The sequence below is a fragment of the Rosa chinensis genome, chromosome 7 (genome assembly GCF_002994745.2).
Source record: "Rosa chinensis cultivar Old Blush chromosome 7, RchiOBHm-V2, whole genome shotgun sequence".
NCBI classification, from domain to species: Eukaryota; Viridiplantae; Streptophyta; class Magnoliopsida; order Rosales; family Rosaceae; genus Rosa; species Rosa chinensis.
Genome location: NC_037094.1, coordinates 21,196,103 through 21,257,050, shown reverse-complemented (window position 1 = coordinate 21,257,050; position 60,948 = coordinate 21,196,103). Strand labels below are relative to the sequence as shown.

The following is a 60,948-nucleotide window of genomic DNA, read 5'->3' as shown; positions in this document are numbered from 1 at the left end:
GTTACTAGGGCTGGGATTTGGAACGTAAAATCGAAGGAACCGCACCGAAAGTCTCGGTTCGATTCTACGACATATGTATACACATTTTTTTCAATTCGGTTCCTGGAGATATATTCTCAGTTCGGTTCCGGTCATTATTTTTAAAACATCCTTGGAACCGAAATACATATGTTAGTGCATAAGTGGACATTAATGGTGAGCTTATTTCTGTAAAATAGGCCCTCTCATGTGATCAGGCACACACTTAGCCTTCCAAATGCGATCAGAGCCTTCCATCTTATGTCATAATATCCTATCCATTCGATCAAAAACTCTCACTCTCTCAGTCTCCATCCTAGAAACACGAACGGCGCTCGTCCTCGTCCTCGTCTCGATTGTAATAGAAGATGAAAACCGAGACGACCTCCCTCAAACTCTCACTCTCTCAGTCTCCTTCGATTTGTGTAAGCTTTCATTTTTCTCATTCAAGCGAACACAGCTGCAACCAGCAACCCGTCTCCGAGCTCCGCCTTTAGGTTTTCTCCGAGGAACCGACCCGAGCATGATCGGTTCGGTTCTATATCGGTTCTCGAACCTGCGCGGGCAAAGCCGACATGATTTCTAGTCATGCCCGATAACCACTCCGGCACGTCCACTTGAATGAGAAGTAGCCTCTAAACAAACTAGTAACCTCTAAAAAAACTACTAAAAACCAAAGCAACTCAAGTTCGAGTTCATAGTGATAAGCGGTATGAGGGATTGGAGCCAAAGTCTTTGTTGAACTGGGTTTTTGTTATCTGATATTCTGATTTTGGGTGGTGGTAACTTCCTCTGCTTCTGGGGCGCTTAACCAACTCACTATTCACTTCACTGCAACTTCAGTTTTGGCTCCTTAACCAAAACACCCAACTCTTGTGGGATTGCAAGTAAGTCTTTTCATTTTCTGTCTCAAGTGCTTTCTGTAATGCTATGAATGCCCTTTGCCATTATGATGAGTTGGGAATGTTGGTTTTTGGGTGGTATTGGAATTGGGTTTTGTGTTTTCTGTGTCTACTGTGATAGCCTGAGTTGGGTTTTTCATGTGCTTTGATTATTTGAATAAAGGTGACGGCTTTGGTTCGGATTGTGTTTTTGGGATTGATTGAGTTATCAGTTGTTATTCAATAGTTGATATTTCCATGAATTTAGATTCAAAATCTTATCCTTCAGGCATTGCTTCATATGTTTGCAAAGACAGGCCCTGCATTGTTTGATATCGAATTGAATCGAGTATAAGAACATGGCCTCCACAGTTTTCAGAAGCTTTCAAACGCACCCTTTTGTGTTCCATCCCACCACATTACTCAGAAGAAAGAATGTTCTTTTGTATTGCACAATGAGAAGTCAACAAACCCAGACAGCCACCCAAGAGAAGGTTAAGCCACAAGTGAAAGTTTCTAACTTGAACCCGAATAAGAAGCTGGAGAATATCTCAAAGGACTATGAAGCAGTCATAGGTATCGAAACCCATGTCCAGCTATCTACTCAGACCAAGGCCTTTTGTAGTTGCCCTTATAATTACGGCTCTCAACCAAACACTAGTATTTGCCCCATTTGTATGGGTCTGCCTGGTGCTTTACCGATTTTGAACTTTAAGGTCATTGAGTCTGCTGTGAAAGTTGGGCTTGCACTCAATTGCAAATTGGCAATGAACTCGAAGTTTGATAGGAAACAATACTTTTACGCGGACCTGCCAAAGGGGTACCAAATATCCCAGTTTGATGTTCCAATTGCGACCGGTGGCTACATTGATTTGGATATTCCAGTAGAGTTTGGTGGTGGGCATAGGAAGTTTGGCATTACAAGAGTTCACATGGAAGAGGATGCAGGGAAGCTGATGCATTCAGACGATGGAAGTTACTCACAGGAAAGTACATTTCGCTTTGTACTTGCCATTAACATTTCTCTAGTTCATATAAAATACTGTTTGTTTCTTTTCTGCAGGTTGATCTAAATAGAGCGGGTGTGCCCTTGCTTGAGATTGTTTCTGAACCTGATATGAGAAATGGTATTGAAGCTGCAGAATATGCTGCAGAAATACAGAGGGTGGTTCGGTATTTGGGAGTGAGTAATGGCAATATGCAAGAAGGTTCACTTCGTTGTGATGTCAATGTTTCTATTCGACCAATTGGGCAATTACAGTTTGGGACGAAGGCAAGTAGCTTTTACTCATTGATTTATTGTGTTAGTATACAGAGATAGTATTTAAAGAAAAGAAGAGAAGAACAAAGGACCGAGTGACATTACCACAAGCACTTAATAATTAGAAATAAGAAAAGTTTTTACGAATAATTATAAATCAGTGCAATGAATGCTCTGGATGACTTTAATTAGTCATCCTTACTTTTTTAATGCTTGGTGATTATTGCAATATCATCTTGACATGCCTAAAGAGTCAAAATTTCAGCAATGCCAATTGATTGAGACCGATAAGGCTCAAAGAAAAATACTGTAGTTTTGTTTTTTGTATGAAGTTCTAGAATGTTATAACACATATCACAAGGAAACATGAATAATAGAAAGGTTGGATTGAAACTAGTGTTGCAATAGCTACAGCTTGGCTAGAAAAGAATTACCCTCTTTGTAAACCCAAGGCATAAGCTATGGGACCAACTCCAAAACCAAGGCATTTTTGGTCCAAAAAGAAGTCTCAATGGTACTTTAAGAGTCCAAGTCAGTAAATGTTAATATATAAAGAAATCGAGAATTTAATAGTTCATATATCATTTTGTTATAGTATATGTTGGTGTAGTTCAATATCTTTAAGATTCTATTTGACTTTTAGGGTAAGTAGTATATCTTTAAGAACCGCAAGGATCTCTTGGTATTTATTGAGTCCTTAATAAGTCTTTTGGTATTTTATGACTCCAAGGGGATGTATTTGAGAAGCCGATATGGTTATCTGCTGTAAACCAAGGTAGATTGAAACACACCAAAATAGTGTTGTTGAAGGCTTGGTGCCTTTGGTATCTTTTCAACTTGATTTATTCTTTATTTTCTTAAGTTCTCTGCAACTACAATAGCTATAAACCTTTTTTTTCTCTTCTTCTAAAACGATTATATATTTTAAACTTTCAACTTCTTAAGCCCACCAGAACCATACCCAATCCCTTAGGTGGGTTGTCCTACATAAACTGCTATTACTCTTGAACACGTTGTCAAATATTCCGTCAAATTAGCTGCTTCTTACCTTTTGAAAGAAATAATATTCAGGAAATGTCAATATTTGTTACTTTTAGTCCTCGGTGGTATTTTCCCAGAAAGAATGTGTGGTACTCAACCATCAAACACAAACGTACACACTATAGTACTTGAATGATAGAATGAGATATGAAAAAAAGAAAATTGTTGTTCCATGTAATGAACAACATAAAGTATATTATTGATTGTTGAAGTCACAGCTCTGAAATTAGAAATCCACTAGTCACAACACACACACACACACACACTGAAAAAATGGGATGAAGAAAGAAGTTGCAACACAACGATTGTTTTTCTTTCGGTCATCTGATGATATAATACTATCATTTATTGCCTTTGGCGTCTGATGATCTTCTTACATTGGCAGGTGGAGATAAAAAATTTGAACGCTTTTTCAGCAGTGAGCAGGGCAATTGACTATGAAATTTCGAGGCAGGTGCTTCTTCATAGTCAAGGCCAAGACAAAGAAATTGTACAGGAAACACGACTATGGGACGAAGGAGCTCAGGTGATTTTACCTTTTCTTTTCATTCTCAGCATCTAGTCAAACAAGTACAAGAGTGTATGGCTGTCATTTCCTTTGTGTCTAATTACATGCTCTGCAAACATTATTGTAATGTTCAGAAAACAGTTACAATGAGGAAGAAAGAAGGACTATCTGATTACCGATATTTTCCCGAACCAGACCTTCCAGGAGTTTTCCTCACCCAGGACTATGTTGATGGTATTCATAACTCTTTGCCTGAACTTCCAGAAATGAAGCGTCGAAGGTATGAAAAGATGGGCCTAAGCATGCAGGACATTCTTTTCCTTGCTAATGACATGAATGTGAGTCCCCTGGATTATTCTTCTAAATGCTTGCTCTGTCTGGAAGTTGCTAATTGTTCTGAATTTGTTAATAAATGAACAAAGCAGAAGTTGAAATTTATGACTGAAATGTTGCTTGAAGATTTGACAAAGTAGCTAAGAAATATAGAAAAGCTAAACGTATTCTATCCTTATATTTGTTACAGATATATTTGATGTAAAATATAGTTTTCCAAGGTCAAGTTATTCAATCTGCATTTCAAACAAGATTAAATGTCAGTGAAAACTGGATTAGGAGAAAAAAAGAAAGAAGGAAAGAACAAGACAAAAGTGAATGTCTGTCTTCTTACATGGTCTGGGCACCGAGTGTAAAGTGTGACCAGAAGGTTTTAGTGCTAGATGTTTCTTAAGTCTTACTTCAAGGAAATCCTTTAATCAGTCAGTTATATTAATCATTAAGTACTCCTAGTGATATGTTATTTAAATGGTATATCATCGTACATGACCTGAAGCGGGGCACATGCTTAATGTGTACCTTAGGTTGCAGAATTTTTTGATACCACTATTAAGAAGGGTGCTGATGCGAAGCTAGCTGCCAACTGGATAATGAGTGATTTTGCTGCCTATATGAAAAATGAAGAGTTGTCCATCAATGAGGTCAAGCTTTCCCCCCAAGAGTTGGCTGAGTTAATAGCTTTCATAAAAGATGGGACTATTAGTGGGAAGATAGGGAAACAGGTAATGATTCCTTTTTCTTTTCGGGACAAGTTTTACAATTTTAATTATTTCTGAAATCTATAATTTTGCAGATATTGTTTGAGCTACTAGCAAAAGGTGGTACTGTGAAGGGACTGATAGAAGAAAAAGATTTAGTTCAGGCAAGTTGTTTATTGTATTGCCAGGCTATTTAATTCATAACACATAATTCTTGTCAAGTGGTCAGATGTGTGAATACTTAATGGATCGATGGTCACGGGCCAGAGCCTGTGGAACTGCCTAATATAGCATTCACTTTTTAATTTTATTTTCTTCGTCTAATTTCTTATTGTGTCAAATCAACACATATCACCATATATCTTAAAAACAACATTTTAGATTGTTTTTAACAATTTGGCGAATTATTGGAATGTCCTAAGATGTACTTTAGTTTAAGAAGTTAAAAGATAAACTCTTTTTTTCGCTAGTATACACCTTTATATGTTAGAAAGTCAATAGACAGTCATTAAAAGGATAGTTATGGAAATCGTTATATATATATATATATATATATATATATATATATATATATATATATATTCAAAAACAATATAAGGATTGATGTATCCTTCGGAAAGCTGATCTCTTCTTTCCAAGGACCAAAAAATTGGTAAGTAGGGAATAGCTTTTTGGCCTTTCCCCCAGCTGTACGGACTTTTAATTTCTGTACTTAACATATTAAGTTTATAGAATAGAGTAGTTCTGTTATATGTTTGCAAACAGAATTTATACACTTCTGCAGCCATGAAAACAGAGCAAAGAAAATCATCTTATGATAAAATAATATATAATTTGTTAGAAAATTGACGGTTCTCTAATGGCTTTGGTTGTAATAGATTGTAGATCCCGCTGAGATTGAGAAAATGGTGGAAAAGGTGTTGTCAGAGAATCCAAAGCAGCTGGACCAATATCGTGGTGGAAAGACTAAGCTGCAAGGTTATTTTGCTGGCCAGGTAAAATTCTGTCAAATCAATGGAGATATTCTTTTGTGTTGATCACAAGGGTAGATTATTTTTATCCCTCCCTTTTCCATTCATGATTACGCTATTAGTAATTATTTATTTATTTTTTGAGTGAGGTGGTTTGAACTTTTTAACTCTGCGCAGATAATGAAACTATCGAAAGGAAAAGCAAATCCAGGGCTTCTAAACAAGATTCTGTTAGAGAAATTAAATGCCAAAAGCTGATACAGGTATAGGTATCTGCAAACAATTTCTGTAATTCACTTATACACACAACTGCTGATCATGCATCTCTTACGATGTTCCTCTATGAATTCTGATGCAAATATAATATATATGTATTGCATTATATCAGTTTGCTACCAGATGATGCAATGACCTGGCCCCGAACTTCAAACCAGATGTATTCAACTCTAGTGAATTTGATCACACTGGAAGGGCCGTTACACTTTGTAACATGATTTATACAGCTCATGGTGGAAGTCTATTTAGACTTTGATGTGTTAGTTGACATCTCTCCTTCTGAACCAGTAATTGACAGCCGCTTGAAAATCTATGTGCCCTATCTGGAGAGCCTAGCTAGAAGTGATTTGCTCCTGATATTGTATTTCCTTCTTCTGTTTGATTTTGGTCTATAATGTTAGCAAGTTGGACGGATCAATATTGATTTGTAACCTGACATGCTCCTGCTATATAATCACTTTTGGAGTTCATTTTCTTTCTCTAGATGTTAATCTTCAGCGGACAGGCATACCATCTTTCATTACTCACCAACGTTGTCTAGTAACTAATGTTTTGAACACTGATTTATAGAGGTTGTAAATTGGCCTTGTCAGAGGTAATCTCTGCCCAGGTTAGAAAGCTTAGAAAAAATAGAATTTGAAGGTTTGGTGAAAAATAGATGAGAAGATTGTCAGTTTTGAAAGACAATTCGGTGATGTTCATAGTTTGTACTATTGTTTGTTACTATTTGTGAGCCCATCAACCAGTTTTGTCATGATCTTCATGATGCCCAAAAATTCTAATGTTCATACTTTTACAATGACAACAAATAATCCAGAAGGAATAGATTTTAGGTATCCGTCTTTTGGCTTATCTTTGATGTGAATTCGATAACAAAATAGCTTATTGTAACATGACCATCCACTCATCAAATCCAACACAAGTGCTCTAAAGAAGCAAACTAAATTGAAAACATGGGTGTACATATCAGTATAGGAACTTACTTCAGGGGTCGATTGGGAACAATCCAGAACGGTTCTTGATCCGTTGTGGACTCATCAAATTTGTAACATGGCTTCACAACTTTATCTTTTAAGTTGTACACGAAAACGTAACGACGACGATGATAACAGTAAATCGAGTTTTCTTCAAATTCTGTAAAATATAAGGCGGATAATGCTATCGAAGGTCGATTTAGGCACCAAATTATAAATCTGTGACCTAAACTTTCCACTTTTTCCCACGTAGCTCGACTTCTTGTAGGCCTCAAATTCATCTTATAGACCTCAAAATATGACTCTTTGTGGGAACTATCATCCAAGCTCTTGGACCAAAACCAGCGTCACACGCAAAATCTCACCCAATGACTCCACGAAGCGAGAGTATTGACTGTATTTCACCAAGTAAGTACTAGTCAAAGATCGATCCCGTTTGAAAATATATAAATTTGTCCTATCATGACGAGATTTCTCGAAGTCCCAAACTTGTACTACATTTGGTAACAATGCGAATAGTTTGCCGTTGAGGAATACAATCTCCCGAGAGCTGGGGTTAACGAGCAAGGGACTCCATGTTTTGTCTTTATGATTATAGACTGCAAGTTTATCAAACCTCCTACTTCTTGATGTTTGTCTAATGCAAATCGTCAAGAAAAACTTATTTACGGCCAGACGGCTCCGAAGAAAGGACAGCTTTAAATATTTCACTACTAGAAAAGCTGGAAAAGCCATCAAGAGCTCGAATATCTGAGAGTTGAATGCTTTCAACTGAAACAGGATTGAAAAGATTTAAGATTGAATCCTTGTTCATAATCACCAGCCACCCATGTGATGAGCCCACACAACAGCCTTCAAATAATATGTTCTTGATGGTATAGACCTTTTTCTCTTCGAGACTGAAAAACCGGCAACTGTTGTCTTCTTGACCATTACCAAGCACGAGCCATGGAGATTGAGGCAATGGCTTGTAATAAGGTGCAGTGATGTAAGAGTTTGCAACATACTTCCAAGAAGAACAAACTGCTTTATAGCGAAGGATGTCAATGGACGCAAGCTTTTCCAAGATCAAATCTGCGATTTCAATTGGGAGCTCGGACCACTTTGATTCGCATTGCTGTGCTCTCTTTTTGGTGCAGCAATTCTGATCATCGGCCATTGTCATTGGGATAGTAGTGCATAGCAGGATGGGAGAGTTTCCAAAGTCTCTATGATTATGATTTCGGGTGGTGGTAAAATCCTAATCAAATACTACTAGCTAGGGCTAGGGCACAATATTATGAAGTCGTGCTTAGGGATGACGATGGCCCATGAGGAAAACACAGGGATAACTCGGGCTTGGAAAACGGTGATCATAATACAATTTACCGTAATGAAGTTCAATTCTTTATTGGAAATATATTTTAGGTAAAAATATTAGGGGTCGTGACTACTTACCTAATTTTAGTCTAAAAATTGCCCACTTACTCCACTAAAAGTTTTTTACTCCTATTTACCCAATTTAAACGCAAGTGACATTTTTACCCAAATCTAATTAATAAACTACAAACTCTCTCCTCCTATCAGACTCTCTCTCTCTCTCTCTCTTCCCCTATCGCGTCGACTGAGCGAGTGACCACCATCTCTCTCTCTCTTTCGGGCTATCTCCTCCGTCGGCCTCATCGGATCTCCATTCAGGCCATGACTTCTTTCACTCCCCGTCATTTATCGGATTGGTTTGTCCTCACCGATTTCGCCATCTCCAAGTAGATCTTGCGACCCAATCATCAATCGAGATAAGGTTCTCGTACCACTCGTTGCCGCCGTCGATGATGGCGTCGCCGGGCTCCATGTAGGCAGACAAGGCGGTCGGTGGGACCGCCGACCTTGACGAGAATGATGACAGATCTAGGAATGTAACCGCGACGATGATGATGGTGATGTGTGGTGAACTAGGTTATGCACGGAAGGTGTTCGATGAAATTCCCCAGAGAGATTCGGTGTCGTGGAACTAGATGATTTCCGGGTATATGAAGATGGGGCATGCAGGGGATGTCATTGTTGGGTTGTTTGGGGAGATGAGGGAGGCTGGATTTGAGCCGAATGAGATGACTCTGGTGAGTGTTCTCGGGGTGTGTAGGGACCTTGGGGATTTGAGTTTGGGGAGGTAGGTGGAGGATTTTGTTGTTGAGAAAAAGTTGTAGCTGAATTCTTATTTGGGGTCTGCGTTGATTGGTATGTATGGAAAGGTGGTGATTTGTGTTCGGCAAGGAGGGTGTTTGATAGTATGAAGAAAAGGGATCGAATCACTTTTGTTTTTGGTTATTTTTTCATGTTTATTCTGCACAAAAGTGGGGATCTGGTAACCTGCAAATGGAACTGGTTAGGAATTGACACTTGTTACAGCCCAAGCTCAATGAGAGTGCTACAACTGATTGCACTATAGTAGACCAATGATTATTAGAAGATAAAAATGAGATTATTGGGGGCAGTAAAAAGATAATTAAGGGGCAATAAAATATTTATTGGGCAATAACATGATTATTACGGGGCAATAATAAGATTATTGGAGGGCAATAATAAGATTATGCGGGGTAGTAATAAGATTATTTATTTGGATAAACCTACTAAAACTTTCAAAATTAAAAACATCTTCATTTTTCACTAATTATTGGTCCCTAAAAATCTTGTTATTGAGGGGCAATAATATGTTTATTGGGGGGCAGTAATATGTTTATTGGGGAGCAATAATATGATTATTAGGTATTACTAGGGAGCAATAAAATCAGACGCCGGAATCCGGTCACTAGTCCGATATCCAAATTCCCGTGACCGGTCGACGGATTACGGTCACCGGTCACCGGATCGAGTCCGCGGTCGGCCATTGGTCACTGGAGTCCGGCAAGGTCTCCGATGACTTCTCTCACTAAGTGACAAAGAAGGAGAGGGCAAAATTATCCCAAAAATAAATAAAAAAGAATAAAAAAAACTTAATTGGGTATTAGGGAAATAATCTCTTAGAGTGTTTGGGTAAGTGGGCAATTTTTAAGCTAAAATTGGGTAAATGATCATTTTCCCAAAATATTAATTTGGAAGGGAAAATTTCACAAACAGTACACGAAATCTGAAACAGTACACGAAATCACAAACAGTACACCAAGTAAAGGCCACTAATAATTCTTATACATAGAGTTCCAAACCAAACATTTCGATACACGAAATCTGAAACTCGACCCACTATCAATATACGACGTCAATTTTTGACACCAAAATATCCATTATGCCCTCAGTTCTTTTTTTTTTAAATAATTTTTTTCTGTTATTTTTTTTTCCTTCGCTTTTATCTCTTTCTTCTTCCTTCTTCCGGGTTCACTCCTTGGCTTCCAAAGCCGCCTTCCTCACCTCCACGCTCACTCCCTCGCTTCCAACGCCGCCCTTGCCCTCCAATTGAACGCCCATTCCTCTACCCGAGAACAGATTTGTCTATTGTAGAGTTGTTGTTGTTGTTTTGGTCAAAGATACTTCAATTAAAGACACCCAAAAGGTGGAAAATACAACTGGAAACAGAAAGTAAAAACAAAGAACAATACAAAACATAGAAGCCACTAGGCCGGAACCCATTGTCATGACTCATGCCTAACACCCAGGAATAAGCATTAGTATACTGTAGTGCTTTAGTGCATGATTTCCCCTTGAAATTTCTGTTTACTTTCTCACTTGTCTTTTTACCATGTTTCTTCATAAGAAGCATCTGATGAATTTTTTTTACCATCAATATGTTCTATTCATCATTAAAAATCATTCTTCAAAAATGAAACACATTCAGACTGATGCTTATTTCTTACTTGTAGTTGAAAGTCTACACAGCCTCAAATGTTAGAGATGAGCTTGAAGAAGCAAAGAAAGATTTCATCAAAGCAAATGTAGTGGTAATTAAAGAAGTCGAGGAAAGTTTTTCTACCAAAGATGCTTGAAAGATTTTCGAGGGAAGCGTCTTTTGGCTCTGATGATCTTCTCAAATGGGTCACTGACAATGTTGATGAGAAGCTTCAGGATTCAATTAGAAAATGCATTGATCATAAATCCAGCAAGAAGGCATCTCAAATCATAGAGTGGTTGCCTTACAATTCAAGGTTCCGATACGTGTTCCCAAAGGATCTAGCAGAGAAACCATGGTGGTTGTGACTTGTGAGATTCATCCCAAATGCTTGAAGAAAAAATCTGACCTTTGTCGGCTTTTGAAGGTGCTAATAGCTCATCACACTGGTTAGCCAACAATACGCGGAGTACACTCGTGCATCTGATCTTATTTCAATACCACTGTGTATGTGTCCCTGAAATCCTCCCTCGAAGAGCTTTGTATGAACTTCATAGGCAGGGGCGGAACCAGGATTAAGAGTTTGGGGGGGGGGGGGGGGGGGGGGTGTCCAAATGTAGAAGTAATTTTCTTTTTTGTCATCTTAACTATAAGCTTGAAGTATATATTAAAATAAAAAAAGAATTAATGATAGTTAATGTCTTTTTACAACTATATTAAAGGTGTTGCTAGATAAAATTTAATGTTTGATACATATTTCCCTAATGGATGTTTTGAAAATATTAAATATAAACCAGAAGCAAAAGGAAAGACTAAAAGGGTTGAAGTGTAGTATGAAACTATGAAATGAGAAAATGAGAAAGGAATGATTAATGCACAGGGGGTTCTAATACAGTATATACATAGACAAATAAGGAAGCTATTCAAACTGGCAGGGGTCTCGACCCCCCCCCCCGACCTTAACACAGGTCCGCCACTGTTCATAGGTTCAATCTAACTCTGTTAACATTACTCTCAGTCTTGCAGCTGTTGTATGTGTCCCTGAAATCCTCCCTCTCATCAGAGCTTTGTATGAACTTGATAGGTTCAATATAACTCTGTTAACATTACTCTCAGGCTTGCACCTGTTGTAGTTTTAATTTTCAGACCTTTATTTGTATATGGGAGACTAATGTACATAATGTTGTAGCATCCTCGGTTTATGCAGTAAGGTAGTAAAATGTAAGTGGCGATTTTCGCACTCATTTTGCGTGCAGCGCTCTTTATTAATCTTCTTTTATCTGTTCATTACCTAAGTAAAATAAATTCGTAATTTCAACTTTATTCAGTTATTAGGTTTCCTCCCTTGGGCAGAGTTGGAGCTTTAAACTTCCACTTGAAAGAGACGACTCATTTATACAAGGACAAGCATGATAAGAACTTTGGCTTGCCAAACTTTATTCCTGCTGCTCTTGAAAATGTTACGAAAATGGTAACATTTCAGACTTTTTGTGAAGAATCTTGATGGGCACAGAGCAAGTCATCATCAGGATGCAAGGCAGCATGGTTCATGATAGTTACGGCCCAAAGAAGAGTTTAGTTTTAGCCTCTGTTGCAAACTATTTGCACAACTGCGATTTTCTAAACTACACAGTTGCGTAGAACCACACCAAAAATCATGCAATAGTTCAGCGGTTAGCAACTGAATTATCTTTTTATTTCTAAAATTTGAACATTTGTTAGCACCAACCCATTGCATGATTTTCAGTGATCTCATTCAGAAAGTGGCAATACAGTACCACAAAAATTTCCAAAATAATGTGTCACTTATGCACTAGAAGTTCAACTCTCTAGAAGCTGTTATGGTTTTATTAGAGGTTGTGTCGTCTCGATAATCAATTATATGATGTCACATTACATAATTCATAAAAAGAATTAAGTCAAAAAACGAAAAAGAAACGTTGGAACGTAGACCAATATGAATCCGTCACGTAACCTAACAACAAAACTTAACATGGAGTAATCATATTGCGTGAATGTTTTTATTGAGGTGGTGGGTATATGGTTTGGTGGTACTAGATTGAATGAACTCTCTTTTAGGGCTTAAACTGAAAGTCTTCACCTCAACAAAACAAAAACAAAAACAAAAAAAATAGAAAAAGTAATCCTTATCCACATGGTGGTCCATTAGGAAATCCACAAAAGAAAAAGTACTATTTTAGGGGGACTCAAATATAGACTGCAGGACCCTAATTAGTCACATTCTAATTGTACTCTTCTATAGGGAACCCTCATCTGTTCCGCTGACCCAATCCAATACCTCCCGCCACGTGTCCCTTCTCTTTTGGACTCTTCCCTCATCCCCTCACCCTCCTGTCACATATCCTTCCTCACTGTCCGATTCGAATCACCACCCTTAACTCCTTCACAGCTCCACGCCCCCGTCACGTGGGTCCCATCCAAAATCAAACTGTGATTTAATTGCCTGTGACGTACGATCCGTAACCGCCCATAACCTTCGATCCAACTTCAGAATCTTCCATCAACCACTCATAAAAATCCACGTGTCCCGGGCCTCTTTCCATACCCGTCGGATCTTTTGCCCATTTCCAATTTTTTTTTTCTTTTTCTTTTTCCTTTTTTAATTTTAATTTTTTGAAATTCGCTTCTCATTTAACATTTTTTCTCTCTCTAGAAAACAACAAAAAAAGGCCACAGTTTCTTTACTCACACACACAGAAAATATCACTTCGTGTTCGTCAGTACATTTGATTTCGCCGGAACCCTAATTCGATCCGCCGGAAACTCCAACACTCCGGTAAAAAACCAAAACCCTCTGCCGACGTTTTTGATTTCTTTTGTCCGTTAGGGTTCTTATTGTTCTCTTCTCGCTGGTGTTTGTGGTTATCAAAAATTAGGTGAGGGGGGTGAGAGAGAGGGAGAGAGACTGAGTTTTAGGGTTTGGTTTTGCAGATGAGCGCACGATTGGGGAGCAGCTGAGAGATCAACCGGGCCGGATTTCGTCACCGGATGGAGGGAGGTAGCGTCTCTACACTTCTTACTTCTTCTGGTACTGTTCATTTCTCTCTATTTGCTTATCTGTCTAGGGATTCTCTCTCTCTCTCTCTCTCTCTCTCTTAAAATTAGGGCAAATTTTGTTCCTTTGCTTTCCTGTAAAACGGTGAGTTTAATTCAATAGCTTCTGCTTCCCCCACAATCTAACAGGAGACAATTGGAAATGCCGAAGCTTTAATCTTTGAATTTATGATTATATGCGTTCTGTGTGATTATTGTTCTGTTTAGTTCTCCGCGGTACGGTGACTAGGAGTTAATCGATTTGTGTGTAACCTCTACTTAGTGTTTAGTGAGTAAAGGTGGATTCTTTTCCAGAGTCATGAAAGTTTTATGGAATTGAAATATTGTCTGGTTGTCGGTTCAGGCTTGGTTTACTCATTTGCAGTTATTTGGGAGTTATCTTCCTAGTAATCGATAGGTAGATACACAGAAAGTTGATCTAGGATGGAGGTTTAGTTTTACTGTTGTCTTTACAATCTTGGGTCATAGGAACTGTTCAAATTTAGAAACTTACAGCATTGTGGAGGTTAGCATGTATGCATTTAGTTATCATTTCTTTTTGTTGCTTAGCTTCAGTTGTTTATTATAAACTTTTTATTGCTTTTGTTTGGATTGATTTTTGCATGATGCTCACTTTCAAAACAACAATCAATTTGCTTTTTTGATGCCATAATTAGGCACCTTTTCAAGGCAAGCATGTATATGGTTCCGTTGGATAATTGAGTGCCTTTCTTAAACATATCACGTTGAAGACAGTTGTAAGGCTATGACACATTGTGACAAGGTGTTATTTTTTTATTTTGCAAGATGATAGTCGTAAATATTAGGTGAATCTAATTATCTAATTGCACAAAGTTTTATCTCACTGTAGCAGCTATCTGGGAACGTAGATTTTGATTTTTTTTTGGTTTGAATAATATGTCTTATTATTATCATTATTATTTTTCTTGTTTGTAGGGATTCACCCATGGAGTATGATGACAATGATTTTCAAAGCCAGAATCTTCAATTAGCTGGTGAAGGGAGCACCAATTGTCCTCCAGTTTTACAGCCATATGGTCTTCCCAAATTTGATTTTGATGACAGCCTTCAGGGGCATTTGAGGTTTGATAGTTTGGTTGAAACTGAGGTTTTTCTTGGCATTGAGAGTAGCGAAGCTAACAACTGGATTGAGGATTTCTCTCGTGGGAGTAGTGGGATAGAGTTTAGTTCAAGTGCAGTAGAATCGTGCTCTATATCAAGGCGGAACAATGTTTGGTCTGAGGCCACGTCCTCAGAATCTGTGGAAATGCTATTAAAATCTGTTGGGCAGGAAGAAATAATTCCCGCTCAGACTATCTTGGAGGAATCAGATGCCTGTAAGGAAGTGGGTTGCATAAAACAGATGGATACTAATTTGAAGAATGATGATAACATTCTCACTGAAACAGGGGATGTTAGAGATCTACATTCTACTTTACTGCTAGATGAAACTGCCGGAAACCTTTCTGGCTTAGATAATGTTGGAGATCAGCCTCGGCTTGAGGATGCTTCACAAACTCAGGAAGTTGAATTACCAGTTGATGGAAATTCAAGTGTTTTGGATCCAAATTCTGTCAGTGATCGGGATAGGCTGCCTGTAACTACAGGGAGCCTGACTGATGATAAAGGCAAGGATGTGAATAATATGGAATTTGATAATTTAGTTGATTATCCTCCAGATAAAAAAATGCATGAAAATTCATCTGCTTCAGAGATGCAAGTTGATAATATGATGACTTCTGTGCGAAGTATTATTACAAGCAGTGATGAGTTGAATAATCAAGATGTTCCACATCATATAGTGGATATTACTGAAGAGAATCCAGGCAGTCATGATGTGGCAAGCATAGATATTCAATGTAGGAATGATTTGGACAAACCTCATTGTTTAGCTTCAGAGGTGGAGTCTGGAAAAAAAGAAATTGCAAATGAAGATACTGTTATTGATGTGCAGGAAGCGTCTAAAATTATGCTGCAAGGGGATTCTATTTTACATACAATGGGTGGATGCAGTGATAAGGAATGTCCTGGAGTTCTTACTGAGACCAATAAATGTGAAGATCTGGTACTGTCTAAGGACCCTGATGTTGGTGGTGATCAATCCACAATGACCTACACAAATGATGCTGGGTATGGAATTGAGGTTAGGAACAACCTTGGCGAAATTTCTTCCAGTCTAGATCCTATTCTGAAAGGGGAATCTGATTTACAGACAGTGGACAGATGCACTGACAGGGAATGCCCTGAAGTTCTTGATGACACCAACAAATGTGAAGATGTTGTTATCTCTTTTAAAGACACAGATACTGGTGGTGTTCCAGCTAAGTCTGACAAAAATGACAGTGGTTATGGCACTGAGGATCAGAACAGCAATACTGGAGTTTTGTCTGGTCTAGATCCTACCCTCAAAGGGGATTCTAACTTGTGTACAATGGATGTATGTACTGTCAAGGAATCCCCTGAAGTTCCTTCTGTCTCGTTGAAAGCTACAGACACTGGTGGTGATCAATCTAAATTACACACACCTGACTTATCACCAAATGGGAATGACACCGGGCATGCAGTTGAACTTGGCAACAGTGTTTCTGCCTGTGCAAGCCCTACCTTGAGGACGGATAATGATTTACATACAGTGGATGCAAGTAGTGACAGGAAATGCCTTGATGTTCATGTGGAGACCACTAAATGTGAAGACATAGTGTTGTCCAAAGGCACAGATACTACCGGTGATCAATCTAACATAAGCCCACATGTTTTATCACCTGTAGCCTACAAAAGTGATACTGTGTATGCAGATGAGGTCGGGAACAGCAATTCTGGATTTTCGTCCAGTCTAGACTCTAGATTGAAGGTGAATTCTGGAAAGAGCACCGAGGAGGATGCATTAAAAAGTGGTGGCCAACCCATTGATAGTGAGATTTTGGTCAGAAAGTCTGAGGCTTCTATGGCAGTCATTGAGGAAACTGAGGTTTTCAAAGGCAGAGGTGATGAGAATCCGGAAGTTCATTCTAATTTGACTCCAACATGCTCTTCAGCCGAAATGCCTAGTGAAGTGCATGTGACTGGAGCTTCTAAAAGTCTCCATGATGCTTTTGGAGTTTCTGCTGAGGAATTAAATGAAGAAAGCCATGTGTCACCTTCTAATCTGAAGGAGTCTACAGAAAGGTGTTCTGAAAATGAAGTTTGCAAAGAAGGTATATCTGGTAAATGTGACCAGGATCTCTCTTACAGTGAAAAGGATACTACAAATTTACCTGTTGAATCTAATAGTATGGATTTGGAGTTTGTTGGATCTGCTGGTAAGGGAGATGAGTCCTCATCTTTGTGTGAAGATTCTGCAGAAAAAGAGTTGATTGTTCCAACACTAAAACATGATGTTGATGGCAATGCATCAGGTATGCTTTGAAATTGAGACTGGATGGACAGAAATTTCATATCAACTAAATGTCTAAATGTACTAACTTGGACCTCTCTCTCTCTCTCTCTCTCTCTCTCTCTCGCAGTGGCTGATGTTCCCTTGGAAAGTTGTGATCTGGCTTCTTGCGGCACAAGGGATGTTGTTCCCTTGTCTTCTGAGAATGGTGCAACCACACATATTCATAACGTATCAGTGGTTCCTGCAGCACCTTCTCCTGCTATGGGATCACACTCGGACAATAAAGGAGAAACTGCAATCGAAATATCCAAAGATACAAGTGTATCAGGTACAGTGTCATCACCCATGGTAGAATCTGGACCAGGCCCTGTTTGTGAAGCTGAAAAAGGTGCTTCTTGTGATACTGCTGGACAACTGTTATGCAATACGCTTGATCAGTCTCTGCCAATTTCAGTTAGTTGCAATACTGAAAACCAAAGTGAACCTGGAACAGCAGTTGCTATTGAAATTAGCAAGAGAAGCACAACGGATATGGAAGTAAAACGAGGTGATGATGCTGAAGCTCAAGATGGAGCAACAACAGAAAACAAATCTACCACAGAAGACAAATCTGAAAAGGCATCAGCGAATGTAACAGGTGATAAATTTTAGTTTATTTGTTATCATTATTCGTTTCTCCTTTTAGAAAGAATTTGGACTTAAAACAATATAACTTCGTATATATGATCTCTGTCAATATCATCTATATGAGTTGCACTGCCTAATGTGGCAAGCTTGAACGAGTCATATATTTGTATCAACTTCTTCTGAATATAAGTGAGTTGAGTTTCTTTACGTTGCTCTCTGTGACATCTGAGATCACTTGGATTGTTTCCTAAATTTTGATGGAAGTCATCTAGCTTTATCATGTTGGGATCATGAATCAGAATTGAGATCTGGGATTTACATCTTCTAGTGAGGGGACTGTGACACATGCGAAAGCTAGTTCATACGTATCTATTGGTCTTACTGCCATGTCAAGTTGGTTTAATTATCATTTTGATCATTATTCAGGTGATGCTTTTGGAAATTTTGAAGGTCCAATGCTTTCTACTTGTTCGCCCGAATCTTGTTCTAAGTCTGCTGATCCCTACCAGCCTGGTTGTGATTCTCCCAAAGTTTTTGGAACAACTGAGATTCCTGAGACTAAACATGAAAAAGGCAATATCAAGGAGTCGACAAATCAGAATGCCGCAGATACTAACGTAGTTGGGGATGGCGGCAAACATTCTTCTAATTCCTCGAATCCAACTGGAAATGATGTCCCCAAAGATCAGGGATATGGCACCTCAGATATCACTTCCTTTGCAGATTTGCCTATAGGGGTTGCTGCCAACAGCTCGCAGCCCTTTCCTGCTATTTCAGCTCCCAAAGTATTATTTTTAACCATATTTGTTGCTCATTTTTATAGTGAACTAATATTTTTGTTTCTTAAGAATGTATATATTTGGGTGTTGTGTCACCATACTGTTCAAAATTCTTATTTAGATTTTTCCTTTTTCTTTGTGAAGATTGTAGATGGGTCTCAAACAAATTCTGCCTCAGGCCAGATGGATGCAAAGATCTCGCAAGAAATTTCTCGTGGAGGTGATGGAGAGATTGCTGGTGGTGGTTCTAAAGGTACCACAGAACGGAAAAGAAGGCGAGCATCTAGTAAGGGAACAGGTAAAGAGAGTGCTAAGAAGGGAACTGTGAAAGCGACAACTCCTATGAGACAAGCAGACAGAGGAGACAAATCTAGCAGTGTGCCCCTGGGGAAATCTGGAATTTTTCAGTTTGCGCATCCAAGTGACATACAGTACTTCGGGCTTGTGGATGGTAGCTCAAAAACTTATTCAGTTCTTACTAGTGCAACATCTGGTCTGCCAGATCTGAATTCTTCTGCTCCAGCATCTCTAGTATTTCAGCAGCCTTTCACCGATCTGCAGCAAGTGCAATTACGTGCTCAGATCTTTGTTTATGGAGCTTTGATGTGAGTCCTCTTGCTAATTCTATATGTTCTATACTGATTTTTTTTTATTTGTCCTTTTTCGTGCTTTAGTTTCTTTACTGATGTGAGTCCTCTTAGTATGAACCAAACTCATATAATGAAGAAGGGAAAAAATCTAAATAAGAACATATTCTTCTATAAAATGAATGGGAAACATTCAAATGGTGCTTTTTATATATTTTGGGGCTGCTGCTTAAAGTTATTGATAACAGAATCATAAACAAGAAAAGGCACAGTGAAAATGTGATATCCTGAAACTTATATACTGAAAAGAGTAAGAAGGCAGAGTTTTGATGCTTCTGCATTGGTTTTGAGAGAGGATTTGTGTTTTTCTTTGGGGTGAGGGTGGGATAATTATATGAATGGTGTGCTATGAGGAAAAAGAACAGAACATGGAAGCTCTTCAATTATGGGATTATTGTATTTCAACTCTGAGAAAAGTGAACACATTTTCTTTCCCCTTTATTGTACAGTCAAGGAACAGCACCTGATGAAGCTTATATGGTGTCGGCATATGGAGGACCTGGTTAGTTATTGTTGTCTTTATTTTGTTTCTCTTCACAATTTTATAAATGTATAGTAACTTGGGATTTTTTTTTCCTGTTAGATGGTGGAAGGAGTATCTGGGAGAATGCGTGGCGTAAGTGCATAGAGAGGCTACACAGTCAAAAATCTACCCCTATTAATCCAGAAACCCTTTTGCAGTCATCCTCTGGTACATCCTTGAAATTTAAGCTGTTTTATTCTCTTTTGAATATTTTCTGCATCTCTGTTTGTAGACTCCTCTATTCCTTTTAAAAAAATTCTTTATTGATTTTATTGAGTTTTTAACTCTGCTTCAGACCTGAGATTTACAGGTGGTAGGGTTCCTGATCAAGCTGGTAAACAAAGTGCATTCCAGGGTAAAGTTATCTCCTCACCTGCTGGTCGAGCCAGCACAAAGGGTATTCCACCTACTGCGAGTCCCATGATACCAATTTCATCACCGCTTTGGAGCATTCCTACCCCTGCTTGTGAGGCCCCTCAATATAGTGTTCTGCCGAGAGGTTCGGTAATGGATTATCAGCAGGCCCATACTCCATTGCATCCTTTCCAAACATCACCCATAAGGAACATTGTTGGACAAAATTCCTCGTGGATGTCTCAGTCCCCGTTTCGGGGTCCCTGGGTTCCTTCTCCACAGTCATCTGCAGCTGAAACCAGTATTCGTTTCTCAGCATTTCCTAGTACAGAGTCAGTGCTGCTGACTCCTGTAAAAGAAACAACTTCATCACAAGTATCCAGTATAAAGCATGCCTCCTCGGTTGTTACTGGTCAAACTGGGGCTACAACCAGTGTTTTTGCAGGGGTTTCTCCACTGCTTGACTCAAAGAAAGTGGGAGTAGCATCACCTGGCGAGCCTTCATCTCAACCTAAGTCTAGAAAAAGAAAAAAGATCTCAGATTCTAAGGAACTTGGTCCGATTAGTTTGCAGCCTCAATCTGAACCTGAGTCAGCTATAACCCTGGCTGTTACTAGTAGTGTATCTACATCTGTTGTAGTCACTGCCCCAAGTACCTTTGTGTCTAAGGCCATGCCAGAAAAATTGGCTATGTCGGTATCCTCCGATCACCTCAAGAAAGCAGATCTTGGTTTGGAGCAGAGGGCAACTTTATCAAAAGAGACTCTTAGTAAAGCTAAGGAGGCTAGGCAACAAGCAGAGGAAGCTTCTGCTCATGCTGCTGCAGCTGTTGGTCACAGTCAAGAAATATGGAGTCAGTTGGATAAGCAGAAACATTCCGGATTGACATCAGATGCCGAAGCCAAATTAGCTTCTGCTGCTGTTGCTGTAGCTGCCGCCGCTGCTGTTGCAAAAGCAGCAGCTGCAGCTGCCAATGTTGCGGCAAATGCTGCATTGCAAGCAGTACTGATGGCTGAGGAAGCCTATGGGAATCAAAGTGAAAGTATGGTAGATTTGAGTACTGATGGAGTGAATGCATTGGGATTGGCTGCTCCAGGATCTGTTTTTAGTGCTGAGGATGGAACAAACAGTTCAAGTTCAATCCTTTTTGCTGCTAGAGAGGCTGCTAGAAGGAGGGTTGAAGCTGCATCTGCAGCCTCAAAGCGAGCTGAAAATATGGACGCCATAGTAAAAGCTGCTGAGCTAGCCGCAGAAGCTGTATCACAAGCTGGAACAGTTGTTGCTATGGGTGATCCTGTGCCTTTGAGCGACTTGGTAAAAGCTGGTCCTGAGGGTTATTGGAAAGCACCCCAAGTATCTTCAGAGACTGTTAAGAAATCAAATGACGGAATGAGGGAACAATCAAATTTTTCCACTGTTGGAGAAGATTCAGATAAGGAAGAAACACTGATCACTGCCACTAAGAAATCGCCTACAGTCGGTGAAAGGGTTACTGAGATTATAAAGTCTGCTTTGCCCACTGCTGGGAATGATCTTGGAAAAACTGCAGAAGCGTCCAAAGATAGCTGCATCGTTGAGGGTTCTCAAGTAGAGGTATAAAGCTGAAGAATGATCTTAAATGTTTTGTTATAACTTCTTTTTTTATTTCCCTTTGCTGTTGCAATGTACAATCATATATTCATAGAGTGATTATGTGCAACTTTGTTCTGAAGCTTGAGATGGTATGGGCTTTAACATATTACTCACTTGGTTTCTTCTAGGTTTTCAAAGAAGGGGGTGGATTTGCAGTGGGCTGGTTCACAGCTACTGTATTGAGTTTGCAGGACGGCAAAGCATGTGTATGTTACACTGAGCTTCAGTCAGACGAAGGTATGCTTCTCTCAGTGCTGCCAGATAGTAACAAATAATCAATCCTTTGCCCTTGTTCTTAAGTGATAAATTCTTGAGTCCTGCTAGGTTTAGGATCTAGTTTTGCTGTATGTTTTTTGCTGGCAATGCTACCTTTATTATTATACACGTAACTAAGCTCCTCTGACAAAGAATATCTTGTGCCTACGTGCATGTCATTCACCCAATGTATATATGGTTTCCCATTGACATAGGCTCAGGGAAACTACAGGAATGGGTGGCACTTGACAGCAAAGACGATAAGCCACCAAAAATACGTGTTGCTCGCCTTCTTACCCCCTCCCTTGAAGGAACAAGGAAAAGGCGGAGAGAAGCAATGGCAGATTACGCTTGGTCTGTTGGAGACAAAGTTGATGCCTGGATACAAAACAGGTAACCACAAGTTTGTTTATAATTGTTTGTTGGGAATTTTGTATGCGTGAAATTGCCCAGGAAGGTAAATATGACTATTGCCTGCAATTGTATCAAGGCTGCAAAAAAGATTTTGTGAATGCTTTTCAAGAATACCAAACAAAACTTCATCTGCAATTTGGGTGATACTGAACTTCTCGGTTACATTTCCTTGTATTTTTCTTCATCAATTGAAACAACTTGGTAGTGTTGGTATCTTAAATATTGATGAATTTGCATCAGGTCTTCCTATTTACGTACTGTATCTTTGGTGTTTTTTTCTCCGGTTTCCACATCCACTTTTGAGTCATTGGTATCATTAACTCATCTGATGACTATCAATTTATTTGCAGCTGGTGGGAAGGTGTTGTGACTGAAAAAAACAAGAAAGATGAAACTATACTAAAAGTCCACTTTCCAGGTGTGTATTTCTTTTTATTTTTTTATTTTTTTTATTTATTTATTTTTTTTTTGGGGGGGGGGGGGTTGAGTGCATTGGTTGTGGGGGTGCTCTGCGTACGACTCCTGCATCTAGTTGATTTTGATTGTATTATAAGATCCTATGCTGAATAATTCTTACAGCTCAAGGGGAAACATCACATGTTAAAGCTTGGCATCTTCGGCCTTCTCTGATTTGGAAGGATGGGGAATGGGTTGAATGGTCCAGTGTGCGGAATGACGGCTCTTCCATGGAGGTGCCCATCTTGACAGGCACTTTTGCTTGGTTTTGTAGTTTTGTAAAGTTAATTTTTTAGTTCACTAAGTGCATGTTCGGTATTCAGGATGGCTTGCCGCAGGAAAAGCGAATCAAATTGGGCAGTTCTACAGTGGAAGGAAAAGGGAAGGATAAGACTTTAAAAAGCAATGTTCTTGATGCAGGAAAACCTGAAGAGCCAAGTTTGCTGAATTTGTCTGCAAATGAAAAGGTATTTAATATAGGTAAAAATACCAGGATTGAGAATAAGCTTGATGGAGCCAGAACAAATCGGACAGGGTTGCAGAAGGAAGGATCAGTAAAATTTGGTATTCCGAAGCCCAAAAGAAAATTTATGGAAGTTAGCAAGCATTATGTGGCCAATCAGACTAGTAAGGTTAACGAGTCTAATGATTCTGTGAAATTTGCGAAATATTTGATGCCACAATCATCAGGTTTCCGTGCATTGAAAAATACATCTAAATTTGATACAAAGGACAAAGAGGGGGCCGATAACAAGCTAAGGGGTTTTAGATCTGAAAAGCAGCGGAGTATGTCGGATAAAACAGTTCCTCAGAAGGACAACTTTTCAATAGATTTAGTTTCTGCTGCGGATGGCTCCAGTAAGATGGACCATACAAGAAAGGTCAAAGACTCTGTAAGACAAGCTGAGGGTTTATCTGGCAAGCGCAACATATTTGAGACGGGATCAGGTTATAGCTCAGATGGAAGAGCACAGGGCGCAGCCATGTTCTCTTCACGAACTCCGTCGTCAGATTTACCTCCATCCAAGAAGGTAGCCACTACAACTGCTAAATCCGAACGGGGAAATAAAGGAAATTTTGCACCAGTTGTTGGAAAGTTGGGTAAAATTGAGGAGGGCAAAGGTACAAGTAGTAATCCTGTAAGGTCAACTGCAGAAGTAGTCGAGCCTCGTAGATCAAATCGCAGAATTCAGCCAACATCAAGAGTAAGTATTTGATATGCATGCCTTCTTTATTTTGCATATAGATGTTCAATGTTAATTTTTTTCTTTTTCACATGTCTTTTTTATGTCGGAAGATTGTTGCATGGGCGTGAGTATTTGTTTTAATCTATGAGCGAGTAGCATGCTTCTCCACTATTTTGATGTAAAATATCCAGAAAAGAGGAATTAATGAAATAGCATGATAGATGAATCTGTAGCTAGAAAGTATTTTATAAGAACTGTACAAAGACTATTTAAAGAAATTAACTCCAGAATCCACCATATACAACTCTTTTCATGCATATGCTAGCTCCCTTGCTTCTGTTGCATGTGTGTTAACAATCTCTTTTTGAATATTCACAAGTTTAAGGCTCATTCTGTTAATTTGCTGGCCACAGCTATTGGAAGGACTGCAAAGTTCGTTGAGCATTTCAAAGATTCCTTCCGTTTCACATGAGAAGCCCAGAAGTCAGAATAGAAATGGTTCTAGAGGTTAAATATGATCTTCCAGGGCTTCTTTTTTTTTTTTTTGGGAAACTTTATGTGAATCTGACTGTTAGATTGTGACAGGGAGTAACCATGATTGAGAGGAGCTCTTGCAATGACAGGTTCCGGTCAGAGGAACGTCGGTTTTTGATGGCAAGGGAAACATACCCAGCATATTGTGCATATTGATCATAGGATGGAAACTCTTGCTTCCTTGGTTTGATGGTCGGTCAGTAAAGAACTAGTTGAGAGTAGATGTTCATAGTGATTTTAGCCTTTGTTTCACAGTTAATGGTCTTCCTAGGTCTCGCTCAGATAGGTTGTATATGGAAATTGCCCATGTAGTTTGGCCTGTTGTAATGCAAGTCTTTCAGATGATCATTAAATTATTAATCAGCAACTTGATGGGAATCATCTGGTTTCAATGATTGTTGTTAAATGTCCCAATCTTCATAAACGTCAGAGTTAAGTTAATCAATAATTTTCCTGCTTGGCCTGATTAAGTTTTCTCTTGACGTTAGGTACTTTTTCTTTGTTAGATGGCGTTCTTTCTAGTAGATTTTTTCTTATGTGGCTTCAGATTTTGTACAAAGATGGAGCAAGTCTCATTAAGCGTAGTTTATGCTTGCATTCATTTGAGGATAGTTTTTCTAACACCGTCAGAACCACCGGCTCCAATGCAATCCACGCGGCCTCATTGTTGCAAGTTCGAGACAAGTTAAACTAAAAGGAATTGGAGGGATATATTCGAACTTGTAGCATGCGTATTGTCAAAGTGGAAGCTATATTGAATGAAAATACACACTCGCACACAAGAAACTTTTGTTAATGCAAAAGCTGGTAACAATCAGTTACTGTCAAACCTACAAGTTATTTACTAGCAACACTACTTATAAACAATTGCAGCTCACTGAACCTATACATGGATCCACTCCAGTCGTTCATCAATCCAACCAAAGATATTGACATCGCCCCCAAGATGCAGCACGCCGTGCATAAAATTGTGTTGGCACGATGAAAAAAATATGCCATATTAAGGAAGCAGCAAAGCCAGTGCCATACCCCAATAATTTAGATAAGAAGTTCTTCCCACCACCATGAGTCCTCAGTTTGCTTCCTTTCTGCACGCCACTAGTCTGGGAAAACTTCATCATTCTCATGATCTCTTTCAGATTTTCCCATGTTCCTCTTCATAGATACGTGTAGAGCCTTCTCCCTTGAATATACGTTATATGGATTTCTGGTTTTCCGTGTCGAGTCCTTTACAACTTGTGTGTGATGATCTTTGTTTTCAATACTACTTGATGGTTTCTCGCAGATACAAGCGTATGGAAATTCATGAAATTCACCTCGTCCAAGTTTCATATCCTCAGGTTCACCCATGAATCCTCTTTGGCATGACTTCACTTTTTTTGCAAATGTATCCCAATCCATCTGATCCCTTGCCATGAACAAAGCACTGAGCCTCTTTGCATTTGGCCGGATTGTCCTCTTATGACCCATATACCTCCTATGGATGATGGATAAAGGCAATAACATTAGTGTCTCCCAAAAAGAAAAAGAAAAAAGACAGATTAAATCAAATAAACAAAAAAAAGTAATAAAAGTACAGATTTCTTGTTCTACTTGTTTTGAAATGTTTAGGCTCTGCCAACTTTCTTGTTTTCTCTTGTACTTTGATCTATTATATATAAATTTTATGTTTCTCCTGAACCAGAAAAAAAAATAATAATAATACAGTAATTGTAGGATAGAGAATTAGAGATTATGAACATAATAACCATGATGTCAAAGTATTCATAGACTAAACATGAAGATTTCTCTCAATGCAGCCTTCTCTTGCCATTATGTAATTAAACAAATGCCACCATACTTCTAGAAAATATAAAACACCTGTTGAAAGAGATCTTTCACTTTCAGTCTATATGATTTATTGACCAAATACTAGACATCAATTATTTGTATGTTCTTTTGGCTTGGGTTTAGAATATATATAGCTCAGATTGCTACAATTGGACAGAAAAACAAATTAACACTAAATAGATGAAATTGTCAAATTTCTACACCAAGTCAGGAACAATCATAGTTCTTCGGATAGCCACAAACTTTCCTGCTTGTTTTGAAGTCTCAAGCGGAATCGGGTTTCACATTCTTTAGAGAACTCAAATTTAGTTCACTTACAACATACAACTTTCTACTGGCCGCTACTACTTAGATGACAGCTGAACAAATTTAAAAGCACCTAACTGGATAATGAGCAGCTCTTATCTGCAAACTCATTATCCACCTACAGTTGTAGGATGAGAAGCCTATATCTAAACAGAAATTAGTTTTCACTTGAAATATCAACAAAATTTCAGCTGGTCATCAGGTGTTACATGGACTTGAATATCTGGAATAACCTAATACCAGACAGCTGATGAAGGTTAAAGACAATGTATTCATACATCTTCCTAGCTGAAGTTTTCTTTTCTAACATTTTGTAATAAAAAGAAAGAAAATGCAAAGACTCCTACTAGAGTACAAGAGAGAATCAACAAAAATATATAAAAAAATGTACAAGAAAAGAAAAACAAATTCTTCCTTCAACTCTATGACAATGAACACAGCACTTTCAATCTGAATTATCTTCAGTGCTACATAACTTTGATTTGCGGAAGGCAGTCACAATTTGTTAAGTTAGTAGTTCAGAGGTCTATCTTCTGCTTGTGCGACAAAATTTATGTGGTGGAACATGTTCATCCTTGTTAGGTTATGGCTAAGTTTTTACTTGTGCAAGTCAAAACCAAGATACAGTTTAATTGTGCATAACTTCATTTGATGCAGTACATTTAAAAAATGCATCAGCTAAATCAATGAGAAGCCTAATGCAAAAATGGACTTGATTACTGACCTTCGACCTGCGAGAATCTTGGCCATATTCCCGTTATTATTAGTGACAAACACATCACTTTCGTCAGAGACAATGTAGTCAACTGCAGCGAGGCGAGAAGAGAAAGGAAGAAAAGGTTTTAGCTCTTCATTAGCAAGCATCTCCTTTGTGTAAAAGTTTGGGAACAGTTCTCTTAGAGGCCTTAGAGTCTCTTCTCCCCCATATATTTCACCAGAAGCAACATAGAGGTATGTGTCATTTGTGAAACCAAGTGCACGCAGCATTAGACCAACTTCATGAGGCGTCAGCGGACATTTTCCTCGTTTTCGCTCATCAAGAGGGCTTAAATCCTATAAGAATAATAAGAAAGATTACACCATGAGACAAATTACAGATATGGACCGAATACCATGATCACAAGTATGGTACATTATGAAATTGTGCATTGTCACACATGCATCATTTAATATATATATATATATATATATATAGGTATTAATAACTCGGTACATATCTATGCTAAATCTAATGAGTCGAATATGACCATATTATTTGCTTAAATAAAAAAGGAATAACAATCTCACAGGTAAAGTTGCCCATCGTTTTCTTATTTCAGCAAGCTCATATCTCTCTTTATCACCCCCACCATAGTAACACCCAGAAAATGCTAGCATATCAGGTTCAAACCTGTCAAGAAAGAGGATGTTCTTACATCAACAAGCCATTAACATGAATCAAACCATATGATTAATGAATGGATAGCACTTCAGTTGAGAAGACCATCAGACACATATGCAAGCATTTTATTAGCTACGACAAATTAACAAGACCAAAAATGAAAACTACTACCACAATCCGAATGCAGAGATTCATATTGCTAAAAAATTATCTAAGATGCACTCATGAAGATCTTGTAAGCATGGGAGAAAGAAACATATGTGGTCTATACCCTACTCCTACATTTTCTGACTAAAAGTGTGTGGGTGTTGACTGCCCAGCAAAACATAAACTGTATTACCAAATAGAAAAAACTACATATCATGCAACATTGCAACTACATGCCTGCTGACATATATCTTATGATATATTGTAGTAGCCATTTACTTGAATTTCAAAAGGCAAACCTGAAGTGTCAACAAGATTGATATTTTCATTAAAGCTACAAAAGACAACTTAGGAGAAAGGGATGGATTCACCAAGAGAACTTAAACATGCTTACATGTCCTCAAAAAAAAAAAAAAAAAAAAAAAAAAGTAGATTAGAGAGGGTAGAGTGCAACTGAACAATGTGCCAGGAACAATAAAATCAGGTTGAATTTAGAAACTATCAGCCCCAGTTTGTATTAATAAGCAATACAAAACAAACCTCAAGTGGACAGCAACGAAACGTGTTGCCATCTGTCGCATTCTCATAACAAGTTTCTGACCCAGCTCATTGATAGATTTTGTAAATCTAAGTGCATGATAATTAACACGACAACGCAACTTTTGCAGCTCGTCATCAAGGTTACTCGAAAGTCTATAATCAAACTTTGTCAGTTGCAGAACCTGTGAAATTACCCAGAGAATCAGCTTGCTTTTGCAGCCATCATAACAGAATTTTCTGTAGGATATGAAGACCAGATAACACAAAGAAAATTAGTGTGCTTACACGTCTCCTCAAAAGTATTGGTAAAACTTGATCAATATAGTATTCAGGCTCAGATTTCCTCGGAACGCGCATGGTATATGGAGGTTTATCCATGCTCCTCATGACTTTTTCAGGAACTCTCCGAACAATTGTCACATCTTTCGCAAGAGAAGACATGAACCATTCGACATCAAAAATATTTACAAAGTCACTGCACATAGAAGTAGTGCAATAAATGAGAAGATTATTGGAAGACGATTTCCAGAAGCACTACCAACGCCAAGATTAGATAGCAGAGGCTTAAATATTGATAGAACCACACTTACCTATCATCCTTCCAATAGGAATGATGATCCAGCTCAGGCACAACTAAGGTAGCATTAAGAATTCGGGCCACAACCACTGCATCTGTTATCTGATCACACGAAAATAAAAAAAGTCTTTCATTTTAGGCAATTTGAAAGCTAGTAATTACGAGAGTAAAAGAAGGAATAAAGTTTCTTTACTGAAAAAAAAAAAATGAAGCTGACAGAAATAACAATTCGAAACTTACTCCTGTTCTTTGCTGGTTCAACCCTCCACTAGTTGCAATCAGCAAATATCCATTCGATGCCTTCTCCTTTTTCGCCGCTGAATTCACCACCATAAATTGTCACAAACTAAAAGCCTGATAATGACAAACTGAGGATGATTGCGAATTACATATGAGAAAATTCTCAGCCTTTATTTTTCTACTTACGAGGATAATGCCGACCTCTTTCACTGCAACCGTAGTAGAATTTCGAGTACTTGGACTTCCAAACATCAATCGCCTCTCGACCATTTCCAGTCTAAATTCACCACAACAACCAAAAAAAAAAAAAACTTTTATTCAAACAAACTGGGCAGAACTTGATAAAAAATCGAAAATCGAAAGCAGAGAAAGAGCTACCAGCTTCAAGTACAAGCCGTGATTGGCCACCCGCTGAGTGTACCACCATTCGAGATCAGAGGCGACGTGTCCGGTGAAGAGCGAGACCAGGCCCAGCCCAAACAGCATCAGCCCACACACTACGGACCACCTCCTCGTCGCCGGCGGCTGCTGCTGCTGCTTCCGCTGCCGCGGCGAAAACGGCGTCGTTTTAGGCGATCTCAAGCTCTGCAGCTTGGCCGCACCGCCGCCATTGTAGCCGTTCTGGTGCTGTAACAGAGCCAGCTTCGCTGCCGCCGGTGTCAAGCTGAACCTCCACGACTTGGCCACGCCCATCCAGAAACTCTCCGACCTCACTTTCGCAGCTTATTTACCCAAAATGCCATCCTTCTTCCAAATCAAGCCTCCCCCTTTCTCTGATCAGATTCTGAAAAATGCAAGAGGCCAAAAAAGAAGGGTACTTTTGTGTAAATAAGAGGAATGCCGAGGTCAAGTTCTGCTCAATTTCGAAGCGCAAACCCTAGTGCGGGCTTTGGGGGACAACAAGTCCTGCTTTTTGAGATATCACAGAGACAATGGAGGTTTTCAGAGAGAGAGAGAGGAGAAATAGAAATAGGAAGAGAGAGAGAGAGAGAGAGAGAATGAAAGCGATTTCTCTCTTGTTTTTTCCCTTTTGGATATTTTATTAACAGTAAAATAATATAATCAACAAAATTTACTGGGATTTTAACTTTTAAGATTTTTTTTCCTTTTTTGGAAAATAAAAAATTAGCAAGAATTGAAAAATGAGGAATTGTTTTGAAGGGAAGTAAGGTTTAGAAGACTGTTTATTTAGGACAGGAAAGAAAAGACCGTTCCGGGTTTTAAGGAGGCTAATGGCGGTGGAACTCCGTTTCACCGTTTCGGGATATAAGAAGTTCCACCGTTTCGGGATATAAGAAATTTTGCAGGGGTAAAATTGGGAGAGTGGGAAATTAATAGGTGCATTGAAGGTGGAATTCATGAGATCCAACATCCATGTATCGGGTGAAAGAGATCTGTGTAAAATAATTGAAGTGTCTTGCATGGTCTATTTTTAATAATGTTTTGTCTGCTTTTTTTGGTTTTTGTTGTAATTTACTTGCTTTCAAGGTGTGGTGCATGTTTGGGGGACCAACACTAAATCTTAAATTAGGGCATGAGCTGATGCACTAATGCTCATTTGATTAAGGTAGCGTGTTTTAAATCTTTGTGTTTGTCCTCTTGAAATTCGACAATTGTTCTCTTTGTTTTATCATAAGAAAAGGGATATTACAAGAGTAATTGCCATGCTAGGCTTCATGCTTGGATTCTTTAAGCAATCCGTGATGCGGGATAGTACACGTGTTCATTACTTTTTATAGCGATTACTGTTCAAGAATTTTTCTTCTTAGATAAGTGACATGAAAAATTCAACTCATAGAAGATTATTGATGTCTGTAATTTGTTTATAGTAATTCGATGAACTATTTTGAATTGTCGAATAATTTCACTTACATGCAAAAAAGATGTCAAACAAAGGTAATTATACCTAAACTTGCCTTTTGGAGCTTCACTAAACTTACGTTTAACTGATGAATTTTCAGGTAATGGATTAGAAGAGGTAGGTATGCACATTCAGCTAGATAGGACTCTCCTTATAAAACGCAACACATACTATTCATGCAAGACATTCGAAATCCATACTATTCATGTAAGACATTAGAAGTGGAACCACCACCCCCAAAGCCGAAAGAAGCACTTGGCACTATGCATCTTCAAAGTCTGAAACTTTCGGAGGTTTTGTATTTATATACATTGTGTTTGGGAGTTAGATACTTATAATGCACCATCGTTTTCGGGAACCACCCATGGAGTGTTAGCTAGGAAAGAGGGTAAGTGGTCCTGATAAACCCGGCCGAATAGGTATCAGCAAGGCAAAGACGAGCCTGTAATGTGTGGTCCTATAGATTTGCCTCCACCATTTCCAAATATACCTGCTGATTGAAAGTTGAAACCGTAATCGACTGGGTTTTAGCCACACATGCATTGGGCAAATTACTATGTGCGGGTTTAAGTTTAGGTTTTAGGAAAAACGATCGAAGAGCAAGATCAAAATATAAGGTGTACATCAATCGACACCGGTATATATGATTATATGGTGGCCGTTACTAACTTCTCCTGCGCAAGTGACGGAGTGGTGTCCCTCACTCACCTCTCAATTGAAGCCGAAAGAAGTGTCTTTAGCATAGAGAAGAGTCATTTTGAAAATCGATTCCTTTTTCTAGAAGACAAAATTGAAATGTCGTTTGGGGTAAGGATATGGGATTGCTTGGAAATACACCATGGAGTTGGACCCATATGATCGATCATCGATGAGATTCCCTATATTTAGAAATCAATCTCTTCACTACTTTGAAAGCTATTGACTAGTACTCAACATAATAAATTTGTAATGAAAATATTGCAAATTGTAAACTTGGCTTCTTATTTTGATACACCCAGTATGTAAAAAAATGTCAACCAAAAAATAAAACAACTATTTGGAGCTTGACCAATGAATGTGATATATCTTTTTTCAGTCCGTATACATTTTTTTCTTCTTTTTTTGAGAGAATTGTCAACTCATTGCATTGATCAGCGAAATTACACATAATGAACCATCTCTGTGGAACTGTCAAAAGAGTCACTACCTAAGTAATTCAACCTTTTTAAAGATCATGAAGCCCTGCCAAAATCTATCCTAGAACATCCTAGAGAATCAAAAGGCCAAGATGTCCCGAATATTTTTGGCGACAAAACTCATTCTTAAGCTGTACCCGAAGCCATCCCCATCAGGAGAGGACTCACATATACCTCCTCAGAAACCACTTTCTCCCCCGATGGGGTTTCTTTGCCCATCACAGACAAGTCATTGCCCACCTGTCCATCAGCAGTCTCAACAATAGTAATCTTTCGAACCACTCTCTTACTACAAACCTTTGGTCCTAACTGATTCTTGGACCCTTTAGGCCTACCCCTCTTAGTCTTCAAAGGTGAGAGTTTCACTTTCCCATTATCATTAGGTAAGCCAAAACCCTCCTCCACATCCAAGCACATTATCGCAGAAGAATCATAACGCAGTTTAGCCTTCTTACCTGGACGAGCTTGCACAGAAAAAGCTAAGCGCTTCACACCACGTACTTGTGATGCTTCTATAGCTTTGGGAACCACCGGTATAGTCAGTGCGGCTCCAGATTGAATGGGACATGGAGCATTCCAGCTTGGTATCCCCTTCAGCATCTCCATAGATCGGCCAACAATATCCACGAGATTTGGCCCTCCATCTGTTGTCATCTGCCCTAACATAATTGGTGTAGATGTAGGTGTCACCGTAACACCAGCACTGCACCTAGGAGTCTCTGACAGGATCACCTTAGACGGCTCTTTCCTAGTCACTGTCGGAGTCACCTGACCCCCCAATACCAGCCCTGTAGTTCCTGTCATCACACCCCCGCTTTTCTTAAGAAAAAACTGATCACACATCCGATCACCATGGTTGAAGAGTCCACACTCTTTGCACCACCCTTTGACCTTTTCATAGAACAGATCCACATCCGCCCTTACCGTCTCTATAAAGCCAAAAGTCTGCTGCCCCCAGAGACGCCGGCGAACGTCCAAGAGGACCCGGTAGCCTTGTTCAGGAGAACTCCGTTGTAGTGCAAACTTCTCTGCTCGCAGAAACCGTCCCATCGACGATCCAATCAGCATCAGCGACTTTCCGTCCGCAAGCGTGGAGGTAGACATCGCACTGTGACCCATGCCTCCAACGAGTTCAGTGGAACCAACTCTGGCGCCCCAAAGCCGTCATACTCCTCTAGCAAGAGCATCCAGTTCTTGAAATGCCATGGGCCACCGTGTAGAACCCTCTAACCTTCCTCCTTCACCGCAAAATGGAACTGAAACCGATCCCCCTCAACCTTCGTGATCGAGAGACGATCACGCAGGCCCCATACCGCCGCCATCACCTTAGGCAATCCAGCATCATCCTCTGCCCTAGGTGCCAACATACGACCCACCAGATAAAAGCCAGACACAGCAACAGCCGCTGCTCTAGCTTCCCCAAACTCCACCACCGCATCATCTGTCAGCGCAAGTGTCGCAGCCAGTCGAGCCGCCATAGCCTCTGGCATCACACCTCCGATCTACAAGAACCGTCGTCCTCGACGTTAATATCCTCAGATCGACGAAACCCTAGCTGCCGACCTCTACCCTAGTTTTCAGAGAGAACTAGGTTGTAAAACCAGTCTGTATACTCTTTAGTGATTGTCAAGTGTTAATGGTCATGAATCGATCCCCTATTACAAACTCCATTATCGATCATCTCGCATGATTCATATTACGAGCTCCATGTACCTTGATTGCAGGAGTATAAATTTCAAAGAATTGTCTGAGCTCCGTTATATATTATATGTAGAGGGTCCTTTTATTAAGGGATTCATTTTTTAACCAATTTGAAGGATCAATTATTTGACTAATTTTTTCGATCACATATCAACATCTCTATCGTTCCGTTTTTAGGTCTATATATATGAGTATATTACCTCCGCATATTTCCAACAAAATTGGTGATCGTTAAGGTATCGAACAAAATTAAATAAATTGACAAACCAAATCTGTCAAACCTGAATCGTTCATGTTTATAATTGTAAATCACAGTTTTGAATACCTTAAGGCTTATCTATTTGGCTGAAAATTTGCAGAAGTGATCTACTTATATAGAGCAGAAAAATGAACGGTGGAGATGTTGATATGTGATTAAAAAGTTGGTTAAACAATTGATCCCTTAAAATGGCAGAAAAAAAAAGATCCCTCACTATAAGCCATGTATATATATGTATATGTATGCGCGCACGCACATGTGTGTATAGGATTTAGAGAGGACCTCCTTAAACTTGAAATGTGAGGATGTTTTTATTTTTCGTATGTAGTTTAATAGTCTAAACCATTCGTTCTCTAATTACACACACACACACGTATAAATCATACAAAATATTATCCAAAATCAAAAAATGTTTAACCATTTGATTAGCATAATGTTCATTTTAATTTGATCTAACGGACTACATTCGTTCACAATTTTGAATGACGAAATTATCATGATTTCGGTTGATTTTTTATATACACAATTCTTACGGTTGAAATCATTAATTAGATTATATATTATTGTAAAACAGTAAAAATCTTCAATTTCTTAAAATAAGGAGGTCCACTATAAAATGGGCATATACATAGACACACAATTTGATAACCCTTCTCACATAAAAGCTAGTTGCTTCCACTTGTACACCCTGATCAGATGAAGCTGTATCAAACAAGCATATGTACTGTTATCAAAAGAGTAGAGTCTGTTTTCTCTCTATATATATACAAACCAAGTGATCATGCATAACTCGATCCTTAAGAATGTTTTTATTGGGACCTCTAAATTTGCTCACTTGACCTCATTTTATTATGAATTATTAAATGACATATATAACCTTCTATAAAATAACTATTTAAGACAATAATTATACCAAAAAAATATGATATTGATTTTTACTAGACTTTCCAATTCAATAATATTAGATTGCATTCTTTATTTTCCTAATGTATTTTTATTTTTCAATTTCACTACATACTCATTAAAGCATTCATATATATTTAATAAGAATTAAAGCTATGATTAAGATCATGTGACATAAAATATACATGTTGAACGCATATTGACGAGGAAAAACAAAATAAATCATATTATGACCTAAATCTAATTCTATCCATTATATTTGCAACAAAAAAAAAAACTAGCAATTAAAAAATAATAATCTAAATAATTAATCATTAAACATTAAGAAAAAATGATTAATCTTCATTTTTTTTCACAGCTAAAACAAAACAAAAAAAAAAACACAGAATAGTTCATATTATTTTCTTGTCGATTATAAATTAATTAATAAAACTCAATACCTTGTGTTTGATTTTTTTATCAAATGAGAGATTTATGTTGTCTGATTAAGGAATGGATATGTAATTAAAATTTATATAGTAATTAAATCATTGAAATGACTAATTTTTTTATTTTAAAATTTTAAAGATAATAGCTTGTTTGCAAATTATATAACTGAAGTTATTTGAGAAACTTTAGTGAGGTTTAGTGAGTAATACTAAATTTGATATTAATTGTTGCATGTTGGTTTTGGTTACTTCTATACTAATTTAACAAAAACCAAAAATTAATTTTCGCAAAACGTGGGGTGTTGAATTTTATGAATTGGCTATTGCTGGGTACCTAAGCAACATGCTGGCTGCATCGATAGGCGAAGTACATGACGGATATATTGATTATATTCTTGAAACTGGTTGGCATTGCTAAATAGCCTAAATTAATTAATCCATGGAAAACTATGAGACATCTCTCGTTGTCAACAAGTTAAGTCATAGTCAAATCTTGTATCAACGTGTGGATTGCATATATAGCACGTACAAGTCCATGTTGGGATCTGTTAATGATGCCAACTCTCAAATTGACAAAGCTTAGAAAAATCTACATCTCATAATCTTTACTAGACACTTACTGAATAGATATGTCACTTTATACGTACTATCATAGTGTTAATTATAAATTTATAATCTATTCGGTTACGGGGGGATGGTGCTCGGGACTACGGGGCATATGTAGAGAGGACTAGAGTTAGGGTTGATGTAGTATTGGTTTCTTTGAAATCATCCAACTAGTATGTTCAACTTCTTAATCACCAACTACGCTTGATTTCGGTGGATAACGTGCCTCCGGCTAGGATGGCAAAAATCCCCAATCTGAACTCCGGCATATCAAATCCTATATACAACCACTTTAATTGAGATTATATATTGAGCGAATTATTGGAGGTTGATTGCGAAGACCTTAAAAAAAAAACAAAAACAAAAAGTGTTTGTCTTCGCATCCAAAATGTGGATATTAACGCATATATTGATACTTTTTTCTAAAAATTTGGCAGGCTAGTTGGTGTAGATTGACAATGTACATGGTTTAACTACGTACTTTGTTTAGATGCGCTAGAGAACATTACTTAGAGGTACTACAATTTATCGAGTGCTTAAGAGGATGATGAGCAGTTGTTCTTCTAAATTATTAGACTTGTACTTTTCTCGTAGGCTTGATGAACAGTACATCTACTTATACCAAGTGTTTTACCTTTTTTTCTATTTTTTTTAAAGGGGAATGGATGGAAGACTGATCCATTGATATAAAATCATACAACCGCACTCGGTCAAGCTTGAGATGTTCGAAGACCCCTCATATTACAAATCTATGCTTAGATAACACGCCTACAATCCAAAACGAAAACTTCAAACAGACTAAAATCTTAAAAGAACTGCAAAAAAAAAAAAAAAAAAAAAAAATACAGAATTTGAAAGAAAAAAAAAAAACCCTAACCCTACACTGCCCTAAAAAGGAACCAATGTCCTGAACATCTTGACGCCTAAGACATTCAGAACACCCACGGTAACATTCGAGGAATAGGTGCAGGACAAAGAGTAGGACACACTACCCCAAGCCCAATTCACTAGACTGCATCACTGCATCCCATAAAGATAGAGGCCCACAGGTCCACTGCCTAAACCCTACATCTCCCGCACCCAGCAGCCAAATCTGGCTCTTCCGAGGAGTCGCCGGCCACCACCTAATCAATCCAGCGGCCTCCCCAGGCAGGAGGCCATGGCCACCAGCCCGCCACCAACCAAACATGTGCTAGCAGTCGCACTAGCAGCACTAGACCAACTTGGGTTGACTTCGACTGAAACAGCTACGTCGCCGATCAAGCAGAGCTAGCTGCCTCCAACCCCGACGCCGCTGCTACCACTGCTGGTCTGGAGAGAGCCTTGGATCACCCTCAGAACTGCCACGCTGCACAAAGAAAGAATTTGTAATCAACCGCAAAAGGAACTCTAGCGTTGCCAAGTCACACCCAGAACTCTTGCTTCTCTAACCGGAAGGAACGACGCCGCGGCGTCCTGCAGCAGACGGAGATCCTTGGGGTTCGCCGCCACTTGCTTCACGAAACCTAGGTTTCGGAATATTGCTCCTCGAAGACCGGAGTTTGTTAGAGAAAAAGAAAATTAACATAATATAGCTCTATTGATAATTACTTGTTTTTTGTTGTTTAGTAATAGACAAAAAAAAAATATTTGCATAGTGAGCTAAGCGAAGCATGCCTCGTTATGGCTTTAGTAGATTGATTATGCTTGAAAATAAAAAGACTCAATCCTAATATTGTATCAACTATTTATTATTTATGTCATCAAAAAAATTTATTTATGTTGTAGAGAAACTGAAATTGAGAGGAATTTGCTGTGTATTCTCATTGATAATATGGACCTCTTTATATAGAGGTTTACAATACATAGAGTCTGAATCATACAAGGAAAGATAATCTCTAGATTCTTCTAATTAAACCCTATTACCACTAGGTCAAGTAACATAGAGTTTAGGCTAAACACAAATTAGGGTTTCACTTGAACACTCTCCCTTGTGATGCCCAAACGCGGTGCTTCTCTAGCTGCCTCGTTAAAAACCTTACCGAGTAACAAAAACCCAGTGGGACAAATATAACCTCGGTCGAAGGGGAAAAAGAGCACAACACACCCTTCACATTTCGAGGTGAACATGTAGACATCTCCCCCTGATGACTATGATCATGGGAGTTCAGATAATTTCCGCAAGCCAATTTTTGCCACATATTTCTTGAATGTGGATTTAGACAATGACTTAGTAAACAAGTCTGCCACATTGTCCACAGATCGAACCTGGTTCACTTTGATCTTGAGGAGTTTCTGTTGTTGCTGATTGTAGAAGCATTTAGGTGATATGTGCTTGATATTGTCGCTTTTAATGTAGCCTTGCTTCATTTGTTCAATGCAAGCAGTATTATCCTCATAAATGCTTGTTGGCTCATCTGTGGTAGACTTCAAACTACAATTGCTTCAAACATACGTAACTATGGATCGAAGCCATATACATTCACGAACTGCTTCATGAAGAGCAATAATCTCTGCATGATTCGAAGAGGTAGCGACTAAGGTCTGCTTTGTAGACCTCCAAGATATCCCGGTCTTTCCCATGGTGAAAACATAACCAGTTTGGGAGCAACCTTTGTGTGGGTCAGAGAGGTACCTAGCATCAGCAAAACCTTTCAAAACACTTATATCATTTTGGGATGGGGAAAGGGAACGTAGTCCACCATGTGTGGCGTCCCTGGCACTTGATGAGTCTGAATCCATCGTCTCTCTGTAGGGATAGAACAAACCCATATCGATCGTACCACTTAGGTATCGAAAGATATCTTTAACACCAGTCCAATGGCATCGTGTTGGCGCAGAGCTATATCTAGCTAGCAAGTTCACAGCGAATGAGATCTCCGGTCTTGTGCATTTTGCTAAGTACAATAATGCGTCTATTGCACTTAGGTAGGGCACTTCTGCCTCTAGCACTTCTTCATCATCATCTTTTGGACGAAATGGATCATTCTTTGGATCAAGACTACAAACGATCATTGGGGTGCTTGAAGGCTTAATCTTGTCAGTGTTGAAACGCCTAAGCATTTTTTTGGTATAAGCTAATTGATGAATCCGGATACCTTCTCTACGGTTCTCAAGTTCCAAACCGAGGTAAAACCTTGTTTTCCCAAGATCTTTCATCTCATACTCGGATTTCAAGTGTTCAACGGTTTCCCTTAACTCTTCAAGGGTGCCAATTATGTTCATGTCATCGACATAAACCACTACTATTGCAAATCCAGAACTTGTCCTTTTTATGAACACACATGGGCATAGTTCATTGTTGACATATCCCTTACCAATCAAGTAGTCACTTAGACGGTTATACCACATCCGTCCTGATTGTTTCAATCCATATAGTGAGCGTTTCAATCTAATCGTAAAAGCGCTCCGTGGTTTAGAGCCACTTGATTTGGGTAACTGAAGTCCATCTAGGACCTTCATGTATATTTCCGTATTTAGATCCCCATATAGATACGCAGTAATCACATCCAAAACTGCATGTTCAGTTTTTCAGAAACTACCAAACTGATAAGGTAGCGGAACGTTATTACGTCCATTACAGGAGAATAGGTCTCCTCGTAGTCGATTCCAGGACGTTGTGAGAAGCCTTGCGCCACAAGGCGAGCTTTGTACCTTACAATCTCGTTTTTCTCATTACACTTTCTAACGAATACCCATTTGTGACTAACTGGTTTGGTGTTGGGCGGTATTGGCACAACTGGTCCGAATACCTTTCATTTCGCTAGAGAATCAAGTTCTGCCTAAATCGTATATTTCCATTTTGGCCAATCAGCTCTACGTTGGCATTTATCAACGGAGTGTGGTTCGATGTCATCGGTCTCAATAATCTCACGCGCCACTGAATACGCGAATACATCATCAATGATGATGGAGTTTCTTTCCCACGTCTCATGCACACTAGTGTAATTAATAGAGATCTCTACGTTCTCAGGGATAGGTTCTAACATTGTAGCGTCTCCCAATGATGTCTCTTGGACATAACCATAATCCGGAACATTCTCATGGGACGGATTTTGAGTATCGATGATCAAAGGATTTGTTTGTGCCTCATTCGCTTTGTTTCTAGGGCAAGTATCCTTCGAACCAATCAGTCTACAGCGTTTCCTTGCGGGACCTGCAGCCATAGACGCCACATCATTGCCATGCTGGGCAATGGTGCCATCTCCTGGTGTCACAGGAGTGGCGTGATGTCTAGTATTCGGGACATCGATCCTTGTAGGCATGTTTGCAGCAGGTATGTGTGATCTCGTCACTTTGGCAACATCAGAAAATGCATCAGGCAAAGTGTCTGCTGCGTTCTGGAGCTCGATTATTCTTCGCACTTCAAGTTCGGACTATGCGGTACGGGGATCGAGATGAGACATAGTGGGGACAGACCAAGACAATTTTTGTTGTTCCTGTTGAACATATGTGTTCGTATCTCCCCCTAATGATAGGAAGACTGTCTCATTAAAGTGACAATCCGCAAATCTAGCGGTAAAGAGATCGCCTGTCAAGGGTTCAAGATAGCGGACGATGGTTGGAGATTCATATCCAACGTAAATGCCCATTTGTCGTTATGGACCCATCTTAGTACGTTGTGGCGGCGTAATAGGCACATAAATGGCACACCCAAAAATGCATAAGTGCGAGATATCAGGCTCGTACCCAGTCACTAGCTGTAACACAGAGTAAGACTGGGTGGCAGTGGGTGGTAGACGAATTAGCGTCGCTACATGCAATATTGCATATCCCCAAGCAGAAACAGGGAGATTGGTGTGCATAACCAATGTTTGCGATGTCATCTGTAGTCATTTGATAGCAGCTTCTGTGAGATCATTTTGGGTATAAACATGGGAAACTGGATGCTCTACATCAATCTTAAGCGACGTGCAATAGTCATCGAATGTTTTCGATGTAAACTCCCCAACATTATCATGTCGAATCGACTTAATAGGATGATTAGGGTAGTGAGCCCGTAGACGGATAATCTGGGCAAGGAGTTTAGCATAAACAGCATTTCGAGTGGATAACAGCGCGACATGTGACCAGTGTGTCGACGCATCAACCAATACCATAAAGTATTTAAAAGGTCTGCATGATGGTTGAATTGGTCCACATATGTCCTCTTGGATTCTCTATAAGAATGGAATGAGTATTTTGGGATCCTTTGCGTAGGACGGTCTCGGTCCTAATTTTCCTAAGGAACAGGCTTTGCAAAATGAGTGAGGGGCCTTAGAAGCAACCAATAAGGATTTTGGTTGGGCCTGAGCGTCTGTATCTCTATTGGAAGTAAAATGTGTGACTACATCTCCCATCATGGCGTTGGAGCCATGGGAATTAGTATGTATGGGGTCATGGACATTAGAAGGAACAACCATGGCGTCATGCTCATGGTTGGTGGCATTGATGGCATCATCACATGGGACTTGGGCGGCCCTATGGCACCCCAAGACTGCTGCAACGCCAAATGCTGCAATTGTTGAGGTCTTGTTAAGTCCAGGAATCAATTTTCGATTCTTACTTCTTCTCACTCTGAAGAATGGATGTTTGTGTGAAGTCTTTAGTATACGGAGCATCATATCATGACCAGGGTGTCCTAGTCGGTCATGCCAAAGCCAATATGTGTCAGAATCTAAGAGATATTCTCTTATGACATTATTGGATTCAATTGGTCGAATTGTAGTGACATAAAGTCATAATATTGACACATAAGTTTCTCTAAGCTGCGCTTTCGTCTGCAATCATTAGAGGTAATGCAAAGGAACTCTTTTCCGTTCTCATTATGCATTTCTACATGGAATCTGTTGGCTCTTATATCTTTAAAGCTCAATAAGGTTCGATTTGCCTTAGGAGCGTAGAGAGCTTCAGTGACTTTAATTAAGGTGCCATTTGACAATAGGAATTGGGTCATTCCATGTCCTTGAACTAAACCTGATGGCCTAGCCATCGTAGTCACTGAGGAATATGTAGGCAACATCTCTAAGAATAATTACCTATGTCGTAGAATGGTGTGCGTAGTCGCATTATCCGCAAGACATTGAAGTTCATCCATTCCTAAAAGAAAAGCTCGTAATTAAAAAGGAGTCATAAAGAAAAGAACTCAACTTTTATTAATAAGCCAAACGGAATTACATCATCGTTTCTTTGACCAAAGAAAATCTAATCCAATAAACTAGTTAATGCAAAAAAATGGTAGTCGTCTAACTCCTTTCGGTAATTCCAATGCAAATGTGACCAGGTGAGTAGAGAGATGTCAGTGGAGCAAAGCTCACTTAAGTACCACTTATCTCAAAACCTTCCAAGACATCACATTTACATTGAGGATGCCTACTTTGAAGAATGACTAATATCATTGGCATCTACTACCAAAATAATATGGCAATTGCCTACATATCTTAGAAAATAAAAAGACTTAATCAAAATCGCCAGTTTCTGGGTCTTGATCCTTGTAATCTTCCACCCTTAGATCGAGATCGCCATCTTGATCCTTGTTCCATGTAATTTGCCTCCCTTGCTTCACGATACGTCTTGTATGCGTTTGCAACATTCTGGGGTGCTTTACATGTTTTAGCCCAATGTTCAGTTGATCCACATCGAAAACAAACATCATTATGGTCAGGCTCCCTTGATCGAGGCACCTTCGGGGCGCGATTTGGACGACCATTGTTCTTGGTGGTGTTGCCACCATGGTCGGAGGCTCCGCCTCTCTCTCTCTTCACACGTTGACCTCCACGGTTCCGTGCATGCCTCTCTAGGCTATTTCCTTCCTCTTTAGGGTGAGAATATGGACCAGAACGTCCAGAATTGTCCCTACTCTTACGGTTTCGCTCCTTGAGTCCTCCTTTTGGGGGAGCGGCTATAGTTAGACTCGGAAATAGACTTAGTTCCCACGGGTCTAGCATTATAGTTCTTCACAAGAATATTGTTGTGCTTTTCAGCTACGTTCATGGCGCCAATGAGCTCATGAAACCTTGTGATATGTCCTGCATTCACATCAATCCGATAATTCTTTGAAATCATCAGGGTAGAGATGGGGAAGGTAGAGAGAGTCTTCTCGATTAACATCGTATCAGTTATGGCTTGGCCACAAAACTCCATCAGAGACTTAATACGAAGAGCTTCCGAGTTATAATCAAGTACAGAATTGAAATCACAAAAGCGAAGGCTATGCCATCGCACTTCTAAATAAGGAAGCAGGGAGTCACGAAAGTTGCCAAATCGCTGCTCAAGTTCTACCCATAGCTTTCTTGGGTCTTCCTCATTGAGGTATTTACTTTGAAGCGCTTCATTCATGTGCCTTGTCATGAGAATTATGGCTTTAGCTTGATTTGCTTCAAAAGCAGTAGCTTGCTCAATAGAGAGCACGTTCTGACTAGGCTCTTGGATGGTTTCCAGAAGTCCATCAGTCTTAAGATGTTAGCGCACATCTTGGACCCATCTATAGTATCCTGCGCCAGTTGTCTCCAGTGGAACAAAGTTCAACTTGTTCAGGTAACTCATCCTGAAAAACAACGCAAGATTAGGGTTAGTTTCGGAGCGAAAAAGGCTACCATAGGGATTTTCTGAGCGTAGTCGCTTCCAAGAAAATTTGATTCCAAGAGGGATTTTGGATTAGATCGAAACAATGATGTATGTGGTCGATCTTTTTCTTCTCAACAAACTCTAAGTTTGGAGGACTCCACAAGCTCCAAGCTTGGAGTGAGCACGAACCCCCACAGTTTGGCTTTTGGTCTCCCCTATGAAGAAGAAAGGGGGGTAGGAGAAAGGGAGGTTGCAAGTCCTCGATAAAAAGAAGAGGAAAGTAATAAAAACTTAAAAAAAAAACGGGAACTTTTATAAAAGTTTACCTTGAAAAATTGCCGGAAATCTTGACCGGAAAAGTTGGCCGGAAAAATGTTGCCGGAAAAGTGGCCAGAAAAAAGGTTGACCGACTGTGTTGACCGGAGTTGACGTGGCAGTCGGTTGCTGACGCGACAGTGCTGACTGGATGCTGACGTGGCTCGAGCTGGACCTCTTCTGCTTTTGGGCTTCAAGTTTTCTCCTCTTCTGGGCCGAGAGTCTTTCTCCTCTTTTGGGCCGAGGGTGGACTGGTTTCTGGGCTGTGGGCTGCACGTGTTTCTGGGCAGGGTTGACTGAAGCAAGATTGAAGGTGCAGGCGGCGGTTCACGGCTAGGGAATTTCAGGTCACCGGTTCAGGTATCTTGAGGTCGGTTCCGGTGATGATTTTTCGACTCCGGTAATCTGGGATCAGGCTACAGCTTATGGTGAAGTATGGCAGCAAGAGGCAGGGAGGAAGGCTTCAAACCGGGCAGAAAGGCTTTCGGTATTTCCGGGGGCCGGTTCAGGTATTTTCCGACCGGTTCTGAAGGTGGTTCAGCCGGTTTTGGCTTCCTGGAATTTGGATATTCAAGGTGGGCAGCGATGGTATCTGGAATTTGAAGGCTACGAATTTATGGTTTCAGGGTTAGGACTTCGTGCTGATAACGTATTGTAGAGAAACTGAAATTGAAATGAATTTGGTGTGTATTCTCATTGATAATAGAGACCTCTTTATATAGAGGTTTACAATACATAGAGTCTGAATCATACAATGAAAGATAATCTCTAGATTCTTCTAATTAAACCCTATTACCACTAGGTCAAGTAACCTAGAGTTTGGGCTAAACACAAATTAGAGTTTTACTTGAACAATTTATTATTTATTAAATTTTTTTTTTAATAAAACTTTTCTTTTGAATTAAAACCCTTGTTAACCGAAAAGATACGCATGATGCATTAATAAAGTGAGATTTGATCGTAGGCACATTAAAGTGGCTTGATTAATCATAAGGCTAGGGTTAGGTCTCATGAAATTAAAATTTTGGGCCAAAAAGAAAAGGTGTGGCTTAATTAATCATTACAAGGAAGCTAGGGTTAGGTCTCATGAAACTAAAACGGTAGCTAGCTTTAGGTAAAAATGATCGCCATACCATTAGTCCATCACAGTCTTGGACTCTTAGGTGACACCAGCAGACCGCCGATGAATTAAAAGCAAAAGGCTGTGTTAGGTACAAGTTTACTCCTTACACCAGCAATAGTGAATAGAGATAGATATCCAGGCATTAATGCAAAGGCAGGCTATATAAATCATAGCTAGCTAGCTCGTAAAAATGAGTAAATGCTATTCTGAATAGCTCTTGCAGAGTTGAGCGCAGCAGCCATTAAAATACAGAGTGCATGAAGAAGAGTATAAACCCCATTCATATGGGAAATTTTAATATAGTGGTGGGTATCTCATACCCACATTTACAAAAGTGAGAATAAATTTTGTTGTTAAAGTTGTAATTTAAGTCCTACTATGTGTAATCTTAGTTCTAATAATGGTAATTACACCTCTTACGACATTTTACAAGTTTTTGAACAAATTCGTTGTCAATGTTGTAATTTTAGTTCTAATAATGGTAATTACACCTCTTACGATATTTTTACAAGCTTTTGAACAAATTCATTGTCAATGTTGTAATTTTTGTTTAACTATATATAAATAGTGTAAATGAATATGGTAACTTTTGTTCTCAATGTTGTAATTTTGGTTCAAATACTTGTAAATTTTTGTTCAAATAGTTGTAAATGAGGGTATCTCATACCCACCAGTACACTAGTTTGTCTCCATTCATATATATATATATATATATATATATATATATATATATATATATTAGTCCGTCTCAGGTGCGGACGTCAGTACCGAGCGGAAGGTACGGATTTCCTGTTTTCGACCATTTTCCGGCCACATTTTTACATCTTAACCGCTCAGTTTTTAGGTCCTAGTGTATAGATCACCTCTGCAAAATTTCAGCCAATTTGATAATCGTTAAGGCATCCAAAATTGTAATTTACCATTATAAATACGAACGGTTCCGGTTCGACAGATTCGGTCCGTTCGTGTAAAATGCAGTTTTGGATGCCTTAACGATTACCAAATTAGCTGAAATTTTGTAGAGATGATCTATACACTAGGACCTAAAAACTGAACGGTTAAGATGTAAAAATGTTGCCGGAAAGTGGTCGAAAACAAGAAATCCGTACCGAAAATTCGGTACCGACGTCCGCACCTGAGAAAATTCCTATATATATATATATATATATATATATATATATATACACACACACATGTCGAACTCTATATATATATAACACATTTACAGCAGGAAAAAAATGGAACCCATACCATTATATATATATATATATATATATGTGTGTGTGTATATATATACACATATCGTAAATGCTACTCTGAATAGCTCTTGCAGAGTTGAGCGCAGCAGCCATTAAAATACACAGAGTGCATGAAGAAGAGTATATCTGGCCTTCTCTGGAGAGATCTAGCGGCTGGGACAGTGGATCGAACTCATCGAAGAGAGCCTGGAGGCTCGACAAGTGTGTGTATATAATCGATCGAGTACTGTAGAATGTAGATGCTATAGCGACGTGCATGCAATTCTTCTCGCAACTAGGTCCTGTCAGTCTCATTCAAGCTACTTCGTCATGTGCCATCACGTGGTGGGCTCTTTTATGAATAAGCAACGTTGCAAGTCAACTTCTCTTCTCCCCTTCTTATTCTACAGATTAGGTCTCTCTTATTTCATCGATGTTTTCTTCTTGCGACTCGCATGTGGAGTAACTACTAGATACTAACTAGTGAGTGTTAGCACTTACCTAAAACTAATACTTCACTTTTTCTTAATAAAATTCTTTATTTTATCTAGCCGTGTTCGATGCCCCATATCTAGATCAACCACGTCACAGCCCATCTCGTGGCCAAGTGAAATTGCCGGAAGTTTTTGGTCTGACGTTTGCCGGAATACGCGGGTGGAGATTGAAGAAGAGGCAGACCTAAAAGTTTCATCTCAAAATTTTGAAGAAAATGTCCAAAATTCCATATAGTATAGTACTATAGTTGGAGACATAGATGGAGCAAGCTTATTCCTCATTCCACAATCTGACCAAAAAAAGGAAAGAAAAAAGCTTATTCCACAATGCACGTGGTTTTGTCTCTAGTCTCTACAAAGAAAAAGAAAATGCTAGGTCCTCGTGTGAATACCTTATAAAAGTGCATTTTGGGCTCGGGCCCAACCGCGACAAAAGCTGCCAAACTTCTAAATCTTGACTAGCAGTTGCATTGTTTATACTATATGCATTCCCTCCTAGGGAGCAACTATATTTTTGCAAAATTTCTGAAAAAAGGAAAATACGCAACAATATTGAACAGTAAATACTGTAACCAAAAGAGAAAGAAAGAAATATATATATATATATATATATATATATGTTTGGTCTGTCATATAGAATTTGTCTACGCTCAAGCTGAAATTTTGGTATGATTTTGCAGATTTTTGGTTCAGCAGCTATGGTGGTGAAAAATTGTCCTCTATTCATCATATTTTTATGTAAAATATTCTTGGTCCGTCATATCACCCATTTTTTTGATGAAGAATTGTCCTATCATTGTATGTTATACCATTAGTAACATATAGATGGAAGTTTGCCCTTTAATCGCTGTAGGCTTTTCGTAGAATATGTTTATTTGGTCATTCATCGGTTACATTGATGATGTATTGCTCTTTTATGTTTGGTTATACCATCTATAACTTTCTCCACACGTAGGCTTAGATGCATTATTGCATCCATTTGTGTTTTTCTAAGTTTATTTTTTCATGTCTTTTTGCATCTTGTGTTATATTTATTATTTTTTATTTTGATGTAATTTATACATCTATCATTTTTTTTTTGAAAGGCTATAATTATTTTTCTTATTTATTAACAGATTTTGTAAAAATAAATATAAAAAAAAAGAAAAGGAAAAACATGACTTAGTTTGTTATTTTGATTTTTTTTTCTTTTGAAATTATAATTCTCATCATGAGAATAAGTAAGAATCTATCATCATTTGGGCAACACATTAGGAGTTATTTAACATGATATTGTGATTAATATATCATCAATCATTTCAAATTGGTCAACACAAATTGGGGCTCAATGAAGTTGGTACCGTTTGGAGCTGGGGTTAACATATGGTCTAGCTAGAAATCTAGGCACTTCTTCTTGGTCTAAAAACATAATGATGATTAGAAAACTACTTTAAGGCTTTTTACACTTAAAAGCTCATCTTTAATTCATATTACCTGAGAATTATCATCATTGTATAAACGCTTTAAACCAGTAATTCAATGCATTGGTTTCCAGCAAATGAGTGTTTCATACAGGTGAGTTGCCATGTGAAGCTCATAGATTTTGTCCAATTTGACTCATTTTGGCCTTTTAAGCCCTTAAATATTATGGGCCTCTGGTAGCATTTTAGTCAACAAATCTGGTTTAGGCTTTAGGCATTCTAATTTACTTCGCAAGCCCACACCTCTGGAAAGCGACAGTGAGTGATTTTACTTCGGCTGCTCTAATGCTCATGTTTGCGATGTAAAAACAAAGACCCACTTGATACATTAGACGTATCACATGCAATGACAATTCTTTGGTTAGAAAATTAAAATCCCTCCCATTAAAATTCACAGAGTATATAGATAGAAAAGTAATGACGAAGTAGTGTTAACTCAGTGGTTAGAGCACCCACTACCTATGTAAGAAGTCATGGGTTAGAGTCACCATGGGGGCAGGAGTGAAACCCTTTTATCCTCTTTTAAAAAAAAAAAAAAATAGATAGAAAAGTAAACAAACCACAAAACAAAATAACAAGAGAGTATTGAGATTTAACTAGATTCAACACAAATCCATATTTACGTCCTTCCAAGAGATACATGTTTTTCACCATGAGAATAATTGCAGTACAATATACAATAGAGCTAAATCACCATAACCCAAACTCGTAAACCTTGTACAGCCACACTCATAGAATTTCCCAAGAACTCACTCCTTCACCAAGAACTGTATACACTTTTGACATCTCTGCTCCATTACGTAAGATACACACACACACACACTCTCTCTCTCTCTCTCTCTCTCTTTTCGATGATCGCATAGAGCATACATTGGTTTACTACCTTTGCCTCCTATATATATATATATATATATATATATATATATATATATATAAACCATATACAATTCAATTGGTTGTTGGAAGGCAAACATTCTCGTACATGAGAAAAGATCTTATTCATGAAAAGAATAAACTTTGACATAAATCATGTCCAATTATAAAATTCAACCAAGTCCAACTGAAACTTACCTTTTCTAATTAAATTCTCATCACATTCTAACATCTTTATCATAACACTCTTTATCTATACAAACCCATGTTTATGTCATCATGGTAAAATTATACTGTATCACCCTTATTTTTCTGTCACGAGATTGTTTAAATGGATATATATGCCACATAGTACGGTCGCTGCGCCACTAATCTGCTCGTGCCTGAGCTATGGTTTTTGTTAGGTAAAAAGCTGATTAAGTAAATCGTATCCTTCAACAACAAAAGCCTAAACCTGAATCTGATCCTGTTGAGCCACTTAGAGTGGTCAGAGTACTTAGACATTTCATGATCAAAAGGCAAGATGATGTTCTTGTTTTCTTCTGTTCCATCCCATTCCCCAATTGTCTTTGTCATTTATGTTTTCACTTAACAAGTGGTGTTGATGATGATGATCAACATCAACATTCTCTCTATTAATTATGTGCCTATGACGTCAAACTCTATTGTTGAGTGTGCCCATTTTTTGTGTGTATAGTGTATAGGATGTGGCCATTTCTCAAGTCGCCTAAACAGTGACTTAAGACATCCCAAAATCAGAGTCTTGTGTACGCATTCATTATGAATCATTTTGCTATTGAGATAGTGATGGAATGAGGTTCTTGATTGTGAATAAGCTCGGAGAGTTTGTGGAAGAGGCCAAAACAACTAGGGTGCATTTCAGCTCCTGATTAGCTACTACCGAATTTCAATTTCTTTTTTCTTTCTCTTTCGTAAAGCTTGCTCAGAATGGTCGAGTTGATTTCTGCTAGTGTTATACCCATCCACACAAATGTAATTAGTTTCAAATTCATAAAAATAATTAGAATGAAGTACCGATGGAGCTGCTCTTCCCTGGTTCAATTCTTTGTTTGCTTTTATTTTTTTCCCTGCAACTTTTATGCTTAATTACTTGCCTTCTATTTTGTCTTTATATTTTTTTAATCTTTATATACATACCTGTTAGAATAACATAGCCTAGGAGTGGGATTGCAAAAGCGAAAATGAGAAAATAGAAAAATGGGAAAAAAAATTGAACTTAGGTTTGAAAAATCGAACTTGAGATGTAAAATATTGAACCAAAGAAAACCAAAGGGTCTTTCTAAATGTACCCAGCAAATATCTAAGTATACCTAGCAAACTTTTTATACTAGCAAATTTCCCGATAATATCCTTATTTCAAACCTAGCAAAACTTCATCAGGATGAAGATTAACAAACCCAACAAACTCTTCTGTTCATCTCTCTCATCCTCATACTAGCAAATTTCCCGATAATACCCTTATTTCAAACCTAGCAAAACTTCATCGGGATGAAGATTAACAAACCCAACAAACTCTTCTGTTCATCTGATTTGAGCATTTTTCATTCACCTATCGCGTAACAATCAACACGGTCATCAAAGATGGGAAGTATTTACGTCCCGGTTTATCGTACCTCGGGGATTACGAGCTAGCTAAGAATCCTATGGTTCTAGGTCACCAAAAATCACTTGCACAAACAAATAAAAATAGAAAAAATGCTAAACAAGGCACTGAGCCTCATTCAAGCATAACTTTGCATCACACAAAGTCACATAGACGGCCTTGCACCAAGCAAGGCCTAGATAGGGCCGTGAAACACACAAAAGTACTTGTAATGCTCACGCCCACATGGATTTACAAATGAATGGTAGTGGGAAAGTCACAACATTTTTTTTTTTTTCATAAATGATAAATAAATTAACAAACTGCGACATAAAAATAAGATAGATAGAAGGATGGGATGCATCGCATCAAGGGTCACCATGGAAATTCAAGGTTCTCCACACAAATCTAAAATCACATGGAATGATGATGATTAATTCAAATGATGCTTCAAATATTTTGTCGGATTTCCATTTAACATTAAGAGGTCGAAAAGAAAGCTAAATTGATTGTCATAAAATAGTAGTCAAACCCTAAGCAAAAATAAAAAGAAGAAAGAATACTTAGTTTTTGGCTACCCTATACTAGTCTCAAACCTTATGCCTTGTTAGGGCCATAAGTGCTCAAAACTAAATGCTTTAGGTTTCGACAATCAATTGTAACACACTCTAGCAACCATCACCACAAATAATAAGGTCGAAAAGAGTACTTGTGATAACAATTACCCTACCCAACAATTCCGAATACTATTCCGACAATCAAGGGTAATAATACTCAAAATTGGGTGACTGGAGAACCACAATCTAAGAAATCCAAATGGAAATAGAGATATGTAATGGGCAAATTCCACCATACTCATGCCATAATCTAAACTGAAATATAAATTCCCCAATTTAATATTCCAATTCCAACACACCAAACATAGATTAAGGAGGGGAAAACCTAAACCATACATTTAGAGTGAAGAAATTAAAGCAAGAGTACACAAATCATATGAATAAACATCAATTTTATTAATTCCTCAACAAAATCATATAAAACTAAACTTGAGTTTCAAAACCCTAAAACCATGAGAGGTCACACATAAGTATATATCAATACACATCAGTATATATCAATACACATCAAACAACACCATAAGCAAGAAATAAGAGAGAGAAAGAAGAGGGAAAGAGAGGAGAAATCCATGAAAGTTAAGGCAAAGCTTGTCACTAGCTATTGCCAAAACTTCATGGCTTCTCTTGCTACCCTTATGAAGCCATGGTGTAGAGATGGTAGCCTAGATACCGGAAATATGTGTGCCTCCTCCATGTGCAAGCTTACATGTGAAGAATGGGGGATGAAGAAGAGAATAAGAGATGAGAAGGGAGAGAAATCCCAAATTCGGCCAAAAGGCCTAGGGTGAAGAAAAATGGGTCTTAAGCTTGTGAAATGTGTGTGCAAAGGTGCTTAAATACCCCCTTGGGTTCAAGGGCCAAGATTAGACTTGTACCCTAGATCCAAGGGCTCAAAAACAAGTAGAAAAACGGTAAAATGAAAAGACTAAAACAACCTAATTAAAATGTAGAGAATTAGGAGATTAGAAAACATTTTGGAAAATAAAAAGAAAACCGGAGGGTAAAAATGTAAGTGAGTGTGTGCCTAGTGTAAACACAAATAAATATCTCCATTCACATGTGTGATGTGTGTGAGGTGTGTGATCCACTAATTATTATTGTCATTACATCAATTTTGAATTTGAAATTTGAATACAAAGATGTAATACAAATGGGCTTGGGTCTTCACTTGTGTGCTTCTTTGGTCTTGGGCCTTGGACTTCATGCTATTGGGCCAAGTTGACTTGGTTGACCCGATGGTCAACAGTTGACTTTTCGTCTTTTAGTCGGAGTTGACTTTTTGCTTGAATTCGCTACTTCTTTCGTCTTTTTCCTCTCTTGACCATAATTTCCTACAAATGAACAAAACAAAGTAATACTATGAAATAATGCTTGAGTATTCGCTAATTTCAAGGTAATTAGGGCTAGAAACACACGTAAATCGCGTGTGAATCATCATCTCCCTCATCCTTTTCACCACCACAGACAACCCAGTACCCATCACATCCTTGTAAGCTGACCCCAATCCTCCAATTCCCAAAATCTCCGTCGCGGCCTTCATCAAATCTGGCAACCCAAACGTGCCTCCCTAATCATTCACCATCAACAACTCATTCACTACATTCTTCCCCCTCTGCGAACCCTTTTACCCCAAGTTTCTTGCTCCATGTTTTCCTTCCCAAGAACACTAAAATGTTTCTCCCTCCGTTGTCTCTTTTGTCTAATATTTGCAACTTTTTACTTGTTTTTTGGTGTTAAAATTGGGGGTTTTGAGGTTTTTGAAAGACCCAATTGGAGATAGCCGAGTAATTATATCAACTCTAATGTGTTGTTGAGTTTTTGTGCTTATGGTATTGGTGATTTGACTGCTGGGTTTGTAATTCTTCATCTTTGCTGGGTTTACTTAAACATATGGGTATTATTGGAAAATTGCTGGGTGTAAAAAATTTGTTGGGTATACTTAGATATTTGCTGGATACATTTAGAAAGACCCAAACCAAAAATCAAGTTCAGTTTAATTTTAGGGTTCGGCCGCAAAACCAAATCACACTCAACGGTCTCAACCAAACCTATCCTAACACAGCCTACGATCTACCCATAAAAACTATGAACTCAAATTGAAACCTGACAAAAACTAATAATTATTTGAGTGCTAAAATACCAAATTCTTATGAAGCCACATTTTTTGTTCGTCAACTTAGACCTTTAAAGTTTCAAGAATGACCCTATTATGACATGCAGTAAATGTTGTTCTGGGATTCGGGTGTCAGGGTGTGCCTTGCTGAAAAGACAAATTCACATGAGGCCACGTTTTTATTCATCAGCTTACACCTTTAGGTGGTGTTTGTTACATGGGATTGGACATCTTTATCTAGTCTAATCTCAGTTATCCCATGTTTAGCAGCAAGGAGGACTATTTTAAATGAGACTCCACAGTCCCAACAGCAGCCCCAACACCTTCTACCACAAACCCACCAAAAACCATGGGATTGTGCAAGCCTCCTTCTACTCCACTATTCATCATTCACACACACACACACACTCTCTCTCTCTCTCTCTCTCTCTCTCTCTCTCTCTCTCTCTCTCTCTCTCTCTCTCTCTCTCTCTCTCTCTCTCTCTCTCTCTCTCTCTCTCTCTCTCTCTCCCAATTTCATTTCGGATCAGCCACTGGGCTGATCGCACAATAGAAGAACACCCAACACTAGGATGATTCTATGCGAGCTAAGAATCCCTCATTTCTCAGTTCTCACTTTCCTCACCAGACCTTAACCCCCAAAACCAAAGGCCTCTTCTTCCTCCTCCCTCTATTGCCTCTACATTTCCAGGCGTCTGATTCAAATCCTCAAAGGCTCAACGCCGGCCGAGACCCACAGCGCGCTGTATCCGATAATCAATCGATGGGTCTTAGATTATGGGCTGGAAGCACCGACGAAGACGAAGATGAAGCTCAGATTCAGACCAAATCTAAGATGATTGTGATCCTGGGGAAGGGTTTCGATGGAGTAGGAGAGGCTTTCTTCGCTTCCGGAGTGGAACTTCACCAAGATTTTGAGGAACTTCACAGGAACGTTCATCTGGAGATGATTAAACTCTCGAAGAAGTTTGCAGCATTGAAGAGGAAGTATCAATGATAGTCCTGTCATCACCAAACATGAGTCAAGTACTAGAATAGCATAAGCTAGGTTAGAGGAGTCCAGGACTCTTATAAAAATTAAGGTGGGTAATGACAGTCCTCTATAACAAACGCGGCCTTAGAGTTTCAAAAACGATCTTCTTATTTACATGTAGTAAACATTGTTCATGAATTCGGCTGTAGGGGTGTGCTTGTTCGATCTCTAAATTTTGATGTGTCTTAATAATGTTGGCTCTTTATAATTCTAAGTATATACTTTTCCTGTATCATAAAAGTCTATTCTTCCTTAAAAACCCAAATGAAGAATTCATAAGTTAGATATATACCCCAGAGATTTGACTTTGTCAATTCTCGCATAAGCTTTAGGTGAAAATAACGTGTGTTAAAACAAAGGTATTGGAAGCAACACAATCATATTAGCTTTAGAATTAAACAACACAACAAACAGAAATCAGGCTAAGGCGGAAACTAATAGGGCAAGCACTATGCAAGAAAGCAACTGATTTAGGATGTTTGCAATTGATCAATAACCAATAATCACAAACAGAAAGATATTCATAATGGCTTATTAAAGTAGTATACTGGCGTCGTTATCCCTCATATAATAACTTTCAAAGATCGTCTTCACAAAGCCAAACTATAGAAGTGGCCAATAGAAAGAAGACAGACTCCAAAACACTCTTTTGCAGATGAATACCCTTCAAACACAAAGAGGGATTGTGATTAGTCCATCACATCAGTTATTAGTTAAAGTAAAACTTTGTTTAACACAGGAAGTCAAATTCATGTCATTAATCACCAAAATTACTTGCAATGTATAAATTATCATATCTTTGATTCATCAAAACTTCAAGCATCTAACTGAAAACTGATTAAATGGTATTAAGCAGAAAGTGATTTATGTCAAACAATTAATTGAGCAGCTTTCTTGCAGTTTGGTTCAATAATCATATTCGTTCATCTACCTTTTAGATTTATCTTCGAGGATCATACTTGCAAGAACTCAATCATATTGCGCTTTGTACGTAATCCCAATTGTGCTGATAATTAAACGTAACATGTGAATCAATAAAAGTGAAATCATGAATATCATCCTAATCAAACAGTTCAATGATATTTCTCTTGGCAAAACCAATGAACTCAAATGTGGACTCTAACCTGTTATATTTTACGTACAAGAGTATCGCAATTTTTCGGTTTTTTGGTCATCCATAAGAAAAGTTTCTAGACAATTAATTCTACCGATAGTAGGTTTTCTACTTTAGCTGCATATTGATTGATGGTAGTTTTTATATTTCATGAATTGTTGATTTGTGAGTCGTTTTTCATATAAAAATAAATACATAAAAATACACTAGGCACTCAATTACGAGGTAGTTGTATGAATTCATGAACCGTGCATGAGGTGTTTGTTAACTTTGAATCTTAAGTTTGACCGCTATTAATTCCTTTTCTCTTATTTGAATTCACTTGGAAAAAATAAAATAAAAACGATGTCTGGATGATCAGTTCATACATTGCTTCATTCCGTGTCCAAAAGGAAGATACCTTGCATCACAAGTTAAACCCTAAAAGAAATTAAATCCTCACTAGAAAGTGATATGGAATATAAATCACCTAATTTGGTCAACCAAAAAGAAAATTGGTTAACTGATCAACTAACTCGAACTACATATCATTATTTCATCTACAATAAAAATAAAATTAAAGAAAAAAAGCCCAAAAATTAGTTCAACCATATCCAAGTATCCATGTATAATACTCCACGTACATGATATTAATTCAAAAACAAAAAAGAAAAGAAAAGGATGAATGCAACTATAACCAACAGAAAACAGACTCAAGTGGCTTACCCATCATTAGCTCTTGAAAGTCAGAATCTCTCCAACTAAACTACAAACACGGCAGAATCTTCTTTAACTCTTCTTCCTTCCATCTCTGGTCTTCTATCTTCTCCTCCTTCTTGAATCGACCTTTCCTAGCTGAGCCAAATTAACCTTCGATACTTCCTATATATGCAGGCTTCATTAAAAATTCACTAATTACTATATTTACAAAAGTTCCTTAATAAAAAGCCTTTGAGCTTTTCCATGATCGGCTCACATCCCAACATAACTACCACCATGTTTCCATTTTTCTGTTACCACTCTTCGTTCTCCTTCATATTATTCTTTTGCTTACTCTTTCTTTCCCGCCCATGCTTTCCCGCCAGAATCCTACCCGACCCTGCGGTAACAGTCATAACTGCGACGGCCAATGTGTCCCACAACGCCACGTGGCACGACTTCACGAAGTTCCTGGACGCCGGGAAGGGCAGCCAGGTGGTCGGCATGTCGGAGCTCAAGAAGTACTTCAGCCGTTTCGGCTACTTACCGGTGCCCGAAAAGACCAACTTCACCGACGTCTTCGACAAGCAGCTCGAATCGGCCCTGACTCTATACCAATCCAGGCTGAGCTTGCCCGTCACGGGAAAGCTTGACCCGGAAACCATCTCGGCCATCACTTCACCGAGATGCGGGGTCAGCGACGCGCCGCAGCAGCAACATACGCCCGCGAAGCTGCATGCGACGCGTCGTTATGCTTACTTCAACGGGAAGCCTCGCTGGGCTCCGGCGAAGTTGCTCACGTATGCCATCAACCCCAAACACGTTATCAGCTACGTGAGCTCGTCGGACATAGAGACAATATTCCACCGCGCTTTTTCGCGGTGGTCGGCTGTGATTCCGGTGAACTTCACCAAAGCCAGGGACTACTCCTCCGCGGACATCAAAATCGGATTTTACAAAGGTGATCACGGCGACGGTGAGCCGTTCGATGGTGTCCTGGGTGTTCTAGCTCACGCCTTCTCTCCCGAGAACGGGAGGTTCCACCTCGACGCAGAGGAATCATGGGCCGTCGATTTCGAATCCGACAAGTCGAAGGTGGCCGTGGATTTGGACTCCGTGGCGACCCATGAGATTGGGCATCTTCTTGGGTTGGCTCACTCCTCGGTCAAGGATGCTGTCATGTACCCGAGTCTGAGTCCTAGGACTAAGAAAGTGGACCTCCAAATGGATGACGTGGCAGGCGTTCAGGCACTCTATGGGTCAAATCCTAATTTCAAATTTAGCTCATTGCAGTCGGAAAATTCTTACAACCACGCAGTTACTAATTTGGACACCACATTTGCGTCAAAGTGGACAATTTCTCTATCACTCATCACTTTGATTTTTCTCTTTTTCTAATTGGTTCAAATTCTTATACTTGTAATTTTTTCATTTTTTCCCTTCATTTTTTATTGGAGTTGTAGACACAAAATACTCAAGGAAAAAGTTAGAGGATTCTTTCTACATATCACCATTTGTTTATGAATTTGAGCACATATGGATTTTATTGAGACCAAAAGGGGGAGAATGGAAAAGGTAATATTACCTTCAATGGGAATTTAAGTGGGTCAAAATGAAGAATGAGAGGTCAATTTTGAAATCCAATGAAAGTGGGACTTAATTATCTTAGGGGGAATATTTGTTGTGGGATGGGATGGGATTTGGAAGTCTTGCCTGCCCAATTTGCATTGCAAAGAATATGCTTAACCTGAATTTTTGGTGGAAATTAAAGTATCACTTATATCACAAGAATAAAAGGTACCTATCTTTCTATCAGAGAATCAGAGAGAGGAAGCTTGCTGAAAAGGCAAAGTGGCAAACATGAATATAAATTACCAATTGCAATCTCTCCCGCAGACTGTTTAGTTAACACTGAGTTGCTAAGGAGAATTACTAATATGATTATTATAGATTTGAATAAGATGGTTAGACTCCTAGAACTAGAATATATGTTATATATATATATATATATATATATATATATATATATATGTATCGCTAGTAGTAAATGTTGGGTCGTAGGTGGGTTTTTTTCTGGGTAGTAGTCTAAGAAATAAACATGCATGCTTTGATCGATTCAAAGCATAGATGAAGACTCACCAGAAATTTCACAAAGACGTGTGATCTATTACTTTTGGAAATGAATTGACCCCCTACCCCAAATTCACTCCCCTAAAAAAAGCTGAAAACAAATTAAAAAGAAGGGTTATGCTTTCATATTAGGCAGTGTTCGGTTGAGTCAAACTGTATAGTAGTTTGAAGCAGAGGAAACTGATCTGGACTAGAAAACCAGCGGCAGCTAGGTAGATTAGACTCGTCATGCATCTTCTTGGAAGAAGGAGGTCGTTAAGACTCGGGGCTGCACCATTGAATCGAAATATAGAACAAATTAACGAAGAATTTGTGTTGGATTGGCACTATATATATATAACCATTTATTCTTTTCTGGACCAATATGAAATGAAAAAGAATATTCAAAAGGGCTAAATGGTATAGTGACATCAATGAAGGCACAAAATCAAAATGCAAAATAATTTTTAAACACTCGTAAAATTTCCTCTTAGACTTCATCAGGCTATAATCCTACTCGGTCCTACATAAGAGCATCTCCAACGGGTGGAATCAAATGCCATTTTGGCTTTGGCTTTTTCACCGAACATCTCCAACCAATGGGGACTCTTAGAAATGAGAGTCAAAAGTTGAACTAAAATAGCTAAGGAACGGAGAACGAAAGTCATTTTGGCTTCACATGAAAGAGATGCGGCCCCCAGCTGCACATGAGTGGTGAGAGAATGACAAAAGCAACTCGCATGAAATCTATGGTGGAGATTGAAGCCTGATTAATTCCATTTAAAATGAAAGGTTGAGATTAATTGATTCTAAAAATAAAAAAGTAAATATATATTTACTGAATATCTAATCTGTCGGTTCAAAAAATTCTATGGATTAAAATCAACGGTTAATAATAAAGTAATTGTCTTTTAAACCATAAAAAACATGAAAAAATAAGAAATTTTTCTAAAAATCAGAAAATTGTTGCTTTTTATTATATAAAATAATTATGTATGATATATAAATTCATATTGTAGTTAATTAATTCTCTAAAATGATTAATTTATTAAATGATTTTGGTTTTTGACTAAAGATGGTTGGAGATGCAAAATATGAATGAATAGTGATGACACTAGGGAAGTCAAATTTTGTAAATGGCTTTGGCTTTTGACTCCATTGTTGGAGATGCCACTGGACGTGGGTTTCCATCCGTTCTGTTTCTTGACCAGTCAGATTTACTGTTCATTGGATTTTATTTATTTTTTATTTATTGGAAAATTGAAACAGATTTGATGTCAATAGATGGTAATAATGGAGATTTATGGATAATTAATGTCAGAATTGTGATTGCTATAGCTTTTCGGAAAGGGAACGACGCTAGGAAGAGAACTCGTAGCCTTGCCATGATGTGTGGTTTTTTTGGGCTTTTAGGATCATTTTGGGCCTCAAAATTGCAATTTACTATTTTATAATATTTTTGGAGGACAAATTATGAGCCACGTATAGTTACCGACAATATTTCTTGAAATGCGTGAAGCCACCACCGACAATTATTTTGAAACGCTTGAAACAACCACCCACATCTTTGAACGGACAAGATCATTTGCATACTATTCAATCTAACGGTTATTGTTGATGTAATCTTATCTAAAATTTCGAATCAGATTACGTCGAACTAGGAGTGGACACGTGTCCTTATCTCTGATCACTTTTTATGTGAAAATTGTAAATAAATAGAGAAAGAGGCAGCACACACAATCTGATATTGGCAAATCTCTTTCTTTTTCATATCTCCAGATCCAACGCATTTCCTCTCCTTCCCTCATTCCAATGAAGAGATTGTGGGCTAAGTATCGACAATCTCGAGATGAAGATCATGAAGAGATGTGTATGACTACTGGACGTGTCCCGGATTCGGTATTATCATCTTCACTTTCATCTCCCTCTTGTCCGGCCACTGGACGTGTGTTTCCCCTTTGTTCGGCCATTTTGGATATAAACAAATTTGGATGATGAGAGCTATATGAAGAGGAGGAAGAACAAAATTGAGTTACTATGAAAGATAATTTTTTGGGTGTGAGATGTAAAATAAATGGTAGGTA

The 60,948-nt window shown here is 38.5% G+C and overlaps 4 protein-coding genes across 11 annotated transcripts; 3 read left to right on the top strand and 1 right to left on the bottom strand.

Annotated features, from left to right (window-relative positions):
- Positions 1-252: 252 nt before the first annotated feature.
- Positions 253-6,514, top strand: LOC112176852 (glutamyl-tRNA(Gln) amidotransferase subunit B, chloroplastic/mitochondrial). 4 transcript variants are annotated; one of them, XM_024314950.2, is made up of 10 exons: positions 253-905; positions 1,189-1,885; positions 1,963-2,172; positions 3,587-3,727; positions 3,844-4,047; positions 4,567-4,764; positions 4,836-4,904; positions 5,619-5,735; positions 5,889-5,980; positions 6,100-6,514. In XM_024314950.2, the coding sequence occupies exons 2-9, from the start codon at positions 1,259-1,261 to the stop codon at positions 5,967-5,969; spliced, it is 1,647 nt and encodes a 548-aa protein (XP_024170718.1). In that variant the 5' UTR covers positions 253-905; positions 1,189-1,258; the 3' UTR covers positions 5,970-5,980; positions 6,100-6,514. The 4 variants fall into 4 exon arrangements, with proteins under 4 accessions (XP_024170718.1, XP_024170717.1, XP_024170716.1 ...); XM_024314949.2 differs by having other exon boundaries at positions 255-905; positions 1,217-1,885; positions 5,889-5,974; XM_024314948.2 differs by having other exon boundaries at positions 255-905; positions 1,213-1,885; positions 5,889-5,974.
- Positions 6,515-13,396: 6,882 nt separating this feature from the next.
- Positions 13,397-25,040, top strand: LOC112175740. Of its 5 annotated transcripts, none has more exons than XM_024313470.2 (16): positions 13,397-13,554; positions 13,710-13,776; positions 14,769-17,227; positions 17,336-17,845; positions 18,262-18,620; positions 18,759-19,219; positions 19,711-19,763; positions 19,845-19,952; positions 20,080-21,731; positions 21,899-22,007; positions 22,241-22,418; positions 22,790-22,857; positions 23,019-23,131; positions 23,219-24,100; positions 24,496-24,589; positions 24,668-25,040. In XM_024313470.2, the coding sequence occupies exons 3-16, from the start codon at positions 14,779-14,781 to the stop codon at positions 24,682-24,684; spliced, it is 7,053 nt and encodes a 2,350-aa protein (XP_024169238.1). In that variant the 5' UTR covers positions 13,397-13,554; positions 13,710-13,776; positions 14,769-14,778; the 3' UTR covers positions 24,685-25,040. The 5 variants fall into 5 exon arrangements, with proteins under 5 accessions (XP_024169238.1, XP_024169239.1, XP_024169236.1 ...); XM_024313471.2 differs by having other exon boundaries at positions 13,710-13,806; positions 20,095-21,731; XM_024313468.2 differs by having other exon boundaries at positions 13,710-13,806.
- A 306-nt stretch (positions 25,041-25,346) lies between these two features.
- LOC112175741 (O-fucosyltransferase 29) lies at positions 25,347-30,775 on the bottom strand. Its single transcript, XM_024313472.2, has 9 exons — positions 30,016-30,775; positions 29,824-29,914; positions 29,638-29,714; positions 29,411-29,499; positions 29,106-29,295; positions 28,821-29,002; positions 28,040-28,142; positions 27,477-27,805; positions 25,347-26,093 (listed from the first exon to the last, which is right to left on the bottom strand). The coding sequence occupies exons 1-9, from the start codon at positions 30,328-30,330 to the stop codon at positions 25,715-25,717; spliced, it is 1,755 nt and encodes a 584-aa protein (XP_024169240.1). The 5' UTR covers positions 30,331-30,775; the 3' UTR covers positions 25,347-25,714.
- Positions 30,776-56,654: 25,879 nt separating this feature from the next.
- Positions 56,655-58,236, top strand: LOC112180353 (metalloendoproteinase 1-MMP). The gene has a single exon (XM_024318887.2). It carries the CDS (start codon positions 57,020-57,022, stop codon positions 58,151-58,153), a length of 1,134 nt encoding a protein of 377 aa, XP_024174655.1. The 5' UTR covers positions 56,655-57,019; the 3' UTR covers positions 58,154-58,236.
- Positions 58,237-60,948: the final 2,712 nt, after the last annotated feature.

Coding starts and splice junctions, on each gene's coding strand:
- LOC112176852 (XM_024314950.2), top strand. CDS start 1,259: ATGGCCTCCACAGTTTTCAGAAGCTTTCAAACGCACCCTTTTGTGTTC. Junction 4,765..4,835: donor GTGGGAAGATAGGGAAACAG/GTAATGATTCCT, acceptor ATAATTTTGCAG/ATATTGTTTGAGCTACTAGC. Junction 5,736..5,888: donor AAGGTTATTTTGCTGGCCAG/GTAAAATTCTGT, acceptor AACTCTGCGCAG/ATAATGAAACTATCGAAAGG.
- LOC112175740 (XM_024313470.2), top strand. CDS start 14,779: ATGGAGTATGATGACAATGATTTTCAAAGCCAGAATCTTCAATTAGCT. Junction 18,621..18,758: donor CTGCTATTTCAGCTCCCAAA/GTATTATTTTTA, acceptor TTCTTTGTGAAG/ATTGTAGATGGGTCTCAAAC. Junction 19,953..20,079: donor CCTTTTGCAGTCATCCTCTG/GTACATCCTTGA, acceptor ACTCTGCTTCAG/ACCTGAGATTTACAGGTGGT.
- LOC112175741 (XM_024313472.2), bottom strand. CDS start 30,330: ATGGGCGTGGCCAAGTCGTGGAGGTTCAGCTTGACACCGGCGGCAGCG. Junction 29,915..30,015: donor ACGGCTTGTACTTGAAGCTG/GTAGCTCTTTCT, acceptor TGGTGAATTTAG/ACTGGAAATGGTCGAGAGGC. Junction 29,500..29,637: donor TGAACCAGCAAAGAACAGGA/GTAAGTTTCGAA, acceptor TCGTGTGATCAG/ATAACAGATGCAGTGGTTGT.
- LOC112180353 (XM_024318887.2), top strand. CDS start 57,020: ATGATCGGCTCACATCCCAACATAACTACCACCATGTTTCCATTTTTC.